The following is a 70,520-nucleotide window of genomic DNA, read 5'->3' on the forward strand; positions in this document are numbered from 1 at the left end:
GAAGGAATGTAAAAATGTGGAGTAATATCCATTGATGGACATCACATGTGCAGGCTGCTGGTTTTTCAACCTCATGCAGAGAATCATTGTGAATATTGACTGTGAGTGTTTGTCAGGCTGGCTGTTACAGAGAGAGGACATGATTCTGCAAGGCAAAAATCATGTGAAACTAAAATAGGATTTAGTGCCGCTGCATCATAAACTTTTCCACTGATTGTGTCCCTCTTTTTCTGGCCACGTACAATGTGCTAATTAATTCATCCTCATAATATACTTCTTTATTCAAGTCACTGATTCAGGTATTCATATCTTCTGTACCTATATTGAAATACGTTAGTAACTTGCCAAGTTTTGGGATGTTTCTTTTTTAAAACACCAGTGAAAAAGTATAATGTGGGGAGGGAGGATTTTCTGGTCTGTGCAAAAATGTCAGGGTTTTTTCTTTTTGTGCCGCTTCGGAGTCCATCCATCGGGCTTATTTTTGCTCTGACTTGGAAGCCTTTCACAACCATGGAAACCATCCCTGTCCTGTGGAACAGGATTAATTGTGGAAACCGGAGAGAGTTGGGCTGAGGGTGGGTGCAATGTTACTGGGTGGGCAGGAAAAAGGGAAATACAAGACATTGCTTGCCCAGGGGGAAAAATATGAGTGTGGAATGGGGTACCCTAAATAGTAAAATCTGGGAAGTGGATGGTGAAAGAACTTTTCTTTCTAGAGAGAGCTGTTGGGGACTGATTTCATTTTGTCCAAGAAACCCAAATTTGAGATCCAAGGTATTAACTGGCTTCATTTTAAGACTGAGTTTCGTTTTCTCTCCCCTGCAGGTGCTGGACATTGATCTCCTGTGTCTTCTCTTCGCATTCCTTTTCTTCAGGAAAGACAGAGCTGGCAAAATATTTGATGTGGAGTTTTCTGCAGCGACCCTCTTCAACTCCAATGGAAAGTGTGACTCTTGATATGAGCCGGGTGAGAGAAGAGGTGAAGGGCAGCCTCGTGGCTCTCCATGTCTGTGCTGGTTTAGTGCTTCAGCCTTCAGCTTTGTGGACACACTCAGACTTCTCCAGTACGCAGAACGGATCCTGCAAGCAACTTCCATCTCAGGTTTTGCCAGGGTTTTGCTGTGCAAATGGAAGGTGAGTTTTATTAAATTGAGAAGGACAAAAGCTGTGACAGTGGGGTGGGGGTTGGGTGGGGAGGGAATTAGGCCTGTTTTGCACAGGGAGTCTTAGGAAATGGCTGGAAGGTCATGTCTTTTGGCTCTTCCTTTTTTGGCAATCCGCGTCTGATTATGGTCTTGAAGTGCAAAATGGGGAGCAATGCAAGTATGGCTTCAATAAGAGGCTTGCATTGGTTTCACTCTAGTGAGAACTGTGGCTGTCCAGTAAATTGGGACCAAAACATGTTTTCCCCTAAAATGTTTGCTTTTTCAGTGAATCAGTTTGTCTCGTCACCATAAAGACGCTTGAAGCCTCCTTCCTAGATGGAACCAGTGACGGGATTTGCCCTGGGGAATTCAGGCTTGTCTCTGTTTCCCACCAGAAATGTCTATGGGCTGGAGTAGAGGGTGATAAAAGTTCAGCTTGTTGAACTGCCTTGAAATTGGACACGGTGCTTTTCTCCAAAGGGCAGTTTGAGGGTCCAAAGAGTGAACCAAGGAAGCTTTGTAGGGCTGTGGTGTTCAGGTGAGCAGACTAGCCTGCTTGGCATCCCCTCTGACCTCAGGAATTGTCCTGCATGATTCCTTTCCGCTGAGTGCTATTCAATAGGCAGATTTCAAAAACTGCTCAAATTGCTTAAAACACTCAATATTTGCCAAAAAATAAAAATCTGAACTTTTATAAAGTAGGAGCACCATTCCGAAGTCCCCAGCTTCCATCTGCAATGTACATATATCTAATGAGGTTGCAGTCCCCATAACTTACTGCCTGTTCTGGGATCGGGTTACGCTGGCGTTTGGAAGTGCACAGGAAAATTCAGCCGAGTGATTTTCCCTCATTAGCTGCATAAGATGTTTCTCGTTATGGCTTTTTAATTTTATCAAAGGCTGCCTCTTGTGCAGAATAATGGAGGCTGTATTCTTGCAATGATGCAAAAACCCTAAAAAAGAATCGCGAAGAAACAAACTCCAAGCTGCCTTCTGGGACATGCAAAAGACGTTGTTTGGGGTTGGGGTGCAGGAGAGATGCCTGCCTTGTGAGGGACGGACCCTCCTGTTTTCAGGCATCCCAAATAGTTTGGCGAAATAGGGAAGGGACGGTTCCTCCTGAATGAGTCGGTCATTAACTTTTTTCACTTTCACAGACATCTAAATTTTAAAGTCTTCCAGAGTTACAAAAGTGTCAGGGGACTTATCTAAAAGTCAGGCATGATGAGAATAGATATACTTTTAATAATAATAATTCATAGAAAACCTGCTCCCCAAAATTTCAGAAATGCAGTTGGAAAGGATGTTTTTATTCTGAAACAGCATTCAAGTATTTCCTATCAAAATTATTTATTGTTTGAATTTTTAATGCATAAAGAACAATTTTATACTAATTACTTAAAAGGCAAATGAAAGGGAAATAATAATCAAGTTACCAAAACAACTAACTCCAGAGACAGAATGAAACAGAAAGCGAGCTCTGCTTGACTGAGAGGTCCACATTTCCTAGCCCCAATGAATGCACGGAAGTGATGATTATGGGATGATTTTCCTATTATTCTATGTTAAATTGGTGATTGTTCTTAAAGGTATAAAAGGGTGAATTGAGAGAGAAGAAATAAATCTGAAGACATGAACTCCAGCGAAAAGCTGAAATTTCTGGGTGAAACCCTCAGAGCTATTCTGAGCCACTTGCCAGTTTCTTTCCATTTTCGGTGAGGAACAAAAATCCCCCCATTCACTTGTTCTTCCAGTGCTAACTTTTGAGAGTACCAGGCTGTTCTTTAAGCGTTTGTCAGCAGCTTCCCCACAGAATGGACTCTATTAACCAAGAAGGAACTGACATTCCTACAATGTCAGGTGACTCTGCAAAGAAATCCTGAATAAAATCTTACACCGACACCTGATCAACTTATTTTGGGAAGTGCCTGAAGACATGAAAACTGCACTGGGTGGTTGTGTCACATCAGTATAGGTCAGCCGTGTTCCCTTCCCCAGCATGGCAGCAAATGGTTTGACTGCCAGACGGGGGCACAGGTGGGGAAGGCTGAACTTCAGGAAGTTCACAGCTGCTTTGCAAAGGGCAGATGTGTGTGCAGTCCATGTTAATGGATTCGTCCTTAGCTGTGCTTCATCAGCCAGTAGATACAGGACATCCTGGGTGTATTCATGAAAGAGTGTCTTATCGAGGCAACGGCAAGGAATGGGGAACGGTGTGGCTCTAAATGTGCCCTTGCACTGCTGCTCCAGTCCAAAATTTCAGGTGTTGTTAAACAGATACAGTCCCTTGTTCTGTTTGCTCCTTGTCTCTCGAGAAATTCTTGGTGATCTTCTCCTTTGCTGGTCTCCCACTCTCAGCTGGCCTGTGTTCTGATGGTTCTGGCCCTCTTGCCTTCCTTCTGTTTCAAGCAGGCCTTGCTTATTTATCCCTTTCCTCACCTCCATCTCTCTGAAACCCCCCTCCCCATCCCACTCTGTTCTCTCTATACGTCCCTCTGCAGGCCTCCTCGGCCGCCCTGTGCAATAGACACAGAGATGGGAATAATTCACTCAGGGCCCAATCCTATCCAGTCTTCTGGTGCCGGTGCAGCTGTGCCGATGGGGGGAGCACTGCATCCTGTGGTGTGGAGGCAGGCAGTCACAGAGGCCTCCTCAAGGTATGGGACATTTCTTTGCACACTGGGCCTGTCTTTGGCTGTGTGGTGTGTGACCTGTATGAGGTTGAACTATGTGTTAAGGGGGTGGCAAGAGGAAGGCTTTAGAGCAGGAGATCCTTAATAACCAGCCTCCCAGCGCCTGCTGCACTAAGAGTGGCAACAGCAGCAGTCCCAGTTCTGTTGGGGTGTTCTGGGGCTGGCATTTCAGAAGCTGGCTCCAGAGCAGAAGTTTGAGGAATGACCGCCTGAGGTCTGCACCCAACCACATCCTAAACTAGGCACGATCCAGCAAGCCCCAGTGATAGGAAGTGAATGGGAACTCTTTCCACTCGGCTTCTTGGATTTCAGTCCTTTATCTGCACCCACGAAATATGGGGCTTGAGCTGGTTCTCTTGGACGGACTTTAACTCGAGTCACCCACCAAAATAAAGCAATTTAAAAATGGCACAGCCTGTGTGCATTGCCCACGTAGTTCACCCTTCGAATCTGTGAGCCAGACATGTAGCACAGGGATGGCTAACACTAGGATGTGGTGATTGTGGAAACCACAAAGTTTGAATTCCCCAGTTGCTGGAGATGCGGCTGCCTGTGAACAACCCTCTTGGACACCCACCCAGACTCAAGACTAGGTCCAGTCCCCCCACACACTTGTCCTGACCAGCCGTGGTTGATGCTGGGGGACTTGACTGACTCTTGAGCTGACCTAGTTGGGCCAGGCCCAGCTGCAACTTAGGCAGCAGAATCTGAAGCAGCAGCAGGTGCTCAGTAGCTCCAACCAGCCTGGTGACCAGGACTGGGATAGCCAGGGAACTGGTCCTGGACAGGGCGACAGGCCACACCACATCTCAGGAGCACCTTGAAATGTCAAACGAGCCTTTACAAAGAAGTCAGAATGGAGGGGCAGGAGGCCAGAGCCCGTTTCTAACCAGGGACGGAAGGCAAATCCGGGAGGGCCTTTTGTGTGTGCTGGCCACTGACTCTAATAAAGTCTGGCTGCAGACCAAGAAGCAATTTTCTCAAGCAAAATTACAATGCAGGCACAAAGGAGGAATATCAGAATGATCTGGCTCCTTTCTCTCCTCAGTGTCCACATGAAACAAAAGAGAGACAAGGAACAGGGAAGAGAATTGCCTGTTCCCAGACAATCTTGGAAAGATCAGAGTCATTATCATCCAAGCTTCACGTTTCTAAAGAGCTTCTTTAGACACTGACATCTTGTTCAAAGAGAGATTGTCAGGTAGGCTGCGCTCTCTCTCTCTCTCTCTCTCTCAATTAAAAAAAGAACAGACACACCCTCTCCAATGTCCCATCATCATTCCAGCCTCATCTGCTATTCAGACTTCAAAAGCCAGAGACTAGTAAATAAAAACAGGCCTCCCTCCACCAAGGCAAGGAATCAATGGAGCTCAGGGCCTCCGGAGCTTGGGGGGGGGGCTCCCTCTGCTATGGACAAAAGCCCCTGGGTTTCTGTCATCCTTTTCATTTCCTTGATAGCTCCCCAATTGTCCAGCCTTCTAGAAAATGCACTCAAGCTCTTTGTCACCAAATGTAATTTGATAAACTTTGCAAAAACACACCGGTTTCCGATTCTTTTCAAAAACCGTTAGGGACAGAGGTTGGAGAAAGGGGCCAAAGAGGGTGAGATATTTGAGATGCTCAATTGAACATTTTAAAAAAAGTGATGGGAGGGGGAAATTGGGGGGGGGAGGAAGTCATGTCTATAATCTCCAATGTGTAAATTCATTGGAAGCTGTAGCAAAGTGTGTGAGCACACTGTCCATTATCGTAAAATGTTTACGAGTCTTTGTTGGCCCATGTTGTGGATGGCCGCTAGCTCTCCACTGGTTATATAGAGGACCCTCCTTAAGTTCTCCTTGCTGGAGGCTCCTGTGGACAGAGGAGAGTGAACAGTCCCAGAAACAAGTCAGCTTGCACAGTCCTGAGGGGCTTTCTGTTTGGGTGAGTTGCACATTTTCATCTATTAAAATTGTAGGTCTAGGATGCAAAACTTGTAGAGGACATTTCTGCTGGAATCAGCAGTTCTGGTTCAAAAAAATTGAGGAAATAGTTTCATTTCAATTTTTCTTTTTTTCTCCCCAAATGCCTTTGAATCATATCGCTTTAAAGATTGCAGAACAATGAAACGTTTCTAACATTCCGATGATGCAAAGTCTTCAGTCTGTAGTGAGTGCAGTTTTGAAACAGCAATGAAGTCAGTGGAAAACAGTCACCCCCAAACTTTAGTGAAAAACAAAACTCTTGATAAGCCCCATGGGCTCTTCAGCTGCAGTGTTGCAGCAAAAAACCTTTAACTTAGCATTGCATAGAAATCTTTTAAATACGAAATATAAATAATTCTTTAGGTGTAGGAAGTATGGCTAGCATTTAATTGTTTTAGATTCCAGTCTGTACCTGCTAGTGAGGATGCATTGATAGGTTTGTGGCATTTAACCCAGGGCTTGACAAAGTCTGGGTTGTGCCGTTGAGAAGTTCCATGGCGGTGCCCGGTATTTTTTTTTTACATTATTCACTTCTTTTCAAGTCACTGTGACAGTAAAACATGAATAGCAGGGATGGCACCACGCACCTGCTCAGCCCTGTGACTCCAAATGCTGAATTATTTGTTTAGCGATATTTGTGACTGTGTGTCTTGCAGTGTAGACTTTTTGTTCATGTGTGGCATGAAGCAGGGAGCACAGTGGTGGCTTGTGGTGGATCTGAAAATCTGTGCAGACTGTAGACACCCAACAAACAATGCTTCATGTTCTCTTGGGTGTGTTTGTCTGAGGCATTAATACTTTTTTATTAGTGAATACTGTAAAATTGAGGCCTAGAGCAACAGCTGGGAGCCAACAATTAGGCTGAAAATATTCTTATGCTCTCTGAACAGCAACCCCGTCCCCTGCCAAAGTCAACTCAACCATGCTAGAGGGACCCCTTCAGTTTCAAAAACAGCCTGTATATTTCATAATGGGGAGTGCGATACTTCTCGGACCGAAGCGCTATTGGATGATCAAAATTAGCAGTGCAATTCTCTGGACCGTTTCAGGCAACACACTAATAGTCTTACGGCAGTGAGTCTGTGTATTGAGGAATCGATTTTAGTTTTTATTGGCAAATACTGTAAAAATGAAGCTGCAGCAACAACAGATGGGAGACCAAAAACATGCAAAGCAGTAAATGGGAGTAAAGTGTAAAGCACTTTTGTCTTTTCACATCAGAATCCATGATTTTGCCCAACATAAACGTCTGTGAAGTTCTTCTCTGTGCTTGTTTATATGTGAGATGTAATTCATACCATTCCCTGGTTGCATGTGAGATTTTTTGTTTGTTTGTTTTTTGGCCGTGGTTAAAACAGCAAGCCCTCGAGAACTTCACAAACTCCTCAGTGTCTGGGCTTGCTCCAAGATCCAAAGCAAATTTGTTGAGCCGGTACTCAGTTGAAAGATATGCTTTCAAGGAGTGTGTGTGTGTCACTGGATGTTGGCTGTCCATACTACTTCATTGCTTTCAGTGGGACCCGTGGATCCAAAGGAGGAGATTCATGCAAAAAGACTTGTGGCAAAATTGATTTAAGAGAAAAATTTGAGGCAGTGAGACACTGCAACCCCATCAGAAAGGAGAAGCCTTCCCTGTTGTGTCCATGGGGGTTCTTTGACAATTTGAACAAATTTCTCCATATAATGTTTCTGCTCAAACACTTCACATCATGACAGGGTGACACCAAAATTAAATGCAAGTTTAAATTTGCCATTCAAAGCTGGCTGCATATCCTACAAATATCCTCTTAAGCTGGAACATGGGGCATTTCTGTGCAGTGATGAGTCATTTCACTGGCTTTTGGTGCAAGCCACAAATAGGGTCTTTTGCAGAAGCCACCCTTGTGAAATGAATGGAACTGCCTCGAGCACATGCGTGAGTTCTTGTGCAAGATGTGCTCTTGTGAGACAACTGATTCACTTCAATTGGTGCTTGCAGGAGTCCCATTCATTAAAAAAAAATTGAACAGAGACGTTGGTGCACACTTTGTTGGTGTGGGGTCAAAGCAGCTGAAGTCAAGCTAAACTGAGAGGGAAGATGATGTTGCCCATCAAAGCAAAGAAGGTGCTGGTTTGGGGTATTTTGTTCCAAGACCTCAGAAGTTAAAGTTTCTGCCCCAGGACCAAGTCACTTCCTTCTCTAAAGGGTGATTCAAAAGGTGCCTCCTCTTCTCTTTAGGAGTCATGGCTATTAGTTTACACAAGTTGTAATTACCAAACACAAATTACAAGGCTGTCTCCGCCCCTCCATACACACAGCCACAATGTTAACAGTGCTGCTGCTGGCGGAGACGTGACCTGAACCCACCACAGAGTGCCGTTGCAGGGCTCCTAACACAGGCCTGCAGTGGGATTTCCTTGGGTCCAAGTGTAGAATGGGAGAAGTGAGGTGGAGGACAGGACTCTGCTTTGGTTCTCTGCTTATGGCAAAACATTGCACAACCTAAACTGTCCACCAGGTGGGGTTGCAGGGCAGATAGTGAATCAGGCTAGCTGTGAAGGGCCCTGGCCACATCAAGCCTGACCTGGATCTACTCATTTGGGCACTGCAGTTTCCACCTGTCCTGTGGGCAGCCTTGACCCCTGGCTCTTTCCATCCCTGGCAATTGGACAGGCAGACAGGCACTTCTGCTCCTCTCATATTTTGCAGGGGGGAGTAACTCTCCCCTTCTCTCAGTGCAGAGTCTTTTTCACGGCTGTTACTGGTGCTTCTTCTGCATCTTTTTCAATTGTGAGCTCTTTCAGGACCCGGGACCACTGATTTATTAAATCGAGTATCTCTGTAAACCACTTTACGAACTCTGTTGGTTCGAAAGATGTGTAAATATTAAATATTTAAATAAAGATGTATTTAAAATAACATTATAAAAATAAATATGAAAATATTTTAATATTAAAATAGTTATTTAAATGTATTTAAATAATAAATAATTAAATACTGTATTCTTAATAAGCAGTGGGGAAGAGGCTCTCTTTGTCACTGGAGTGTATTTTTTTTTTTAGTCCCCAAAGCAATTGTTTTCTCCTTTCTGTGGCCAAAATAACAACAGCAAAAAAGTAGCATAGTACTTTCATGCCTGACACATTTATTTCAGCAGAAGCTTTCATTATCTACTCCTGTACTTGAAAATTTTAGATAAATTCTAGGTAGGCAGTAAGAAAGGCACGGGTGGAAACTCCAAGCCTCCCCCCCCAACCCTTTAATTAATTCGAACAATCTTAGTGGGGTGTTCTCTTGAAACCCCCCCCCCCCCGAAATTAACAGTCATGCCTCCTGGCTGCAGTACTTCAGTGTCTTATGGAGTGGAAGGCTCCTGTGCCTTCTCATGTTCCTCTGATCTCAACCCGCAAACACATTTAGAGATGTGGACCAGACCACAGACAGAACAGAAATCTGCCCCTTTCACTTCTTGGGCTTTTCAGTCCTTCTCCTCATGGGGGTGTGTGCGTGCAGGTCAGCAGGGCAGAATACAGAATAAAGGGGCAATGACTCTTTCATTGATTGTGAATGTAATCCTATAAGCATCTTTCCTGGGAATAAACCCCATTAAACACACTGGGACTTACTCCTGAGAAGACATACCATGTTTCCCCCCAAATAAGACACTGTCTTATATTTTTTTTGGCTCAAAAAAACACACTAGGTCTTTTTTTCAGGGTAGGTCTTATTTTTTCAGAAGTTAGTCCCTTTATAGTTAATGGAACTTACTCCCTGGAAGGTGTGGAGAGGGTGTCCCCTCAGCGCCCAGGAGGATGCCTGCCTGCCTACTCAGAAGTCAGTCCCTTTATAGTTAATGGGACTTACTCCCTGAAAAGTGTGGAGAGCCTCAGAGCCTGGTAGCCTCGCTTGCTGCTTCCCACCTCAGCTCCTCCTCAGTGCCGACTGCCCAAGGTAGCATAGCAGGTGCTTTCTAGATGGTGTGCACGGGAATGCAATGTCACATTGTCCACCCACCCCCGCCTGAGGACCCCGTCACCCCCCTGTCCCAGCCCTGATCACAACTAGGTCTTATTCTCGGGTTAGGTCTTATATTTCAGCAATTCTCAAAAAACACACTAGGTCCTATTTTCGGGGAAACGGTATGTGTAAAATATGGGAGGTTTTGGGCCATTTGGTGGTGGGCTCCTTTTTTCTTCCCAACCTTTGGAACTTCCTTCCTGCCACCTGAATGCCATCACTGCAAGTCCAAAAGAACAACCAGCTCATGGAAAGAGATTTTGATTGCTGCTGGATTTAGAACTACATATGGGATTTGTGTGGTGCATGAGATTGCAGCCACGTGGATTGGAGCCACACATATGTTGTCCACCCTGATTTCTTGCCTTGAGGGGAAAATTGGAGGAACTGAAAAGTGGACTACTCTGTGTGCTGGTTGGCCTGAAACACACATGGGGGTATCTATGGGCCTCTCTCAGCACAAAATGCTGACTTTAGTTTTTCTTCCATGCACAAATGTTAAACATGATGCATTGAGATCTTGGACAGTTCTTTGCTATGAGTGGCAAACTGACACTGGGTGTGTGTGTGTGTGTGTGTGTGTGTGTGTGTGTGTGTGTGTGTGTGTGTGTGTGTCCATCAGCCTTTGACCAGAATCAGAAAGTGGGTGCAAACTGCTTCTCCATCTCCAGAGTCCAATTTGGGGTTCCTAATTTTGATCCCAAAAAGGGTATGTATAGTTTTTCTCTAAGTTATTACAAAAAGCTTTTGCCATTTCGTTTGCAAGGAAAGGTGACGGTGAAGATCTTCTCTGGCTCTGATGGGATCAGTGCTGACTGTCAAGTGACACTGAACTCTTTTCCATACAGGTGCCTCTGAAACAGGTCAGATAATTGTTTGCCTGGGTAAGGACAGGGGGATTGTTGAGTGGCACTTGCCTGGAAAAGGGCTCAGTGCCACTGGAAATCAGGGAAGAAAGACCACCCCAGTAGGGGTCACATCCCCCACCCTCACTTTTCCTTTGCATCGGGTGAAACCCCAACAGCATGTCATTGGGAACCGTTTCAACCGGACACTTCAATCCCCAGGAGCCAAGCTGCTCAGTGCTCTGGCTCAGCAGTTGCTAGGGATCCTCAGGGTACCATCCTATCCACACTTCCCTGGGAGTAAGCCCCATTGACTGTAATGGGACTTACTACTGAGTAGACATGCATAGGATTGGGCTGTGAATCCCATTTTCCATTGGGCTGTCTTTAGCACAAGGCCATTCCCTAACCTGGTCCATGTTGCTCTCAGTGGCCAAGGCACCTCCCTTAAGAGGAAAGACTGCAGTGCTTGGGGCTTTTCAGTCTAGAAAAGAGGCACTTGAGGGGGGACATGATTGAGACCTACAAATTATGCAGGGGGATGTATAGAGTGGATACAGAGACACTCTTTTCCCTCCCATATAACACCAGAACCAGAAGATCCACTTAAGTTGAGTTTTGGGAGAGTTAGGACAGAAGAAAATATTTCTTTACCCAGCATGTAATTAGTCTGTGGAACTCCTTGCCACAGGATATAGTGATGGCATCTTGCCTGGATGCCTATAAGAGGGAATTGGACAAGTTTCTGGAGGAAAAGCTAAACATGGGTTACAAATCATGGTAGGTATGTACCAGCTTCTGGTTTTAGAGGCAGGCTGCCTCTGATTGCCAGATTCAGGGGAGGGGCATCTGGTCGCAGGTTGTGCCTGTTGTCTTGTGTGCGTCCTGAAGCGTTTGGTGGGCCACTGTGAGATACTGGAAGCTGGACTAGATGGGCCTTTTCTTATGTTCTTATGGGGAGGCACAGCTCCCAGCCAGGAATGTGCAAAGTCCCCCAAGACCATTTTGCTCCTCTTGCAATCAGACTGAACAGTCATGTTGTGCTTTCTGAGTGTGCAAAGTGCTTCCCATGGCTCATCTTGACATCATCCTTACCACAAACCTGTGCCAGGTATTCTCCCCCCCCCCCCATTGCAGAATGGGAAGAGAGGGAGTGGCTTGCCTGAGGCTGCCTAGTGCGTTCATGGCAGAGGTGGGATCCAGACAGGGAAGTCCTGACTGGCAGCTCAGCCTCAGCCACGGGGTTCTCCAGCTTTTTGCTTCCCTCAAAGATGCTGAGATCCTGTTTCTCCTTCTGACATCCACGGCAAAGGTCTCTCTTTCACTGTGCCCTGACCAAGACTCTCATGGCCACTTCTCAGGGAGTTCTTCTCAGTGAGCTGCAAGATGCCTGTCGGGGTTGAAGGCAACCAGGCCTTTCAGCTGGGAAAGTGCTTGTGGCCTGCAGAGTCTCTCCTTGCTTGGGGCCTGCAATGCGAACAGCCCCCATTGCCAAGTGAAGAGTCCCAGCGCTGGAGGTCACAGTGGAGGGCAGCAGCAGGAAAGCTCAGACTCTGCTGTTTGAGACTCGGCTGTGGCTTTACTCCACACGTGTCCTCTGGAGAGGGAATCGAGTTGTCATCAGATTGTGAGCCCTGCTGGCTCAGGGCCCACCTGGTCAACTGCCTGTATCCCACAGTGGCCAAGCAGTTGCCTCAGGGAGCACTCAAGAGGCCTGCACCCTGGCACCCCTCCCTTGCACCTGGCATCACTGGGTGACGAGCAGGGATGTGTGGAGCCAGCCTTTGCTTTGTTCCCATTCTATCCAATTCCAGAGCCTGGAGCCTTCCATGGGGGTTGGTCATTCCGCACTTCCCTCTGCTACCTACTTGGCAGTCATGGAAGGACCATTAGCCAGGATGGCTTAGAGGTTCAGGAGGTGGACTTAGACCTGGAAGATCCAGGCTGAGCCACAAAGCTTCCTGGATGCCCTTGGACCAGTCAGTCTCTCTCAGCCTCACCAACCTCTCAGACTGTTGTGAGGACACTAGGAGGGGAAGTCCCACATCCGGCACCCTGAGCTCCTTGGAGGGTGGGGGCATCAAAATGTGAACAACAAGAAGTCTTCTTGGGCACGAACAGCATCATCTCCCACGTCTTGCTCTGGTGCCCAACATAGCGCAAGAGGCTGTACAATGCCAAAGGAGGCTCTTTGGAGGGGGCTTCTGTTCAATCCAGCCCTCCCTCTGGATCCCTGAGAGGCTGTCTGAGGGCCCAGTCCTAGCCAACGTTCCAGTGCTGCTGCAGCCAGGCCAATGGGGCGTGTGCTGCATCCTGTGGGGCGGGGGCAGTCATGGAGGCCTCTTCAAGGTAAGGCAATGCCTGCTGCCTTCCCTCAGACATGCACTCCGCTGTAACAGCACTGGAAATGTGGATCGGACCAGGGATGTGTGTGTGCTGCTTCCTGGATACTCTGCTGCTGTTCCCTGGCACGCTTCTTGCCCCAGGGCTGCCCCACAGCACACTTCCCAGTTTGCAGCATGGCAGGAAGCAAGCCATGCCCAGCGAAAAGGCCCCCCCCCACAAAATCTGTAAACTTGGGGCCCTGGTAGTCTGATCTGTTTGTGGTCTTATGACATGCCTGACTTCCAGGGCTGGTACCGAAAAGGTCTCCCATCAGTGACCAGGCCTCCCCCACCCGCCTTCCAAGAACAACGCTTGACATTTCCAGAGTGTGCAAAGCACTTCATGTGTATTTACAGGTAGTGTTCAACTGATGCCCTGAAAGGGGTTTGCTGTCCCCACAGTGTGGGTTGAAGGGCCGAGAAAGGGAGTCAGGGGCTGGTTGAATCCCTCCCGGTGCAATTTCAGCCACTGAGCTACAAACCCTGTCAAAGTCCTCTTTTGGGGTTCACTGACAAGAGAGACCAGAGGTCCAAAGAGTCGCTGCTGGGCACTGGTCAGGAGAAGCCCCCCCCATTCTTGCCCAGCTGGAGTTCCACTCCAGAGAGCTCCCCTGGCTCGTGCCCTCCTCCTCACCTTCGGCAAGGTTATCAACTGGTGTCTCTCTGTTGGCCGGATGGGGGTCTTCTCCTGGTCTAGCCTATGATAAGATTTGCAAAGCTCTGGCGATCAATCAGCCCCCCCCCCATGGCCCACTAGGGCAGCACACAGAAGGGGCGGACAGCAGCGCGTTGCGTCCAGCGGGAAGTTGCTCGGCTGCCTGCGGGGAAGGGTCGCCTCCGCGGCTCCCCAGACTGAAACCAGCCGGGCCTGCCAGAGCCCCGCTCCGCTTCCAGTTCGGCGAGAGCAGGTCGCAGGAGATGCCCCTCCCTCCGCCCCCGACGAGGCGGCCTCCTCGGTGTGCTGCTGCCCGGTGGGGAAAGGTCCGGCGCTGGTCGCGGGGAGACCGGCTGGCCGAGCAGGAAGGCGCCGGCTCCGGCCTCCCTGGCGGCGAGCGATGCAGCCCGGGAGGCCTGGCGGCAGCAGCGCACGCCTGCAGCGCTGGGGCGGCCGCGGGCGGAACTCCCGGCTCTCTCTGCCGCCCGCCTTGCTCGGGGCGGGCGGGGCGCGGCCAGGTGGGGGCGCCCCGTCGGGCCGGCGCTGACGGAGCTCCTCGCGGCTTCTTCTCCTCCCCGCAGATCGCAGCCGGACGGACGGACGGAGGGCTCCTCGCGGCGGCCCGCGGCCAGGGCTGGCACGCTCCGGCTCCGGCTCCTGCTCCTCTCGGCTCCGGCTCCAGCGCCCAGCCGGCCTCGCCCCCCGCCTCCGCCCCCGCCGGGAAGGGGAGGGGACGAGGGGCTGCTCGTCGAGCCGGGCAGCGCCGCCTCTATATAAACACCCGCCGGGACGGGCTCTCCCCGCAAACTGGCGCGGCGGCGCGCAGCGGCTCCTCCTCCCGCCCGCGGCCCCCGAGTGCCCGCCCCCCGCCCGGGCACAACTGCTCCGCAGAGCCGCTGAGTGGGACGGAGCGAGGCACCCCGCCGGCCCGCCAGAACGTCCCGCGGCGGAGTTGGCAGCACAGCCCCCCCCCGCAGCGCAGCCAGCATCCCGCGCCGCGTCCCCACCGACGCCCCCTCCTCCCGGGCAGGCAGAGCCCCTTGCTCGAGCTCGGGACCCCTCGCGGGGCTGGTTCGTTTCCCAAGGAGGCCCGGACTGCCCTTCGCGAGACTCCGCCAGACCCCGCGCTTGGCCCGGCCGCCCCGTCGGGGCTCTGGCCAGGACCCGCTCGCCCGCCTCCCGCGAAGCCCGTTCCCGGCAGCAGCCTCGGCGCAAGATGCTCTTCGCCGGCTTCGACCTGGTCTCGGCGCTGGCCACCTTCGTCGCCTGCCTGGTCTCCGTGACGCTGCTCCTGGCCGTGTCCCAGCAGCTGTGGCAGCTGCGCTGGGCCGCCACGCGCGACAAGAGCTGCAAGCTGCCCATCCCCAAGGGCTCCATGGGCTTCCCCCTCGTCGGAGAGACCTTCCACTGGCTGCTCCAGGTGAGGTCTCTGCCTGCGCGCCTGCAGCAGCGCCCCGGACCGGGGACTGCCGGGGACTCCCGGGCGCCGTCCGGCAGCCCCGCCGCGGGGCGGGGCGGAGACAGCGCCTGGGTGGGTCCGCGGAGCTGGGGGGCAGGGCCGGCCGGCCGGCCGGCCGGCCGGCCCGCGGAAGGGAGGGAGGGAGGGACGGCAGTGCGTGCCGGAGGCGGCCTGCACGGCGAGGCGCACGCTGCGGGTCGGGGCCCGAGTCTGCGCTCGGAAGGCTCTGCTCAGAGGCTTCCCCCAGGGAAGCGCGGGCGGGCGGGCGGCTGACCGGCAACCCCGGTGTCCGCCCCCTCGGCTGTCCCGGCCACTCTCCTGCCTCCCGCCGTGGTGGCCACGTCCATCCGGAGGGGGCGCCCCGGGAAGAGAAGAGAAGCGCCCCCGCCCACCAGCCCGCTCTCCGGGTAGGTCCCGCCGCCCCGAGGGGGCTTCGGAGCCAGGGCTGTCGCTCGCCCGCCCCGTGGAAAGTCCTGCGGGCCCGGAGAGTGGGGCGGCCGGAGCGCGGGGCATCGCCCCTTTAAGAGTCGGCGCCCGCCTCGCTGTTGGCGCAGCCAGGTGAGGACGCCGCGGCTGGGCATGGAAAATGCCCCCCCGCCGTCCCGTGGGAGGCTGCCCGGCCCTCCGCCTGCAGTCCCAGCTGCGGAGGGGGGTCGCCACCACGTCCGACGGGGCTGGAAGCCCACTCCGGCCTTCGAGGGAGGCGGGGAAGCGGGGCTCACCCGGGACGGCCTCTTCGGCGCTGATCGGAGCCGGGGCCGGCCGTGGCGCGACCCTCTCGCTCCCGTAGGAGCCCCAGGTCCAGACACGGGCGTCGGGGGCTGGCGAGGAGCCCCCCGAGGGACAGGAACGCCGCTCCCTGGCCCGCGGAGAAGCCCGAAGCTTCCCGCCACGGGTCGTGTCTCCTGCCCAGGCGCGAGCGCGGGGGTCCGAGGTGCGCCAAGGTAGCCCCGCGCCCCTGCAGGCTGCAGCCCCCCCGCGCCCGAGATTCCGGGGTGGCGTGGCTCTTCCCAGCGGGGGGGGGGTCTGTGTCCGGCGTCCCCGGCTCGGGAGAACCCCCGCCCCCCCCCGCCCACAGGGGCGCTTGCAGGCCAGCAAGGGGTTAACAGCCCCGGCTCAATGGGGCTTTATTTGCCCAAGAAAGCTGCGGGGGGCGCGGGGGGGCTTCTCCCTCGCCAAGAGGCTCCGTCCAGCGTCCCGGGCTAAAAATACCGAGAGGCGTCTGGGTCGGGCTGGGCTGGCGAAGGCGCCGCGCATAAAGTGCCCTTTGTGGCGCTGCAGGCGCAGCACAAGCGAGCCTTTCTGGAGGGCCCCAAAGCTCTGCCTGAGATTGGCGCGGATCAGGAACCTGCTCACCTGAACAGCCCCGCTTTGTCCTCGCCAAAATACCCCCCCCCCCGCGCGCTCAGCCGCCCCCCTTGCAGAGAGACCCTGCAAGAGGAAGGCAAAAACTGCGGGCACTTTCGAGAGTGCCTTCAAGAGTTTACTTGGGGGGTACCCAAAATCCTGATGTCCTCACCCCTCTCGTTGCTTGCCCCCCCCCCACCCTATGGCTGTGAACAGCATGTGGGAGAGTTCTTAAAAGTCCTCAGCTCTGTCCGTTTTCTGAGCTGGAGACCTTTGGGGTCCTTTCCCAGAGGATCTCTACCCACCCAGCTCTTGAAAAATGCAGCAAGGAGAGCCTGGAGAGGGCGGTGGGCAAGGAAGAAAAGGAAGCCCCCCTGCCCCTGCTGTGCCAAGATTCCACCAGCTGTCCCTAAGCTGAATCAGGCCCACCCAAGGCAGGGAAAGCCCAGCAAGACTCCATGTGAGAGGCTGCCAACATTGCAGGGTCAACACAGGTCAGCCCTTAGCGGTGGGGAACGGCATGCCCACCTCCAATACTTCACACCTCCCAGACGTTCCTCCCCCTCTGCCCAACCTCTCAGTCAAGAGAGGTGGTCCCCACCCAGAGGGAAGTTCTGTTCTCCCCACTGATGGGAACGTGGGGGGGGGAGCCTGAAGAGGGCTCCTTCCTCTGCCTCCTCACTCTCTTGCCACTGACTTTCTGAAAGCAAAGCTGAGATGTGTTCCTGGGAGGTCCATGGGCATTTAGGGGTGAGAGGCTCAGCAGGGCTGGCCCAAGCCCCTCGCATGCTTCAGGTGGCCAAGCGTGTGCACTCCCACCTTTCCTGCCGCTTGTCCTCATTTCCTCCCCCCAATCTGAAAAACAAAACCAGGGTGCAAAAGAGGCAGCCAGAGTAGCAGACTGACAGCCCAATCCTACGCGCACCTACTCAGAAGTAAGTCCCATTAGAATCAATGGGGCTTACTCCCTGGAAAGTGTGGATAGGATTGGGCTGTTAGCCCCCTGGGAAGCATCCTCAAGGTCAGCAGAAGTCACTGTTGGGAGCCCAAAGGTGGGCCTGGTGGATGTTGGGAAGTAGTGGGAAGGGTGCATGTGGGACTCCTGCCCCACAGCTGCTTCAGAAGGTCTTGTTGGTCAGTGTGCAGCATCTCTGTTGGGCAGCTGTCACTCCTGCCACGCCCAGCATCTGTAGAACCTTTAGCACAGATGCATGCCAACCAGGTTGCACCCTCAGAAGGAACTTGGTGCTTGTGGTGAACCAACTGTTTTCTCCCTGAGCATGTGCAGAGTGCCCCTTCCACACCAGGGAGTGACCAAAGGCACCACCTGTCCAGGCACACGTGTCAGGGAGCAGCCAAGTGGCTTTTCTGCATTCATTCACCCAGTTGTTGCCCAGTGTCCATCTGTGTGATGCTGATACTCGGGCTGCCACCTTCTTTCCTGCAGAAAGCCCTCCTCTCTGGAGAACAGCAGCAGGAGGACTGAATCCGCTCCTGCCACTGGTTCTCTTGGAGAGGCCTGTGCCCAGATGCCACAGAGTCAGGTTGGGCAGCCTGACACCCCACACGGATTGCAGTGGGGAAGGGTGCTGCAGTTTCACATGGGACTGTAAGTGGACAGCAATGGCTGTCTGGGCTGGCGCTGAGGAGCACACCTGGAAGTGCCCCAATTTCTTCTGACAACCACCCTGAGGAGGTCGGGTCACTCTTGCTGCTCAGCGCCAGCCCAGGCAGCCATGGTGTCCACTTACAGCCCCACGTGTAGCTGCAGTCATCTCTCTGCTGTGGCCCTTTGGAGTCAGGAAGGGTCATCCTCAAGCAGCACCTCGCTTTTCTCTTGCCTTGGCCTTCACATGCAGTGAGAAGGACAGTGGCATAGCTGGGGGGTGGGGCACTCAGGCTGGCAGCTAGGCGGGCAAGCAGCCCCTCCCTTTGGGGCCATTCCTGGCAGGGGGAGCAAAAGGGAGTACGTTTTGAGATGTGCTCCGTTTTAGTACATCCATCCTTTTAGAGAGGCAATATTTCCCACTCTTCTCCAAAGCCCATCTGCATTTACTTCTGAAAGACTGTATTCAGATGTGGGTGCATAGGATGGAAGGTGGCCCCCCCAGAACTCCTGCTCATTTGCCTTTAGTTTTGAGCAGCATTTCAATGAGAACCCAGTCTGAAAAGACTCACCCCACTCCAGGTACACATGTACATCTAGGTCCAGGACTGACTAACTGTGCACACTGTGCACCTGGGATGTTCCTGCTAAGTGTTCAACAAGGGGCAGGAATAGCTGCCCATGCAGTAAGTGGCAGTGGGCTGAGAGGACCACGCAGCACCAACCAGGCCTGTTATCCCTTCAGATGTTCTACCCTGTTCTTAGGGAGGGAATGAAGCAATCTGGCTTTTTTGGCAGAGTGGGTGTATCTCCTTACGAGCCCCCCAATTATTATCCACTTATATCAAGTGCATGAAAAATATGGCACCATCATGATAGTGGCCAAGCCCCAGGGGGCCTCCCAGTGCTTCAGCTGCTGGAACTAGGGAGGGATCGTGATTCGAGCCAGCCAGAGGGCCAGGTTGTCTAGCTGGGGGCCCTTCCTCTCAATTCCAGGTGTTGGTCAGGCCATGCTGCAGGAACTCCCTGGTGAACAAAAGGCACTCTGTAGCTGCTTAGACACTCACACATAATCCGGGGCTGATACTAACTCTGGGCTTGATGCTGTTGAACGGAATCCTGGTCCAGGTGGGATCCAGCATTTAAGGACAGGTTATTCTGCTGTGCAGCTGCAGGTCAGGACCTGTCTTGTTCTGGGGGAAGAATGGGGTGCGAGGGGAGACATGTTTCTCACAAGCAGAGCTTATGCACGCCCCATCCATGTGCCTGTTCCAGGGCTCCTGTTTCCAGTCGTCCAGGAGGGAGAAGTATGGGAATGTCTTCAAGACACACTTGCTGGGACGCCCCTTGATCCGAGTGACGGGTGCTGAGAACGTGCGCAAGATCTTGATGGGGGAGCACAGCCTGGTGAGCACCGAGTGGCCCCGCAGCACCCGGATGTTGCTGGGTCCCAACACGGTGGCCAACTCTATCGGGGACATCCACAGGCACAAGAGGAAGGTAAGAGACACTCAGTGGGAGTTGCTGTTGGGTGGCCTTGAAGGGGGGGCAGGCAAGAGGTTTCTTCCCTGAGACGTGGGGGGCACTTGTTCTATGCAGGGACACAGGTGGAGAGGCAGGTGAGCTGCTCCCAGACTGAGGTGCCTGTTAAAGGGCAGATCCACCCACCTGTCCCACCCCCTGCCTCCAGGTGGCAGCCCAATTTGGAGCACTCACTACTGAGGTCCTGTGATGCTCCCGTCAGTCTCTGGGCCACTTTTGTGCCAGAACAGCCCTGCTGCTGGATTGGATCGGACAGCAGCAGTTCACCCAGGCCCACCTCCTGTTCTAAAAGAAGTCACCCAGCTGCCCCGCACAGAGCAGGAGGGCAGCAGCCTCCCAGCAGCCCAGCACCTGCGTCCAGAGGCTGTGGATCCCTCTGCCCATCACGACCAACAGCAAGAGAAGTGTGGGGCTGCCCCAGGTGGGCTGCTTTGTCTGGGATTGTCAGGTTTCCCCCACTCTATTGGGGGTGGCAGTGTGCCTGGAACATCACGTCAAAAGCAACTTTCCCTGCCTTTAAATTGTTAGCCTAGAACAGGGGTGCCCAAACCCCGGCCCTGGAACCACTTGTGGCCCTCGAGGCCTCTCAATGCGGCCCTCGGGGAGCCCCCAGTCTCCAATGAGCCTCTGGCCCTCTGGAGGTTTGTTGGAGCCCACTCTGGCCGATGCGTGTGAGCTGTGGGATGAGGGCTTCCTCCACTGCAGCGGCAGCAAAGGAAAGGCCAGCCTTGCTTTGCGAAAGGCGCTATCGTCACAAGACCTTCATTCATTCATATAAGTTCATCTTTAATATATTCATTTATGTAAATTTATGTACATTTATTCAAATTTTAAATGTAAATTAATTCCCCCCCCCGGCCCCTGACACAGTGTCAAAGAGCTGATGTGGCCCTCCTGCCAAAAACTTTGGACACCCCTGGCCTAGAACATGGGTTTCCAAACTGTGGGTCTGGGACGCACCAGTGGGTCATGGCCCAATTTTTGTAGCGTTGTAAAACTGACAGGGCAGATGAGGCCGCACGCATCAAGGGTTAAACAAGCTGCGGTTGGGGGAGAGCACTGCTGCCCCATCAGCATCAAAGCCCCAACCCTTGACATTTATACATCAGGCTGGAGCTTCTCCAGGCCTCTTGGGAACCAGTGGCCTAGAAGGGACCCCCACTGCAGTGGAGCAAGGATCACAACTGTGGCTGCTGGTGCATCCTTCCTGAGAAGCTCCTTGTGCGCAGCTCACCACGGAAGCAGGTGGTGGGTGAAAGGAGAGGGCCCCCAAAGTGCCAGGACTCCTGCCCTGTGGCGGGAATGTGGCGGCAATGCCCTGTGTGGCAAATGCTCCTGACTGCCCAGAAGCGGCGGCGGGGGGGGGGGGGGGGAGATCTCTAGAGCCAGCCCTGAGCCAGGCTTGGCGGCTGGAATCCCTGCCCCCTTTCGCGGGGGGGGGGGCAGGTGTGGTCGCGAGGCCCAGGCAGCAGGCTGTCAGCGAAGGGGGCCTGTGTTGTCGGGGGGTGCCTCCGTCAGTGCCCACTGAGCAGAGCCGGGCCCAGCTTCCCAGCAGCGTGTTGCAGCGCGGGGAGGGGGGCTCTGCACGGCCAGAGGAACTGCCTGCGATGGGGGGGCGAGCAGAATCGGGGCCGCGGCGCAGCAGGAAGTGCCCCTGGGCACGTGCAGAGCGCCTTTCCCGTCCCCTCGCAGGAGCGCAGAGCCTGCCAGGAGGGGAAGCCTCCTCCGGACGCCGCCCTGCCTCCCTCCAGCCCCACGTGGGTGCTGCTGCTGCCGCCGCGCGTCCCTCCCCTCCAGCCTGCCTGGCCGACCGCGGCGGCCTTTGAGGAATTTAAAGGGGCGATGTGGGCCCACCGACGGCGCGCCCGCCTCTTCTCCTTCCGAGCAGGGCGGCAGCAGCTCCGGTCTCTTCAGGGCGGACTGACCCTCGCGGGGCGGCAGGAAGACCCCCCCCCCGCCATGATCTGGGGCGAGCAGCAGTAGCTGCAGCAGCCGCGCCTCCCTCGCCCCCAGACGGCCTCCCCGTGCGAAGCGTGCCAGGGCTCCAGGCGCGATTGGTGGGGGGAAGGACAGCCTCAGCCGGGCCGAGGGAAGCGCTCGGGCCGGGGAAGCCCCTTGCAGGGCGCCGGGCGTCCTCTGTGCTCCCCGTCGAGGGGCTGCAGGAATCGCCGCAGCCACCCGCGCAGGAAGCGGGGAGGGGGCTGCAGAGGGTCCGCCCCGCCGCCCCCCGCGGAGAGTCTGTCTCCGCTCCCGGCGGGGGACCGTCCGAGCCCTAATGGTTTTACGATGCCTGCTCCGTGAGCCGCATTCCGCGGCAGCCGCCCGCCAGGTCTGCAGCCCGGGAGCTCCTCGCTCCGGCAGGCGGCACGTGGAGAAGTTGAACTGTAGTAACCTGGCAGGCACTCGAGCGTGCCGCCGGCTCCGGCCTTAAAAGGGCGATGCGCGGTGGGGCCCGGCCTGCTTTCGCACGCGCGCTTGCGGACGTGACGCCGGTGGAAAGGCGCGTTTCCTGGCAAGGCTCTTCCTCCGGGTCGAGGAAAGCGGCCCGGGGGGTGATGCGGAACCCCCTTCCCCTGGTCCAGGGGGCCTGGAAGAGAAGAGCTCTCAGGACCCGGTGGACTGTGGGGAAGCTTCCCGGCTCTCCCACCAGGGACTGCCTGAGGTGGCCTGCCAAGTGCTGCCCCCCACCCAGTGAGCTGCCAGGGAAGAGGCCTTCTGGCCACCAGTCCGTGGCCCCTCTTGGTTGGATCCCTCTCCTCCTCGCTCCATCTCTTCTTCCTCAAATCAGGGCTGGGAGCTGCTGCCTAAGTGCAAGTGGGGGGGGGATGATGGCATCCCACCATCGGCTGTGAAGAAGACCCTGGATAAAGTGCCTGAAAGGGGGGGGGGGCGACTGCTCAGAGCCTGAAGGGAGTGGAAGTCTTGTGTGCACTCAGGTGGAGGCAGCAAAGACATTGTGTGCCTGAAGAACCCTTTGGGAATGCCATGTGCAGCGCACACTGCCGGGGCCTTTCAGGGCTATCCACATATATTGCTCTTTTGCCCCTGGAAGAATAAAAGGGCTTCTCTACATAAGAACATAAGAACAGCCCCACTGGATCAGGCCATAGGCCCATCTAGTCCAGCTTCCTGGATCTCACAGCGGCCCACCAAATGCCCCAGGGAGCACACCAGATAACAAGAGACCTGCAAGGCCTCCTGGGAATTGTAGTTTAAGAACATAAGAAGAGCCCCGCTGGATCAGACCATAGGCCCATCTAGTCCAGCTTCCTGTATCTCACAGCGGCCCACCAAATGCCCCAGGGAGCACACCAGATAACAAGAGACCTCATCCTGGTGCTCTCCCCTACATCTGGCATTCTGACATAGCCCATTTCTAAAATCAGGAGGTTGCACATACGCATCATGGCTTGTACCCCGTAATGGATTTTTCCTCCAGAAACTCATCCAATCCCCTTTTAAAGGCGTCTAGGCTAGACGCCAGCACCACATCTTGTGGCAAGGAGTTCCACAGACCGACCACACGCTGAGTAAAGAAATATTTTCTTTTGTTTGTTCTAAGTCTCCCAACACTCAATTTTAGTGGATGTCCCCTGGTTCTGGTATTATGTGAGAGTGTAAAGAGCATCTCCCTATCCACTCTGTCCATCCCCCGCATAATTTTGTATGTCTCAATCATGTCCCCCCTCAAGCGTCTCTTTTCTAGGCTGAAGAGGCCCAAACGCCATAGCCTTTCCTCATAAGGAAGGTGCCCCAGCCCCGTAATCATCTTAGTTGCTCTCTTTTGCACCTTTTCCATTTCCACTATGTCTTTTTTGAGACAGAACTGGACACAATACTCCAGGTGTGGCCTTACCATAGATTTGTACAACGGCATTATAATACTAGCCGTTTTGTTCTCAATACCCTTCCTAATGATCCCAAGCATAGAATTGGCCTTCTTCACTGCCACCGCACATTGGGTCGACACTTTCATCAACCTGTCCACCACCACCCCAAGATCTGTTCTGTCACAGACAGCTCAGAACCCATCAGCCTAGATGGAAAGATCTCTTTCCTCCCTCCCAGCAGTCTCAGCAGGGAGAGGCAGTAGCAAGGCCAAGAAAGCCAGGCTGTGCTGGCTGCATCACCCATGCCTGGGGCTGGTTGTCCGTGGCGCGAGATTGCCTAGCAGCTGTGCCAGCCCCAGTGCTTGTAACGCAGGCCTTTGAGCATGTGCCGAGGGCCTCCAGCCCAGGATGAGGCCCCAGTGTGAGAGAGTGTGAGTCTGGTGGCCTCTTGAGCCCTGCCACCCCACATCCTCAGAATGAAGAGCATGAGAAGAGCTCTCCTGTGCCTGGCTAGTGCATCTACCTGAGCCTGCTTCCCATAGTGGCCACCCAGGTGCCCTTAGAAGCCGGGCAGGATGGCAGCAACCTTCTCGGCCGCTTTTGTTTTGCAACTGGCATTCTGTGGTTTACTGCCTTTGAACATGGAAGCTCTACCTCACTGTTCTAATGCAGCGGGTTTCCCACAGCTGATGTCTGCTGCCCTTGCGGTCACCCCGCTGGCCTGCCCCCTTTTCAGGACTGCTGACAGCCAGGTCTTGTCACCCCTCTCTTTCACTGGCCCCAGTGAGGTTCTCTCCCCCCCCCCCCCATTCTGGGAAAGCCTGAGACTGGGTTCTTTTTGAAGCCTAAAAGCAGCAAGGCCTGCCGAAGCAGCTGGAAGCCTTGAGTGGAGCGAGCAGCAAGCAGGTTGACTGAATAGGGCAGGCAAGCAGGCCGATTCTAGGAGCCAGCTGCTGGGGATGAGGAGGGAGCGGGAGGTGGCTGTGCAGGGACTGGCACAAAGGGCCTTTTTGCCGCACCTCCTTAGGCCTTCAGGACAGCGCTGCCTTTCAGCCAGCCACTGCCTGGCACAATGGGGCCTTGGCATGCTGTGGGATCAGTTTCCGTCAGACAAGATGTTTGTCTGATTCATCTGCTTAGTTTCCCCTTAATTACGGTGTTCCCAGATTGCCGGGGTCAGGTGTGCTTCTTCGCACTTCTAGGCCCGCAGTGCCTCCATGCAGTGGGGCCATTGATACTCTGGCTTGGCTGAGCTCAGAGCCCACTCAGTCAGTTCCTTGCCCTGGAGGCTGCTCCTCCTTTGGAGCTGCTTGGAGATAAAAGCATTGCGAGCGCATTCCAGCTGAAGCACAAACAAGCACCACAACCCTCCTGACAGAAATGGGAGCATGTGCCTTTCATGCCAGAGCCCTTACAGAGGCAGGACAAGTGAGGCAAAGTCAGCTATCAGAGGCAGCTTGCAGAATTGGGCTCGTTGGTCCTCGGAATCTGGCTGCTCTCCACCTCCCGGCTTCTCTCTTCCTTTGCTGCAGACTCTCCTGTTCCATTGAGAGTTGAGGTCGCCTTTTTTGCTTTGCTTCCTCCCCACTCCAGGCCGCCTTTTTCAGGGCCCCTGATTTAGGGGCACATCCTGAAAGAGCAGGACTTTTGGCCTGTCTTCTCTGGGATCCGAGGCCGCCTTGCACTTGAGTTTCCTTGGCTGCGGCAGCCCCTCTCTCCTTAAAGTCCCTCTCACCATCTTTCCCCTCCTGAGAGGAGACTCTCGTGTCCTGACCTCCTTCAGTTCTGGGATTCAGCTCTGCTCCAAGAATATTTCTGTGAACTTGCCCAAGGGCACTTCCAGATGTGCCATCCAGTCGCGGCCATTGACCCTGAAAGAAACCCTCCAACAGTACAAGCCCCTGAAAGAGGACGGGGCAGAGAAGGGGCTCAGCCCCTCATGTGACTGAACACAGCAAAACCAGCTCTGTCCTACAAAGATGGCAAAGCAGCCATCAAGGACCAGTTGCTGGGCTTACTAATGGGTATGTTCCCCCCTCCCCCATGAATGTAACCATGGGGAGAATGAGGGTGAAGGACTGCAGCGCGTCAACCACCTATTAGGAGTTTGTAAACAAAGTGTGAGAATTCTGAACAAACCCCCCCTCCCAACCTGGAAGTGCCCAAGGCCGTCACCCCCATTTTCCAACCTTGCAGCATGCAAAGCAGCAGCTGGGAAGGCAGTGCTGGGGTGGTGGTTTCCTTCCTGGACATCTGGCTTTCAGGCCCAAAGGCAGGACCAACTGGTGGTGGTGGGGGGGTGTCTCTCTGTTTTCTGTGCCGCTGGACCTGGCAGTCCTGGGGTACGTTCCTGTGCCAAGTCTGCTGGCAGACGAGACTTGCAGGGCCACTGAACCATCAAGCCGGGCATCCTGTCTCCAGCAAGAGCCAAGACTTGGCTGGGCTGAAAGGAGGCCTCCAGGGCTGTGAGGCCTGCTACTTGGACTTGCTTGGATTGAGGGAGGCCAACCTGGCCTCTTGACAACCTGGATTTCCCTGGCTGCTGGTGACCCTCAACTCCTCTCCGTTAGAGTTGACTTTGGGGCTTATGGGGAACACTTGTCTTCCTAGTTCTTTCAGATATGTATTTCTGAGAACAAGCATGTCCCTCCTTTCATGGTTTATTTAAGGTGGTTCTGTCAGGGGAGGGTCCACTCACTTGTGCCATGAGGGCTGACTAGCTACCCGGTGTTGGCACTGCTTGCTTACTCTGAGAGAATCTGTCTGGGAGACTGCAAACTGCACCCACTGGTTATTCACACAGTCACTTTTCCTGGGACGAAGGAGAGGTGTGGCAAGAGCTTTTGGTGCTGCCGTGGGCTGTCAGTCTCCCTACATCGCCCTTGGGCGCATAAACACCTCAGGGGGTGACGTGAGTTCAGGACTTCTTTGAGGGCAGCTGATTGTGGAAACGGGACTTGCGCTGTCTTGCTGCGATGTTTCCACTTTACCAGTTTTCTCTGCTACAGTTGCATAGATAGGAGCTGAATATCTGCAAGAAACTGGTATCTGGCGACTGTGCTGGGGATTTGCCTGGTGCCAGTCCGAATTGGAGATCCACTCTCCACCCAAGGGTCACCGTCAGGTCTCCCTTTCTCCCCCCCCCAGCCCCAGAATGAACTCGGCAAGCAGGCGGCGCCGAGGCTCCCAGAGCAGCAGGCTTGGTGTCGCACATACCTGGACATCCTGCTGCCGAGACACCAGGGCAAGAATGTTCTGCCTAAGGAAAACCGTAATGCTCGAAATATCCTGTTTTCATTCCATGCCGTGGTTCAGTTGGCTGCTTATAGCTGGGATCATTCAGTCCCTCTTTGGAGGGAGCTCCCCATTCCGTCCCCCCTCCCCACCCTGAAGGCCTCTTACTGGCACACTTGCTTCAGAGGCCCAGGACGGTGTGCTGGACGATCTTTGTTTGTGGAAAAAAAATTGCCCTACCTCGCACTGGGATGCTGCAGCTGCCCGGTCTCTGTCCAACACAGCCTGCTGTGATGCCCGCACTGTAGCTTTCTAGCATGTGAAGAGATCAAGCTGATGGTATTCATGGCAACTTTGCAAACCAGATTGAAATCCTGTGGGAAAGATCTGCTTGGTCCCATCCAATCTGGCTTGCTGCAAAGCTTTGCACTGGTGCTGCTTTGCTGTAGTCTTCTGAAGCACCTGTCTTGACACAGCTGAAGAGATTCGCCTCTTGGCCGTGCTCGCTGTTCTTGCAGCTGAACTGTCAGTGCTCAGCCCCTTTCATAGGGGACTAGTGTGGTGTTTTTCTCACACACACTAGTTTTTCAGCCATACTAGACGCTGTTCCAGAACCGCCTTTCAGAGCGCAATACCATAGTCTTTTGAGATTGAAGGTTGCCAACACAGTGTGTTGATGCCTGGGCATTTCCAGGGAGGGTTGGGGAGGCCCTTCTCAGCATGGTGTTTTGGAGTGCTGCTGCCAGTCAGCGCAGGCACAGAAGCCCTGGGGTTTGACTCCGAAGGAGGCCACTTCATCAGCTCCATTCCAGCAATCCTGGAAGGAAGCAGGGAGTGAGTGGGAAGGGAGGTGCAGTTCTGCAAATGTTCACTAGAGGGAGCAGAGGATTTAGGCTACAGGTAAGCAAAGCCTCCGAGGGAGAGTGTTGGGAAGAAGGGCTTCAAAGGCCCAGCAAGTAGTACTGCCTGGAGTGTCACACAGGCTGCGCAGGGGCCACAGAGCACGGGCATGCGCTCTAGTCAACCCATCTGTTGCCAGAGGAGGAGGTGATGGCTGCATGTATGGCAAGAGATAAGGCCATCAGCCGGTGGAAGGACAGCACGTGGTTCCTGGAGAGAGCAGCTGAGATCTGCAGCTGGGACTTCCTGGCTAGCTCCTCCCTGGTTCCTGCATCCGCTGGAAGGTGGCTGCTTCCACTCCGCGTGAGAAGGGCAGGCCAAGGACCTGGAGGGCGAGGCAAGAGTCTTCGCGGCAAGTGCTGCCTGCACAAGTGTGCCCGCCTGCCGTCGCTGGCCATAGCGTTCAGTCTGCAGAAAAGGATTTCCTTTTTCTGAGCAGAGGAGAGGAGAGGAGAGGAGGCAGGAACAAGAGCCATCCGTTCCGCAGCGCAGTCGCCACTCGCTTGAACTGCAGCTTCCAGAAAAAAACACGCAGCAGGGGGGTCGTTGTCAGGGTGCTGCTCAGTGCTGTTCCTGAGCATCACTTGGACTTTGGGTGCCGACGGGCATCGGTGACAGTCCCAGCTTCTGCCTGCCTCTGGCTGCCAAGGAGACATTTCCTTCCTGGCACATGTGAACATCTTGGGCACCTCTCCAGGTTTGGGGAGGGTGGAGAGAGGCCTTGTCCCTGGTTTCCTTGGGGAGGGGAAGGGAGGCACGCTGGGTAAAGGCATCTCTCTTGTAGGACTTCACAGCAGCTCCCCTGGCCACCCCCGTCTCCTGGACCGGGGCGAAGGTCTGGCTTAAAAATAGAACCGAGGAAGTAACCTTGGCTGTCAGCTGCTCGCTCTTCCTTTTATCTCTTCTTCTGGGTGCATCTGGATGGCTCTTGTTTTGGATATGAGGTGCCTTCCAAAGCTGCAGTGTGCGTCAGCCCATGGCCAGTCCCTTGATAATCCCCTAATGATCCTTGAAGCGTGCCAAAGAAGGTGGACAGCCCGGTTAGCAGGCCTGGTTAGCCGCATTAATCATCGGGGGACTGGCCACGGGCTGAAGCTCACTGCAGCCCTGGAAGGCAGAGAGCAGGCCCCAGGTATTGCATGCCTTCCTGTCTGTATGTGTGCAAGTATGAGTGAGGCAAGTGTGCTGGGATGGGGAGGAGCTTGTGAAGATCCCTGCTGGATCAGGCCCAGGGCTTATCTGGTCCTGCTTCCTGTATCTCACAGGGCCCACCGGATGCCTGAGGGAGCACACAAGATCACAAAAGACTTGCATCCTGTGGGCACCCCTTACCATTCAGTGATAGCCTACCTCTAAAACCAGGAGGCTGCATATGCCCATCTGTGATGGACTTTTCCTCCACCAATCTGCCCGATCCCCTTTTAAAGGATCTAGACCTTCAGGTGCCATCACCACTTCCTCTGGCAAGGAGTTCCTTAGATTAATTACCTACTGGAGAAAGAAATATTTCCTTTTGTCTGTTCTAACTCTCCCGACATTCAGTTTTAGTGCCTGTCCCCTGGTTGTGGTGTTGTATGACAGGGAAAAAGAGGAGTGACAAACCAGGTTTGCTGCTTCAGAAAAAACCAAACAGTCCACAGATGTCCTTGCGCTGTTTTGGGGTGGCTGACGCCCCATGTGGTTCGGTTGCAATGTCTGTCTGTGTCCAAATGCTGCTTTCTGCCCCCAGAATTCCAGGGGCAGCTGCACTTTCTGGGGGAGGGAGAGGTGCCCTGCTCTATGCTTGCCAATGTCTGCACTGAGCAGGGTTCGTGGGGTGGGGTGGATCAAGCTGTGCAGGGGATCAGGCCACAATCTGCCAGGGTTGGTCTTCGTCCCTCACCATTTTGGGCCGCAGTGACGCCTTCCTGCCTGCTTTTCCAGACAGTATCCAAAGTGAGCTGCACATTCCGTAAAGCCTACGCAGGCGGTAATTTGCACTTAGATCCCTTGGGATCTGCTTTACAGTGAGTCAGGTGAGGGTGGGGGGTGGATGGTCCAAGGAGCCCCACACTGGCCGGTCTCACAGCTGAATGGCTGCAGTTAGGGTCTTCCTCGGCCTTGCATCCAGGCCTGTCCAGGGTACTCCGCCATACAGCTCCAGCCTCTTGCTGCCTGTGGATCTCCCACTGAGGGACTCCTCCCCCCCCCAGCCTGGTGCCCGAAGCGCAGCTCTCTTTATGAAGCAGGCATTGTAGCCTCTGAGGCCATCGCCGAGCGTGCCTGTTATCTGACACAGCAAAAGGCGCCGTGCGTGAGCAGTGCAGGGCCGCGTCCAGGAAACGGTTCCTCTTCCTCAGGCAGGCCTTGGTGGCAGAAGGGGTGGGGGAAATTTCTCACATTGACAGCTTGAAAGGTGATGCTCTCTGAGAGAGGCTGCTGCCAGCTTTTGCTGGAGAGGAGTGGAGCCTGTGGCTCCCCCTCGCCTTCCCCAGCCCAGCTCTTCCCACCAGGTCCTTCTCGACAGGAGCCGGATGTCGGCAGACCTCCTAGAGTCTCGACTGACCTTCACCTTGGCCCGTGCCCCCTGCTGCTGGTGCTGGGAGGCCTGGCACGCCAGGCACGTGTGAGCTAATCAAAAATAAGCAAACATTCCCTTTCCGCCCAGGTCCTGGGGGGTGGGTGGAGGCCGTGTGGGGCAGAACAGAAACGTGAACTGTGGAGCGCTCTGGATAGAGAAGAGGCTGCCAAAGTTTTTGATGCTGCTCAGGTATCCTCTTTGGGCCATAAATCCCAGCCCTGTCAATGGAGCTCTCTGGCAGGCCCTGACAAGGTCAGTCCAAGACTCTGCTGTGGCAGATGTCTGCACCGCACCGCACCGTCACAGCAGCCTGCGTTGGGGTTCCCTGTAGTATTTCTGGCCATGCTTCCCCTCAGTTCCAGGATCTGCTTGCGCTGCACCCTGCTTTGTGAGCCCCTCTCTATCCTGAGCAGCAGTTTGGGTGGCGCATGCATTGGCAGCACCTGGGTCCCTAGGAAGAGAGGAAAGGGACACACACTGGACACGACCGTTGAAGGAGTGCGAGTCTCCCCTCTTTGCAATGTGCAGTTCCAGGTGGTTTAATTTGCAGCAGCACAACAGGCTCTTTATCCTGCCAGCACAGTGATCTTGTCACCCCATTTCACAGATGGGGGAACTGAGACAGAAAGAGAAAGATTTGCCTGAGCCTGGTGTGCAGAATGCCGGTGGTTTTACTGGTGCAATAACAAATGATGTAGACTTGGGGAAGTGGGCACTTTTCCGTCCCTGCAATAGATGCAAAGTGCACACATGCAGTCCCTGATCCTCTCCTAACCTTTGCTCACTCACCTCTTTCTCTCACAGAGGTTATTTGCGTGAGGTTCATCATGGATGCAGTATGTGCATGTTCTATATCTACGCATTTTTTATATGTGTGCTAAACCCATTGTAAGAGGTAACCCAGAATCTCTTGCAGAGGTGGAATGCGGGTGAACTGTGGCCAAGAGCATTTTTATTTTAGTTTAGTTTACGTTTATTTTTTGATTCTGTCCTTCCTGTGAGGTGCTCAGTGCAGCACACACGGCATGCTTGTTTGCACCCCTCTCCCTTTTATCTTTGCAACAACACTGTGAGGTGCATCGGAGAGAGTAAGCAGTGGGCCTGAGCCACCTGAAGATCCTGTGCAGCGTTGCCTGACGCCTGCTGGCTCACAGAGGTTGCACATCACTGCGGTGGGACCCAGTTACCAGTCTTTTTTGTGGGGCTTCAGGTTCACAACCAGGCTCTGTATAATCTTAGAGATATACGTAAAATGTGCACCTGAGTTAATGGTCCAAATGGATCTAAGCATGTTTTAATCTAAAATTGCGTACCTGTAAGCCTACGAGTTAACAAGCAAGATGCGTAGATGACCTTTGAAAAGTAAATAGTCACAACACCACTTGTTTTAGTGGCTGTGAAATGATTTAGTAAAAATATTTATTTTTACCCTCCTGTGGGTCCCAGTTGGGAACAATGGGTCCAGTTGGCTTAAAGCTGGTCCTGTCTGTAGTGATGGTGGAGTAACTGCCCCTCGTGACCTCTCTCGTCACCTGTGTTCTGCCTGCCTTCTCCCCTGCAGGTGTTCTCAAAGATCTTCAGCCATGAGGCCCTGGAGAGCTACCTTCCCAAGATCCAGCTGGTGATCCGGGACACTCTGCGTGCCTGGAGCAGCAACCCTGAGCCCATCAGTGTCTACTACGAAGCACAGAAGCTCACCTTCCGCATGGCCATCCGGGTCCTGCTGGGGTTCCGGATCCCGGACGAAGACCTGAGCCACCTCTTTGAGGTCTATCAGCAGTTCGTAGAGAATGTCTTCTCCTTGCCGGTGGACCTGCCTTTCAGTGGCTACCGGAAGGTAAGAGGTGACTTGATCCGGGCGTGGGGTGGAGGACTAGGGAAGGGCCTATCCCAAGGGAGGATCGTGAACTAGTGGGCTGACTTGGAGGAAGGCAGCTTCCTGTGTGCTAAGAGTGGCTTGAAGTGTGGTCAGGTGGTGGTCTGTTCGGCTGTTCCTCTCCCTGCAGTCCAGGTGTGTGCGGTGCTTTGGTCAGTGATGATTTCTCTCCTGTAGAAACAGCTGATGGTGAGGGAGAGCTGCCTGGGGAACTCTGGGGTGCAGGCATCGCTGCCCAGCAGCCCTTTTTATCCAGGGCTTCAGCCTTCTGGTCTTCCTCCTGCAGGGGATCCGTGCTCGAGAGGTGTTACAGAAGGGCCTAGAGAAAGCCATCCGGGAAAAGCTGCAGAACACGCAGGGCAAGGACTACTCGGATGCCTTGGACATCCTGATCGAAAGCGGCAGGGAGCACGGCAAGGAGCTGACCATGCAAGAACTGAAGGTATGGAGGCGCTGCGCTGGTCAGGTGGGAAGAGGCCACAGAGCCTGGGTTGCTTCTCGGGTGCAGAAGCTTGCGAAAAATGCTTCCTGGCACGTTCGTGGGATACGCTTCTGGGAGACCGACCTTGATGGCAGAACCTGCAGCGCCACCAGCATCAGGCCTTCCAGGACTGAGCAGTGACGCCTTTGCTGGGGCTGCAATTCCACCCCTGTGCTCGTCGCTGTGCCCTTCTGGGCCACTGCTTAGCAGTCAAAGTGCTTCCTAGGAATCCTCCTCCGCCCTCCGGTTTGGGTACTGAACTTCAGCTGAAAGGAGAGTCAGAAAGAACGTGGACGTGCCTAGTCAGGTGTAGGAACCAAAGTTGGCCACAGTGCCCAGGTCAGGCCGCAGAGGCTCCCAATGCGAATGGTGCCCTGAGAAACAACACTGGCTGTGCCTGGCAGTGGGGATTTGGACCCAGGCTTCCATGGCTTGAGCCTGGCTATGCTGCCCTGCCTTTCACGCATATCGCTCCCTGTTCTTTTTGCCCTTCAGGATGGCACCCTGGAGTTGATCTTTGCTGCCTACGCAACCACAGCCAGTGCCAGCACCTCCCTGGTCATGCAGCTCCTGAAACACCCCCAGGTTCTGGAGAAGCTCCGGGAAGAGCTGAGGAGCAAAGGGATCCTCCACAACGGCTGCCTCTGCGAGGGCTCCCTGCAGCTGGACACCATCAGCAGCCTCCACTACCTGGACTGCGTCATCAAGGAGGTGCTGCGGCTCTTCACTCCCATCTCCGGAGGGTACAGGACGGTGCTGCAGACCTTCGAGCTGGACGTGAGTGCAGGAGCTGGAGGGCAGTGGGGCAGAACCTTTCACCTCCCCAGGTGTCAAAACGAAGGACCCCTTTGTGATACAAATCCTTTTTAGGAGGGTTGTCTGGATGAGGCAGTGCTCTGTGCCTTGCTTTCCCAAGAATCTGTGCCCACAGGTATGCAAACAGCTGCCTTTTGGGCAAGAACAGTGGCTCAGGGTGATGTACATTTTTAAAATGTTATGAAAATGATTGCATCTAAAAAAATGATGCGGGATGTCATGTGATGTGAGGAAGGGGCAGCTTAGTGCCTCTTCAGGAGATGCATTTTTATCCTGCATGGAGGAGGTCCTGAAAAAGACTGTGTCTTCTTGGGATCTTAGAGGCCTTAGGAACAGCAAAATGTTGGGGCAGCGAAACTCAATCCCTGGAGCCAACATTCAAAATGGGGGGTAAGAAAAGTGTGGGTTAGAACCAGATGTTTGGATGACATGCGGGTGACTCACTGAGAGCAGATGGAATTTCTTACTAACCAAACAGCATCTCTTGGCCTGGCTGTTGCAGTTTGTAGATCTTCCTGAGCGTCAAGCGCTTGGGTTCATACCCTTTTGAACGGAACTGGCAAAGGATGAGTGCATGTTTGTGTTCCTGTCTCCAGTACCCCACATGTTGCTCATTTATTGTCGCATTAGACACCATGTGGGTTGCTCTCCGTGAGTATTTGGTTGATAATTGTTCAAGAGAGATGAATCTCATCTGGGAGAACATGGCTTGAGGCTTGCTTACATGGCCGTTTTTATGTCATACAATCACCAGCTGTTGCCTGCTTTCATGGGATTTTGGCTGGTGTCAAAGTTCTGACATGTGTTGAGGTTATGACATCCCAACGCAACCTGTTTCTCCAACTTTTCTAAGGATGTGGTGAATCACTGGAAAGCCATCAGACGGTCTTGTAGTTGATCCCTCCAAATCTACCAGCCTACAAAAGTTCTTGGTTGCCCCCTGGGCCATGTGTGCTTCCCCTGGTTTCCGGCACAGGCAGCAGCAGCTTGAGAGACTTTTCTCTCCCTTTAACTTTTTAAATTTCCACGTTCAAAAAGCAGCAGCACTTAAAAGCAACTTCTCAAGGGCCTTCCCTGCCTGATGATTCAGGGGGCAGACAAATCTGGCTCTTCTATGGTTTCTTGTCCCATCCCCAAGTCCAGTCCCTGCCTCCTTTGGTCAGTCGGCCAGCCAGCTTGTCTTTCCATCCTGCTTGTCCCCTGTGCAGTCGTTCCACTGCTGACACTCCCCTTTGCTTTCACCTCCACAGGGCTTCCAAATTCCCAAGGGCTGGAGCGTGATGTACAGCATCCGGGACACTCACGACACAGCTCCTGTGTTCAAAGATGTGGATGTGTTCGACCCCGACCGCTTCGGACAGGGCCGCTCTGAAGACAAAGACGGCAGGTTCCATTACCTCCCTTTTGGTGGGGGTGTACGAACCTGTCTTGGCAAGCATCTTGCCAAGCTGTTCCTCAAGGCACTTGCCATTGAGCTGGCCAGCACCAGCCGCTTTGAGTTGGCCACCAGGACTTTCCCGCGGATCACACTGGTGCCTGTTGTCCACCCAGCTGATGGACTGAAGGTCAAGTTCTCTGGACTGGATTCAAATCAGAATGAAATCTTGACAGACACAGAAGCCATGTTGGGTGCCACTGTGTAAGCCAAATCCTTGGCCTGCTTCTCTTGGCGGGGGAGGTCAAGGGGGCCGGAAGAGGAGAAAAGAAAGGAAGGAAAGGAAAGCCCCCACTGGGAGAGATGCTGCCTGACCAGCCTTGTGGAACAACTTTGGGCAAAACCTTCCCTGAAGAACAGGCCAAAACTATGGTGTTGTGCTAGTGGGAGGGGAGGGAAAAACAGACGCAAATTGAGGAGGTCTCCTTGATGGATTCTGTCTTATTTCCGAACACAGAACAGAAGGGGATGGCCTTGAACGTACCCAGGATGTTGCCATAAACTGTGTGCGTGCACTTGCTCTCTCTCTCTCCCTCCTGCAAGAAGAGGTTTGCTGCTGCTGGCGGAAGGCCTCTTTCTTTGTCAGCTGGCCTTCTGAGGTCCGGCTGCCAAGTCCTTTGTGAAGAGGTGCTCTTGGCCAGAGGTTGAGCAGTGAGTGGTTTCTGATGGATGCCCCCCTTCAGAGTCTCAGTCAGTCCGCAAAATCAGTCTGCAATGCAACAGTGTGTGTGGGGAATGTGCTTGCTTTTGTTAGAGAGAATGGCCAAGAGAATCCCTTGCCAGACCCCGAATCAGTATTGTGTGGTTTGTGGGCAGAACAGCTCCCCTGTTCTGTCATCCCAGTGTAGCTGTTTCTCCAGTGTGTGCAGCACCAGGGAGAAGCTGCGGTACTTCTCCCTGGTGCCAAGCAGACACTGGAGAAACAGCCAAATCTGACTTGGGAACTGCCAAACCTTTAGTAAATGCTCACCAGCTGTTTCGAAACTCCAGGTTCCCCTGGCATATTTACAAGAGCTTGAGGTGAGCTGTCAGAAACTGGAGGAGAAAGGTGTGCATTTCTGTAAAGTCAGAAGACCCTCACATGACTGAATCCATGTTTTGCAAAGCCCCTGTGTATTTCTCTGGAGTTCATGCCACAGATACTTGTGTCTCAGACTTATATCATCGTGAGGTGTCTCTGCAGGTATTTTGCCACTACTTCCTTACACCAACAGGGTCAGGGAAGCGTAACATTGAAGAAGGGATCGTTGGTTTCTCGGCTTTCAGGGAGAGTCCTTCTGGGCCTTGTGAGTGGGAGAGCTCATTGGTCTTCTCTGAGGACCAAGTCCCCAGCCAAATTTCAGCCTTAGTCTGCCACCAACTCCTCTAGTCAGCCACAATGAGTGTTAGAGAATTGGGGTCATGACCAATATATTTTCAGACACTTCCAACTGCTGCTATGCTGCCTACCTTGAAATCCCCTGTGGGAAATCCTTGGTTTCCCATAAGGTCATGGGCTTCTCTCAGTTTGGAAGTCCAGGGCCCCACCTGTGTCTGCAATAAGTAATGCTGTGGTTTCAGGTGCCTGAAGTTGCTCCTTTGCTCGGATGGTTCAGGAATGGCTTGACTTATCACAGCATTAAGGGTAACAGCACTGACATCTGGGGGGTGTGATATTCTCCTAGAGCTGATGAGCTAAATGGGAAGAATCTAGCAGAAGGACTGAATGGACTGACCCACTGAAATGGATGTTGTGCAGGAACAACGCTCTTGCACACCTCCCATGGAATGGGACTGGCACAGGAGACCTTCTTGCTGAACTGTGCCCAGTATGTCTTTCACTCTCTCTGCTTCAACCAACACTTCAGGTGCAATCTTGTGCACGTATATCTGGGAGTAGGTCCCATGGAAAACGACAGGACCTAATTCTGATTAAACTTGCATTGGACTGTGCTGTTAGTTCAGCATTTGTTTCCTTGGTCTGTACAGTGCCGTTGCGGGAACCTGCTTCATGCATGTTCAGACACTTCCCATTATTGCACTCTGAGAAATGCCACAACCACCATGAATTAGCAAGGGAGGTGCCAAGCCCCCAGGAAGAGCGTGTGCATCCAAGCGTGGTTTCCTAGCTAACAATGGGAATTGAGAGCTGGCTGGTAAGGAGTCTCTTGAGGATTGGGATCTGTTTGCAGGAAGAGCAAAACTATAGATGTTTTCATTAAACAGTTACATTTCTAGGGTCATAACTGAGATTCAAAATGGGGGCTACCCAGGCTCACCACCAGTTGCAGTAGGAAATGGAACTGCTTGGACCAGCATGTTGTTCAGAGGTGTGGTGAACATTCAACCCCCACAGCTTCTTCACCTGTCTAGGGAGTTTGGAACACATCTTGTCTTATTAATGGAGCTGTGAACCAAGGAAAAAACATGGTGAATGGATGCTCAGGAGTAGTTATCTCAGTGGCACTTTTCATGTAATCAGATTGCTTGAGAACCACTCTCTTGTTCTCTGAAGTCAGTCAAAAGAGATCAGACCCTTGGATCTACTAGAGCAGGTCTTTGATCAAAGCCATCTGAAATGCCAAAATCATTTGTTGCCAACTTGCGCACAGTTTTAATTATGAAAACATTGGATTGGGAATCTGCAGACTTGCAAATGTGGCTGAAGCGTAGCTGTGATCTGATAGAATCGGCAAAGGGATAGAATCTGTCGGCAAAGGATAGAATCAGCAAAGGGACAGAGGCAGGAATGAGAGAAAAAGAGGGAACCAGGAGAGTGAATCCAAAGCCAGCAGTCTTTCTGGTGCGAGGTCATCCATTTGGGCAGAAGGGGTCTTCAGCATTCGGGCTGAGTCATGGACCCTTTTTATGCATACTGCAAAGTGACTCCCATGTGCACCTGTTCTTTTAATCTTCCTATAAATGCCTTCTTCGTTTTGATGCCCTTCCTTGCACGAGGTTCCTCGTCTCCCTCCTTTGCCCTCACTGCGCATTGCCTCATTTCCCCACATTCCCATTTAATCTAATAGGCTGTGGTGATGCATGTGATTTGTCTTGCTGACATTACAGCACATGTCTAACTCGTGATGAAAATGAGTGCAAATACAGGTTGTGTTTGTCGCCACAGCCCATAAGATTCAGTGGCAATGGCTGCAAACTTAGGCAAGGACAGTGAGGGCAGAGGAGACGAATGACCTTCATCAGAAGCTGGGATGTTCCTTTGCTGGCCTCTCTCTTTGACTGCTACTTTCAGAGCAGATTTGGAGCAGCTTAGTAGTCTCAAATGCAGCATGCCACATCTATCAGTAAAGTCTCTTCTGAAACCCCCTTTGAAATAAATGGGAGCTGCGTGCGGGTGAGGCAGCTCTCCCATTCATTTCAAGGGGGCTTGTGGACAAGAACTTACCAATAGATTGTGTCCCATGCGAATAAAGAAATGATGACTAAAGAAATGTCACCTGGAAAGGGTGACACTGTTTCACCTGTTTCACTGCCAGGATCCCAATGGATGTTTTGGTGAATGTTGGTTTTTTTGGTGTTTTCTGAACGTTCACCCTTGCAGTCAGGCAAGATCGCCCAAGTGCTTCTTTCCCAGCAAAGAGACACACCCAACAAGAACAGAGTCCCTCAGCAGTCAGGACTTTCCGGTCCAGAGGCACAGCTTCCGTGATGGGTTGAAGCCTCTCCTTGGAAATTCACCCCTGCTTTCATGCGGCCCTTCTCGCTTCTTGTTTGCACACATCGTGAGCTTTATGTCTTAAGCAGCATATCTTAAAATCACAAGATTGCAAGCAGTTCATCTTAGAGAGCAGATGGCGTCTGAATTCAGTGTACAATTTTAACTCCAGCTTCACTTTGTATCTTCACATTAATTCCACATGTCTTACCATCACAATGAATCAAACCTCTCAAGCAGGCACTGGGTGCTGAGGCAAGGGGCAAAGCACAAGAAACCCAAATGGCCTCTGCCAGGGTGGTGGCAACATTTTTAGAGGCACCCATGAAGTAGCCTGGAATGTGAGAGGTACATGGAATGCTGCTGAGTTAGCCTGACCTTGGATCCATTCAGCCAAGGACTCTGGTGTCTGCTCTGTGAGTCTCAAGCAGAGCACGTTCTTTTCCCATCACCTGTTACTAGACCCCTTAACTAACTGGCAATGCAAGGGACAGACTTGGGAACTTGCCCCTGAACCATCAGAGCAGCTGGAGGTGTTCCGAGGGTCAGGTGAGGGTGGGGGTGGGGGAAGCAGGGCATTGAAGGTCAGGACATCCAAATCATTGCTTTGTAGAGAAACTGAGGCAAGATGTTCCGCCAGTTCATTAAAAGCCAGTCAATATTTCTGGATGTGCAGTGATGGGGGGAGGGGGCCATACAAATGTAAGAGGCATTTACCTATCCATTTTCTCTCTCTCTCTCTCTCTCTCTCTCTGTGTGCGTGTGTGCGTGTGTGTGTGAATGAGTGTGTATAGACCTGTGTGTGTGTGCTCGTGTTGTGTCTAGATAAGGCTGGCTCATGTTTGCTTGATCATTCCTAACTAATATAACTTGACTAAAATATTTTAAAACGTTACTGCAGTGGGTTTGCAGGATGAAGCACTTTCAAGTCTCAGAATATGTGTCTGTCTTGTGTTCTTTTTATTTCTTAGCACAGTCCAAGTTACTATATTATTTTATACACAAAGGTGGGTTTTTGAGTTTATAAACTATTATTATTATTATTATTATAAGTACTATTTTTGTTATAATGCAAAATAGATATTTAGTCTAAAAAGTTTTTGCTGTTAAATATTTGTTATTTAGTAAAAGAGGAATTCCCCCCTTATTGTAAGCCTTGTCTGGAACGGAAGAGCAGTTGTGTGCTGCCTGGGCAGGGGGCACCGTCGAGTGGGAGGGGCTCCTGCACAAGTGACCAGGAGCTGCAGGCTGAGCTCTTGCAGAACTGCAGGACTTGCCCAAGAAACCCTCCACTCAGCTGAGCCCCTTCATTCTTACTCTTAAATAAGCACCTGTCGGGTGGGGTCTGTGTTGGTGCTGTGTGAAGATGTGCTTCGTGTCATGTGGTTTTTGATGTGTATATAATGTTGGGGTCGGTCCACAAGGAAGTTCTCTTAGGCCAGCTCAGTTGGAAGGAATAGAAGTTGTGCATCAGCACCCGGTGCTCTTGCCCACCTCCCATTCGGGTTCAGTGGGGCTACGGCCTGAAGATGACTCGGTGGACCCGCAGCCATTATGTGTTGAATAAGTGAATGTTGTGCATTTTGTGATCTTATAAAGAAAATAATCAATGTGGCTATTTTATAGACTTCCATAATAAAAAGAAGTTGAATCTCTACACCTTTGCCCTTGATTTAATTGCATCAGGTGCTGACCAAGAAGCTGCTCTCCAGGAAAACCCAGGCCGTTGAGGTCGCTCATGTTTATGCACGTATGAGGTTTACCCAGTTACTGTGCCACCTTTCAGCCCAACTTCTCAAAGTTGCTAAAAATGATACAAGCAGGACCATGAAAGTGGCCACCCATTTCCCCACCCCACCTGGTGATGCTGAGGGTGCGTGAAAGGGAGACCTCACTGCGCTGCTCCTTCTCTAGATTGCTGCTGGTGCCCACTTTCTCCCTCATCAACTGGCCTGATGATGTAGCATAATTCCCAGGAAACTTATGGGGGAAGGATGGCAGCCCCCAGCTGCCCAGAGAACAGCATTGCTGGCATTGTCAAGAGGATCACTGTGGCTGCCGCCGCAAAGCTAGTGGCAGCAGGGAGCAGAGGTGTGCTTGTGGGTTGTTTGGTGCACCTTTTATGCCCTCCTTCCATTTTGGGCCAGAATTTGTAGTTGTAACTACAGTCCTAAAAAAAAAAAAAAAAAACCCAAACAAAATCAGCACTGACACTTCATTGCAATTCACACAGGCAGTGAAACAGCTGCTCAAGCAGGAGAGATGCAACTGCCTGTTGGATGCTCAAGTGATGTAATCAAAACCACGACTTCTGAAGGCAGAGAATGGGAATTGGAGCTTCTCAGCCCAGGCTTGCTGAGTTGCTTTGCACATACATGGGGGGGGGGTCCCCAGAGGTCACGTGTCCCAGATTGGAGCAAGCACTTGCCTTGGACAGAGTTGGTGTGAAGTTGCTGGAAAAGGCGGATCTTTTCTGTATCAGCCCCCCCGGCCCCCCTTTTGGCTACAGCCTCCTTGCCACCCTGGCTGGGTCTGTGAGATGAGGGCACACCTGTTAGGCATCCTGGGTCCCCTCCCCCCCGCCCGGTAGAGCTGGTGGACCAGGGACGTGCGGTGGGTGAGGCAGAGCCTCCCCACTGGAGCCCTGCGAGAAGTGCCACCACGTGCTCCGCGCGTGGGCTGGGTGTGCTCGAGCATGTGTGCCACACGTGGCAGCACAGCCAGGTCAGAGTGCGGCTTTACCACCAGATCTGGACCCAGCAGAGGCAGCCTTCCCACGGAGCTGGCACACACTCTCCACCAGGCTGCTTGCAGGCTGCCGCGAAACCCAGAAGTGCTCGTCTTCCACTTTCCACACTTCCAGTCAGTGCACAAGGAGCATGGTAAGGGGATGACGGCAATCTGCTTCTTGCTTAGGTAAATGGGAAGCAGGGCATTGTGGGTGGTTTTGCTGGCAGGTAGAAGCAGGATCTGCTGCTCCCTTGGACCTTTCATAATCTGCCGCTGATGCAACCTGCATTGGGTGGCCTCATGGATGGGCCTGCAGTGATCTGGGGAGATGGTCACCTGTGCCTGTTTCCCGGGCATGCTCGGAGTGGATGCAGTGAGGTCCCCTCAAGGTGGGTCCCCTGTAACACCACTGAGGCCAGATCCAACAAATTGCTTTGCAGTGCAGCTCAGCCCCCTTTACTAACCATTGCCTGGCAAAGGAGCTGAGCATGTTGAAAAATGCTTTCCACTGATCTACTGAGCTCTGCTTTGGCACAGATGGTTTGCCAGGAAGATCTTCTCCTAGGAAACCTCAGCGAAGGTGAAACGGATCCAAAGGCAGTTGAGAGACCAGAGTTCCAGTGGGGAGGAGGGAGCTCAGAGCAGGACCAGAAGAATTACAGAGGAGCACTTGGAAGGTTGTGTGACTCCAGGTTTCAAGCTGGCGACTTCTGACTTCCACGCTGGGATATTTACATTCCCTCCTGGTCAGGCTGCAAGAGTCGACCGCAGAACTGTGGGAGTCCACTCCATGTTCTAGCAGAGTGTTTTTGTCTGTTGGAGAGGAAGACCATCTGGGTGGCAGACGCGAGGAGTTGTGTGGTGCAGACAGCTAAACCAAGTGGACAGAGCGCCAGCTTCATCCAGCTCCGGGACGTCTGCAGAAATTCTGGGGCAGACAGGAAAGGGAGGAAGAGTGACACCAGCCCAGGCCTCAAGAATGATCCTGGGACTCTTTGCACTTTGTGGATAGTTTATTTACAATCTGGGTCCTTCCATGCGAGAAGGAAACATTCTGTGGCTGGCTGGGCAGCCCTTGAAGAGCCAAGCAGGAGCCCTGCTCAGAGTTTTGTTGTCTGCATGTTCATGGAATGGAGGAAGGAGAGGACAGGTTGGGTTAGATCAGTGGTTCCCAACTTTTGGGGGGCCCTGCCCTGTTGGGTCCATAATTCTCATTCCCCTCATATTCAGTTGCATAGCTAGAAGGGGTGCAAAGCAGGGAGCCTTCCCACAGCATGCAAGCGGCCCCTCCCTCCCTTTGGAGCCATTCCAGGCAGTGGGAGCAAAATGGAAGCATCCGTCTGGCTCCGAGGGGGAGGGCCTGCTTGCATGCTGCAGTGAGGCTCCCTACAAAACCTATGCTTTGCATTCCCTCCAGCTACACCACTGCCTCTGCCTCACTCTTCCAAGAAACAGCATTATTCAGAACTTCTTCTTGACTTTCCCTGATGTGCTGCTCCATTTCCTTCCAGTGTTATTCCATCCCACTCTCACTTCTTGTTCAACCGATTGTTGTACTTGTTGCATTCCACGTCCACCTTCCCTTCGGGGTAAGTGCAGTCGATCGATATCACTTTGCAGGTTGAGCGCATGATTGATGGTCACTATGCGCCTTGTTTTGCGACCTGGCACATTTAGTTTGGCTTGCATCCAATCAATTAGGTTTATCGGAGAGAAGGCACTGCCCAAGTGTTTATGGCTTAGATGGTGTTTCCACCACAGAGCTTTGCCTTCTGATGTGGTCCTTTCTGATCCTCATTGTAACTTCATCGTGCTTGATGTTTTCAGTGACTACTATTGTAGGATTCTTGCTCTTCCCATTATTATAGTGGTATCACAGCCCACCAGATGTTTGGACTGGGATTTTTGGGTGCTCACCAGTTCACACTCTACCCCAGAGTTTAAGAACTGGTGAGATATTGCCATATATTGTTCACAAACACACACATTGTTTCTCAACAAATCAATCAATCAATGGTCCCCTGGTCTGAAATGCTTCACAATCCAGAAAGATACAGAAAAAAACATCTGCAAACAGCCACTAAAGACACTGTGCTGGGGGAGAGGACCAGGCGTTCTCCTCCTGTGAAATATAAGAGGAGCACCACTTGCAAAAGTGCCTCTTTGCTCCATCAGCCGGAGGCTGCGGCATCTCTTCATCTGGTATTTCCGTAAGTTCTGGCGCACAGTGCTGACTACTTAATGCGATCCTCAGTTTTAATTCAGCTTCTGCATCACACCAAGCATTTCTATTAACAGCTTTGCCCACCTGTCACCTTTTCAGCAGGGGCAGCCCACTACCTTGGCATGTGTGAATCTGGATGCCAAGTGCTGCTCCCTTATCCAGTGGAACCCACAGGTGGGTGGTCTTACTCTGCCTCCTCCTTTCTCACTGGATTGGGGCACGGATTGAAACAGGACGTGGTGGACAGAAGCATCTTTTCTCCACCACCCCTGTCCTCCATTTCTGTTTCTGCCCCCCAAGGAAGCCGTCCCCCAAGGACTTCTTCACTTCTCAGTGGTTTGGTAAAAGAATGGCTACCCCCCCCCATGACCTCATAGCTCCTTTTGACTACCAGAAAAACAGTGAATGTGCCAACAGACAGCCCTGTGAATGCTCCAGTGTGAGCCAGGACTGTGACCAGCTCTGTCCCAGCTTATATTAGCGTGTGAACCGATAAGCTGGTCTCCCAAAGTCCTTTGGCTCTTGGACTGGATTCTGGGGTTCTGTGTCCTTCTCACCATCTTCACTTGGGATCCACTGTAGCAGGAAGTTCTCAGACTCCAGTCTCACTGACATGACTGGGTGCTGGGCAAGAGTACAGTGGAACTTCCCATGGGATTCTGCCCTTGGATTTTGAACCAGTCTTGGCCACCAAGGCAGAGACCAAAGAACAGCTAGAAATGTGGAATTGGAAACACTTGTTTTCTTAAAGAATGGAGATGCAAGGACCCGAGCCACTGAAAACACAACTCCCCCCTCATCCCTCGGCACATAATGTTTGGCCAACTGCTTGAGGTTTTGCACTGCTCCTGAAAAGCACTTGGGCTTTCCTCAGGCGTGGGGTTTCTCAGATGCCTGCTTGCAGGAGGGGAAGCAAACGGCTGCTTTTGGTGCCCTGCCTGCCTGGGCTTGATGTGTGGTGGCAGGCATCACCACAGTATTGTCAGGGAACAGAGGGCAAAGAAGGGTGTTTCCATAGTAGGAAGGGTCCTCCACTTCCCCTGGGTTCCATCCAGGGATCCCACCGAGCAATTATTGCAGAAGTCACTGAGCGAGAGAGAGGGGGAAAAAGCAGGTCATCGGCATCCACCCTCAGCAGTCATGAGTCAAAGCCATCAAAGGGCCAGGACGATGGAGAGAACTTTGGCCTTTGCCTCAGAAGCCCCTTCCAAGCTTCAGCGGGCAAGAAAGCCCAAGAGGGCTGGCCGGCCACGTCTGTAATTATTCACTTAGAGGGTCGGAATGACTTACTGAATGCTTCTATTTTAACACCAAAACCATGACGCCCTCCCGGAGGACTTGGGAAGGATGAGCTGCGACAGAGTCAAGAGCCTTGAGAAAACAAACCACCCCAACTTCCCATCCATGCAGACGATGCAAGCCCCACGGCGTGTCCCCTCCTCGGGAAACCGCAAGGACGAGGGAGGAGCCGTCCTGTCCATTCCAGCTGCTGCTGCTGCAGTGGAGACGTGAGCGGACAGGATGATGTGATAGCGCTGAAATTAGCTCCAAGGGGATCCCGCCTGACCAGCCTGGCAGGCAGCCCTGCTTCTGTTGACTTGCTCTATCGGCACAACTGATGGGCTACTTCAAATCTTCGGGAACATGGGGGGATTTTCCAGTTAGAAAATCCTTAAACCTCTTTTACGTAAAAGAGGAAAAGGATTACGGTCTTCCATGGCAGCCCCACACAGAGGGCACTGTGGGAACAGTGCAATCAACGCTAGTTCTGGCAGCGCAAGGCCCCAAAAGGATCCTCCCATCCCTGTCCTTGAACCCTCTTCTAAGCCAGCCAGCTCCCTGCCCCGAACCACCTCTCTGAACTGCCCCCACCACTGACCTACCTGCTCCAGGAGTGGTTTGGCGGCCCGCTGCTAGCCGTGCAGGATTTCTCAGCTCCCGCACTGCTGGTGTACAGCTGCCTGCTGCTGGAGCGGTTTGCATGAGGGCAGGCCCAGCCTTGCACTGACAGAACATGAGATCCGTCAGCGTAAGGCCCTGATAGCCTTGAACCGTTAGCAACATATCTGGCAAAAACAATCACGAACATACAAAAACAACTTTAGAAACAAAGAGTACACCCCCACAAGCCTATTGTGAAAAGGCATTTCACCTTAGCAGGGATCAGGGTGCACCAAACCCCCAAAGAGCCTGCAGTGATTCTCTTCAGAGGCCAGGAGCACTGGTCAAGAGGGCTTGTTCAGTGGGATACCAGCTCCCTCCCCATAAGTGAGTGAAGTGCTTTCATGGCCCATTTCCAAGTCCCCCCCCCCTTGCCTGTAGCCTCAGCTCAGGCCACAGGAACCGCTCTCAGCCTTTTCCCCAGTCTGGACCCCCTAACCCCCCTAGCCTTCCTGTTATTCCCCCTTTCACCCCCCAAACCTTCCCTTTGTTCCCCAGGTTCCTCTGGGAAGCTCGGCAATCTCCCTATAGCCCTTCTCTCCCCATGTTTTCCTCCTCTTTACCCCTTTCCCCTCCTACTCTCTCCTCCTCCAGAGAGAGCTTTCTGTGGGGCTCTCTGGTTGTGTGAATGTGAGCTGTGCATTCCGCAGGTCCAGCAGAGGAGTAAGTGAATGAAGCCAGTTAGACCTGCCTGAACCTCCTTTTTTGGTTTCTGAGCGCTTTTACGGCCTGATCCTTTTGGGGCCTTGCGCTGCCAGAACTAGCGTTGATTGCACTGTTCCCACAGTGCCCTCTGTGTGGGGCTGCCATGGAAGACCTCTGGGAAACTTCAAGAAGTGCAGGGTGCTGCTGCACCATTGCTGGCCAGCACAAGGGGTATTGCACCCCTGCTTTGTCAGGTTGGTTTCTGGTCTCTTTCCAGGTGCAGTGGAAGAGGTTGGTTTTGTTAAAGCCCTACATGGCTTGGGATCAGAGTAGTTGAAGGACCACAACACCCCCCCCCCCCCACTTGAAATTGCCTACCTCATGCGGTCAACTGAGAGAACGTCTTTGCGTTGTCCCATACCTGCAGATGTGCTCTTGGCAGTGACATGTGAGAGCACACTCAGCTTATGGAACTCCTTGCCCCTGGATGTTAAGACTGGTGCAGTCACTGCCACCATTCCAATGGCAACTGACACCATTCCTGTTCCGCTTCACCTCTGAGGCCTCAGGCGATGCTTATCTGTTCCATCGCCTCTTCATTGCACAGTTTTGATTTATTTTCTTCTGATTCAACTGCTCAATGTTTATATAATTATTGCTTTTTAAATTGCATTTTGTTGTAGTTTTAATATGTGATGAGCCACCTTGAGCTCCTCCGTTGTGGGAGAGGAAAGGCGGGATGCAAATTTTTAAAACAAAGAAATAGCTGCACACAGTTTCGGCTTTGGGCTTGGAAGAGGTCTATTCTTGACTGCACCCTTCAGAGCATCCAGAGTGATGTCCCTGTCCTCTTGGGCTGCCAAACTATGCCTCATTTGTTTTCCCTCTCATAACTCAATCCTTCCAGCCACTTAATCATCTCCTTGGTTCTTTGAACCCTTTCCAGTCTGACAGCATTTGAATGGTATTGAGGTGTCCGGAAGCGACTGCAACCTTCAGTGTCCCCAGATGTAGAGGAGGAACACGGCGTATGATGTAGCCCTTGGCTCCCTATTGATGGGAAAATCCTTGTAGAACCCTTCATGTCTGCCTGGGTTGAGATCAAGGCTACCCATGAGACTGAGACTGAGAGAGAGAGAGAGAGAGAGAGAGAGAGAGAGAGAGAAGTTGCCAGATCACATTTTTCCATTGCAAATGTCCCACTGGCTCCTGGGTCAGGGAACGGCTTTGCGCATGGGCCTTCCGTGACGCATGCTGGCTAGAGGTTCTGGGCGTGGTGCAAGACTGAATGAGCGAGAGCAAGTATTGTCCTGCTGTGTAGTTTGTCCAGGCCACAGGAAATCAGTGGCTCTTTCCAGCCTCAGGGTGGTTGGTGCTGACCACTCTGGGAAATATAGATTTTTTTTGGGAAATATAGATTTTTATTTAAAAAGTTTCATACTACAGTAAATAATACAAAGGAAAGAAATCCCATTTTACATTTTCAACTACAATCACATTACATCAACAGTTTAACTAGAACACAGATATATCACATCATAGGTGGATTCACCCCATCTAACCACTCCTACCATTTTTTCCTCCTGTCTCTACCAGTTCTCACCCTTTAGTAAGCCACAACGCCATATACTCTGGAGACCACAAAGTGGACCCATCCCTGCGTGTTGGTTGACTTTTTCTCCTTTACTTCTTTGTCCCTTTGGATGCCCAGTGCAAAAAGGACATACAGATTTATCAGTCGTACCATAGACCACGGCAACTCCCACCTATCGTCTCCTCCCCTCCGTTGTCCTGCATTACTTGTCCTCTTGGGTCCCCTCATACCTCCCGCCGGCTCCTTCCCAGAGACAACTGTCTCCCAGGCCTGTTGGGCCAGTTCGGGCCACTTAAAGGCCCTCGCTACTCCCCTCCACAACTCCTTCGCTGGCATACACGCTTGGACGAAATGGGCTACCGCTTCTATAAGCGGCGGGGTGCCTTCCGATCTAGAGGGTCCCGACCCCGAACAGGTCGGCCTCTTGCACCTCTTCTGATCTTCTTGCAACCATGGGTTTGCTGCTCCCACCCTGAGGACCTGATGGAAAGCCCTCCACCTTAATTCCCATAAACTAAAGGGGATTTTCTTCTCACTAAAGGCACTGTTTGCCACCTTCTCCTGCAAGAGGTACGCGGAAAGGTGCGCCTTACTTTGCTGTTTCTCTTGGTGAGGCCTCATGATAAACTCCTGTACCGTCGTTTCATACACATAACGCCTATGGGCCTATGAGCCATTCTCTCCAGACAGTGAGAACAGAGCTGGGATGCAGGCTTCCTTGTTCCATTCATGTAGATGTCTATGGCTAAGAGCCACATCATTCTCCAGTACAGGAAGAATCAGGGTCCTTCCTGGGTTCAGGCACAGGAGGAACTGGACCAGTGAAAGAATAGTTCCACTGTTGTAAAATGGCCTTCAGTGTCATGTACTTACAGTATGCAACTGGTGTAAGTGGCTTCAGACTCCTTTGCCATGCACCCAGTTCTCCAGTTTTCAACTTTCTTCAAGATCTGGTAGTGCTGTGAGGTTGACACGTGGCAGCCGTTTCAGCGAAAGTTCCATCAATGCTTGTCATGCCCCTGATAATGCACATAGAACCACACGGACTGGATTGTGTGAATTATCCCAGGTTCTCTGTGAACCAAGCCTATGAAAGAAATCCAGCGCCCCTTGCTTCCCACTGATGCTTTGTTCTGGTTGTGAGACAGCAGATGATGCCTGGCAAACAGCGCACCATCAGGGCCCTTTCCTCTTTGTCTTTCTCCTGTTTTGCTTTGGATTGACAGTTGGAAGCTCATTCGGAAGGGGGGTAACCCCTGCACGTTGCAGGCGGAGGCCCTTGGAAGGGAATATTAGGCTTCACTAATTGCTTTCATATGCCCAAAGAGGCACTTCTGAATTCCCCAGTAAGGTCAAGGGCACTTGAGGCTGTTGTGGTTATGACACGTTTCCGCACAGCCTTTATTTTGGCAGTTCATTTGCAAGATCCCCCCCGTCCTGATACAATGAGCCTTCAGGAGCACAGGGTGGGCGACTCAGTCTCAAGACTCTCCCGTCTCACTTTCTTCTTTGCAGCCCTGCTCCTGAACACAGAGTCCCACTTGGCAAATTGGCCAACAGGCAATCTCTTCTCTGTGGTCCTCAGGTTGCAGCTGAACTATTTACAGTGTAAGGGCTCTCCATCTGGAACACGCAAGTGGATCATCTTTTTTTTGTTTGTTAAACAACTGTGTATTCATTATATTTTTTATATTTTACAACCATCGATCCCCTAAGACTTGAGTCATTACATGAGGGGGACCACAGAAGGTATATATGAGACTATGCCCCATTTTTAAACCATGCATTGATGGCCCAATCATATGGACCTGTTGCATCACCAGAACTCACATTCCACCAGTGCAACATGCTTTGCAGTGGTCACAAAAGGTGATGCACCATTCGGAACAGCTGGCCCACTGCCACAAGCATCCTGCAAAGGAGCCCTGGTGCCCGAAAGTCAGTGGGTGGGTGGGTGGGTGGGTGTTGAGGCCAAGAGTGGGAGGGGATATTGGTGGCACTGCAGCTGCTGATATTGCCTTGGAAATTGGAACCTTCAAGCTGATGCCAAGAAGCAGGGAAGATGCATGCAAGAGCTCTGGGGGATGAGTGTAGCTCTCTCCACTGTTTATGACCTTCTTCCATCACATCGGGTCGGTCCATGGCTAGGCAGGTCCTCAGGTGACAGCAGCAGCCATCGCAGGCCAGAAGCAGCCACACCTTTCCAGGTGCTTTCCTAGCTCTTCCATGGCATAATAGTGTACAGTGCAGACAGACATAGCTGAGCTGGAAGTGGTGCAGGGGTGGCAGGATCTGTGCAGAAACACTGACTCACATTCCTGCCCATCAGATATAGGGAAGGGAGGAATCAAACTCTTTGCCCTACAAGAATCTTTAAGCACTCTTGTGCTCTGTCTGTGTTTGGAATGACATTGGATTTGTGTGCGTGTGGGCAATCCTGCCTACTGAGGGGTGAGTTCTTGACTCTGTTCTGAACTGGTTGACAGGCTTTCTTGGCATTTGGAAAATGCTTGCCTGTTTTCTGAGACCCCCCTCCTCTGCTCGTTACACATGTGCACCAATCATGCCCTGCATACACAAGCTCCCCACCAGAACACTGGCACACCCTTCTCCTTCTCTTCCCATTTCATCTTGTCCCTGCTGGTGTCAGAGGGCTCAGGCAAGGGTCTCTCTCCCAAGGCAACTCTGCTACTTGAAGCAGAGATGTTTGAGATCGAACTGGGACCGTTTTGGTGCAAAGCATGTGCTCTCCACTGAGAGAGAGCCATGTGCTCTCCATGGCTCTTCTCATGGCTAGGAAGTTCTTTCTCCAGCCCTCCTGTGCTTGGACCAGTTTTTCCCTCCTCGGCGTTCCTTTAGTGACTCTCGGTCACAAGGACTGGTCTGATCCCAGACGGGTTCCTCCGGGTGCCACAAGCCTGTTTCCAAAACCTGTTCTGTTGTTTCCCCAAAAAGTGGTGAAACCTGCAAACATTTGTGGACACACCTTGTGATCTTGAGATTGAGAAACATTGTTGTCTTGGCCCAGTGTCCATACAGCTGTCAACGGAACATCTGTGCCTTTCTGATTTAATTGCCTTTTAGCACCAGTCTCTTGCAGATCCTATCTCTGTTGACTCAAGCGGGAAGCTCTCCAATTGGGAAAGTTGCAGAAGACTGGGCAGCCCTTTCCAAGAGTGGTGGGAATGCCCCAAGTGAAACTGCTTTGGAACAGAGTTGGCAGCAGGACAGCAAGGAACAGTCGCTGCAGTCTTTGTGGAGGCCCCTGCTCTGTTGGGACTTGAGAGAAACCGACCTGAGTTCAACCCAGTTACCCAAACCCCAATGTCTTCATTGTTAGCAGTTTGCTTTTACAAGACAACACATGATAAAAATTTCAGCCTGTTACAATGCCATTGTGCAGCCTGGAGAATATACTTGCACAGGTGTCTAAATTACCCTACAGATGAAATTTCACATATCCAGACTAGAGATGCACACAAAGTTTGGAACTGAGGAGTTCAAATTATGAACTTAGCCAGTTTGTAATGTCTGGGCTAATTCTGAGCTGGACCCCTCTGAAGTTTGGGTTTGGCTCACCCTCCATTCTGGCTGCAGGGCCTAGGAGAGGGGGGTAAAGGGGGTAATTTGTACCCAGTCCTAGGATCAAGAAGGGGGCGCAGGAACCAAAGGAGGAGGCCCAGAAAGTTCCTGGGATCTGACATTTTCCTATCTATTCAGACTTGCTGCCTGCATGGGATGCTGGGGACATGATCATGGCTGGGGATGCAGCTGCAGCTACTGGCAAGCCATATATGCTTAGGAGTGTGTTTGGTTTTCCATATTACTGTACCCAGCTGCTGATGCCACATGGGTGGGTAGACCTGAGCTCCAAAGACTTTTCCAGCTGTCTCTACTCTCCCCCTCCACCCTGTTTTGCCCCTCCCTGCCCTCATTCTGCTCGCCTGTCACCAACTCTCCCCCGCTCTGTTTCACCCCTCCCCCTTTGCAAAGAGGTCCCAAAGAAACTTTGCACCCCCTGATAAAATTCCTCTCAGAGGCCCTGTCTCACTGTCACTAACCTAGGGGTGGTGGTGACTGAAGTAAGAAGGACTGTTGCTGCGACCTTCAGCAGACTCTGAAGCAGCAGTGTGACCTCTAGAACCTAAGAACATAAGAACAGCCCCACTGGATCAGGCCATAGGCCCATCTAGTCCAGCTTCCTGTATCTCACAGCGACCCACCAAATGCCCCAGGGAGCACACCAGATAACAAGAGACCTCATCCTGGTGCCCTCCCTTGCATCTGACATAGCCCATTCCTAAAATCAGGAGGTGGCACATACACATCATGGCTTGTAACCCGTGATGGATTTTTCCTCCAGAAACTTGTCCAATCCCCTTTTAAAGGCGTCCAGGCCAGATGCCATCACCACATCCTGTGGCAAGGAGTTCCACAGACCGACCACATGCCGAGTAAAGAAATATTATCTTTTGCCTGTTCTAATTCTCCCAACACTCAATTTTAGTGGATGTCCCCTGGTTCTGGTGTTATGTGAGAGTGTAAAGAGCATCTAATATAAAATGGAATTGTAGTTTTCTAGCGGCTCTGGGTCCAGATGGGTCCCAGGAACCCCCCAGAAATCCATTGTCTGGGCCTAGTTGGTCTTGTTACTGATGCTGCCGTAAGCTTTGCAGGAGAAGGAAAGGGGCTGTGGGGACTCTTACAGGGGATAGGTTCAGACTAGCAAGGCTGCGAGGCTTCATCATGTCTTCTAACGGGGAGGTGGCTCATGAAGAGGTGAGGTGGGTGGGTTATAGGCCTCATTGCATTCCTGATGACATCACTAGACATGATGAAATCCATTTATTTTCAAGTATTTTGACCCTGCTTTTTGCCTTCCGTAAAGCAAGGTGCTGACAATCCAAAAATCAAACAATAAAAAAGAGGCACGAAAAAAGCAAAATAATAATAAAATAGCAGCTGTAGTGGTAGCAATACTAAAAATTAGGACCTAGAACAGGATGCTGCACCAAATCCTCTCGACAAAGCGACATTTCAAAAGCTTGATGGAAATGTTTTTAACAGGTGGCAGAACAAGAACTGAGAGGGGGCCAGCTACATCTCTGGGGCCACTCAGTGTGGCCAGGCCAACCCTGCAAGTGGCCGCAGTCATGCACCAGTGGCCTGGAAAGGAACCCCAGTGCCAGTATGTTAGTGTGAGGGGCTGGAGGGAGGCAGGGGGTGGGCAGAATGGGGCAGAGAGGAGGTTAACAGGGCAGAGACTGGGGCAGGTAGGAGCGTGGATCAAGGCCAGGAAGGGGGCGGTATTGGTGGCTGTAGCGCTGCTGACATCTATCCCCCTCACTGGCCTTGATCCGCCTTCCTGGGTCTACTTGGACTTGCGCCAGCTACTTGGCACAGTGGGGCAGCAAGGGCTTATACCTAGGACTGCCCCCCTCTGCAGGTGGTGTGGCTGCTTCGGCAGGGTTGGGGTAGATAGGATTGGACTGCTCGTCTGAGCCACTTCTTATGTTCTTATTTGCATTTTTGGGACTAAAACAAATGCATAGCAAGAATATGGTTGTGTGTGTTCTTTATAATGTTGGACCAGGTAAGCCTGAAGCCAGAGCCCTTTGGGCACAATCCTTGAGCCTCTGTGTGACGTGCAAGTCTAGAGCACATCTGCTCCTTCCTGTGTTCCTTAGGGTACATCACTGTTATCTTCTGCGCTCTCCCTGTGCATGTTTTAAAAAGGAAAGGTGCTGAGTTTAGGACTGGTCAACAACTTGGCCATGAATCCCCAGGCACCTGGGAGGTGACTTTGTATTTGTGCCCTCAGCAGGGCTCCTATCAACGTACTGACCATATCCAGATGTGCTTGTCTTCGGTAAGGGGGCTGCATCACATGCCCCCAGTCCAGGCCCTGGGGTGGGGAGGAATTTCTGAAATGTGACTTGGAGAATTCAGTGAATGATGGTCTCAATTCAGTTATGGAGCCAATCTGAGGGTAACCTCACCTTTCCTGAAGCAGAATGCAGGGGTCCAAACCATCACCCCTCCTTCCATAGGCCAGGAGCAGGGGCCCTGAACTGGATGAGTGACGGTCAACAATGCATCACACATCAGTCTCAACCTCCTTCCTGTGTCTGTGCTGATGTCATCTGCCTGTTCTTTAGTGAGAGATGCACAGCTGTGCCTGAGTGAGCCATTCCAGTGGCCCAGTATTGCTTGGTTTGGCCCACCCTATGGGGTACCTACCAAAAAACTTCAGGCAGAAAAGAGGTCAACTTATTCCAGTCACAAATCCCAGGAATCTGGTATCAATGTGCTTGGGCATGTAAAGGGTTAAAGGTATTTATGCACTTGTTTGTCAGTGCAGTTTTTCATCCCCCCCCTCTCTCTCTCTGATCAAAATATAGCAGGCATTCTAGGAACATGGATCCTACCATATTAATTCAAAATCTCCCCTTCTCTCCCCTCCCCCTCTTCTCCCTCTCCCTTTACACACACGCACACACAGAGTGTCTGAGCTCCCAAAGCCCTGGAACAGCTCTCAGTCCATGGACTTCCTGCATTTGCTGCAGGATTCATGGCACGTTCTTCTTGGCAAATGGTGGTTCCAGCAGTGGTGTCACTAGGATTCGCGTCACCCAGTGTGGGAGGCCTGTGCGTCACCCCATGAAGTGGGCGGGGCAACGCCCCAGGTGGGCGTGGTTATGTACCATCACCCCACCCCCACTGGTTTTTTGGCTGTACCTTTTGTTATAACACAGTTATTTCAATGTGGTTTGTATCATTGCATTCTGCATGAAAGTACGCATTGATTGATATATAACATGAAGGTCTTATTCCTCCAAACTCTGATTTTAGTGATTTTGAAAACTTGTAGAACCTCACACACACACACACACCCATGTCAACTTACTAACACCTTATTGCAGCAGTTCTCACACTTTTAGCACTGGGACCCACTTTTTAGAATGACAATCTGTCCAGGACCCATTGGAAGTGATGTCATGACCAGAAGTGACATCATCAAGCAAATTAAAATAAATAATTATAAATAATTAAATTAAAATAAAATAATTAAATAAGGGGGAGCCAGTCCTGTTCCACCAAGTGAATCTACTCTGAAGTAAGTCCCATAGTGGTCAATGGGGCTTACTCTCAGGAAAGTGTGGGTAGGATTGCAGCCTGTGAGCCCAAGCCTATGCATGTCTACTCTGAAGTAAGTCCCATAGTGGTTAATGAAGCTTACTCTGTAGTCTGCTAGCAATAACAACCCCCCCCCAAATAAAAAAAATCAGTGAGCTCTTCAGCCCTCCCAGTGCCCAGTTTAAAGTTCTTCTATTTCAGACACATCAGAATAAAGATCCTCCTGGCTTCACAAGTGCAAAATAGAAAACTTTCCCCTTACCATTCAAGCCTCTTTTTTGCTCTTTTGGGGGGAGGAGGCTGCCTTCTGGAGCAGCTCCATAGGATCAGGACCCTTCTGGTGTCCTCACATTCCCCTTTGCCTGGCCTGAGCACCAGCCAAGGCATGTCTGCCTACTTATGAGTAAACGCGACTGTGAGGCTGCTTTGCTTTCCATAGGGCTCCATAGACTGGGAGAGAGGAACCTCCTTCTCCGGTGTTTTTGGGGGCTGCATTCATTGGATGAGGACCATTCTGACGTCCTTGGAGCCTCTCAGCCTGCCTCAACTAAGGCAAGTCTGCCTACTCGCAAGTAAACACGGCCACATGGCTTCGTTTCGGGTTCAGACTTGCAGCTAGGAGGGGGGGTGCTTCTTGGGTGTTTTTGGGGGGCTGCATTCATTGGATCGGGACAATTCTGGTGTCGTTGGATTCCGCTCAGCCTGCCCTTTCCAACGGACTATGGCAAGTATGCCTACTCACAAGTAAACGTGCGGTATGGCTCACTTTCACTTTCCATAGGGCTCTGAGCATTTTTTCCTTCCGGGTTTTTGCCCATAACTTTTGAAGGAAAGGAGCGATTTCAAATCCGTTTTTTTTGCACTGCACTCTGCAGGCCATTCCACATCCAACGTTGTATGGCATGATGCAGTAGCTCCTAATGCCGCGAAGTTAGTGCATCCTCCCCCCAGGACGCATCACCCCCCCAGCGCGTCACCTGGTGTGTCCAGCACCCCCCTAGCGATGTCAGTGGGTGCCAGACATACCAGATCCTGATTTATAGCTTCCCTCTCCCCAAGTCCTAGTTCTGCTGGAGCTAGATGGCCAAAGGAGTGAGCAAGAGTGTGTGTATGTGTGTGTACATGAGTGGAAGACGGTTGTGTGGGGCCACACGTGTGCAAAATAAATAGCTCAGTGAGGAAACCTGACATTCTTGAACTTCCAGGTTGGGAGCAGATGGACTCCAGCAACCTCCCATGAAGAAGACTTGGCCTCCTGAGAACAAGAAGTCCCAGCTGGGCTTTAAAGGGGTAAGTGGAGTGCAAGCCAGCCAGTGACCCAAGCAGGTTTGTGAGCACCCTTGTGACCTTGCAGCAGCAGCCAAGGTCAGGAGGAAGCAATGCCACAGCACAGGGGACGGGGCTGGCCTCTGGCCTCTGGCCAGGAGAGAGGGACCAAGGCAGGCAGAAGACAAGGAGGAAGCACGGGCAGCATGGGACAGAACTGCAGAACAAGAGGACACAGCCCAACAGAGCCCCGCCGTTTCCAGTGGCAGGCTGCAGCTGGAGGGAAATCGCACGGAGAAAAATATCCTGCAATGTGCTTGCGAAGATGGCATTTATGGTTACTAACACAGGTGCTGCTGGGTTTGGGGGTTTCAGAACAGGGGCTACAAAGCGTCGGTTCTGGAGAAATCAGCCATTAGCACAGCCTGGAAAGTTGTCAGCAAGACGGACTCCTTAAACCCATCCATTCAAATTTGGATTCAGGTTTCGGTGTTTGCCATGTTGTGAGTCTTTCAATAAGGCTTGTGAATGAGAACTTCCCCCTCGAATGGATTATGCTCTTAGTTGCTCTGGGCCTAATCCATCTTTGTAGCTCTCCAAATTGGTGGGATGTTGGCTGCTGCAATCCTGTACACACTTACCTGAGAGTAAGTTCCACTGAACTCTGTGCTTCTGAATAAACATGCACAGGAGAGTGCCGTTTATTGTCCTGGAAGCTTCAATTTAGTTTGAAAAGCCTCCTAGTTTCCTTCTCTTTTTCCCCTTTCCTTTTAAAACTGACAGTTTTTTACATTGTCATGTCTACATTCCTTCTCTTATGAAAGGCTGTAGAGTGGCAGTAGCTGCTTCAGTTTTTTGTCTGGAGTTTGCAAAGTTATTATATGATCATTAGTTTTTTTTTTTAAAAAGGTCAAAACGATTCTCCAGGCAAATTATATGGAAGCAAAATTTAAGGAGTGAGCCAACAGAAATGAGAGCTCTCTAGTTCAAGAACTCATTCGAGGGAAGAGCTACTTGAGGTACTTGATTTGTCGGTCTGGACTGTCCTGTTTGTTCCAGTTCTAAACGAAGAGTGCTAGAAAGGAGGCAAGCAGAGGAAGGTAATGAACAAGAGGCCAATTCCGCTACCAAGAAGTCTGCTCTGGAGAAGATGACGAGATGATGCCTAAGAGTACTGTCACAAACTCACGGGCGAGGAAGACTGCCACTGTTCTCCTTGCTGGCTCCAGGACTTGGAGATTCCACAGGCCCCAGAAGATGCCCAACCACTTCTGCTAGCACATCACTGCACTCTGCTGCCTTTGCAGGTTTGGCAGGCAGTGCGTGGCTGGGGAGAGGTTTCTCTGCAGTAGCACCAAGTCAGGCCCTACAATGGTCTCCTGCCTGCCAGGAACAGCTCCTCTTTTCTGGTCCCTGACAAGAGTGTCCTTGTTTGGGCTCAACTTTTTTGCCTTTCCAGGTGAGATCTTTTTAAACATTTCTTTGCGTGCACGTAAGAGACCGGTGTGAGCCTCTCTTCAAGAATCTTGGGATGATGTCTTTTGGGCAGGGGCAGCTGGGCTTGATTTTAGTGGGCATTTGTGTCAGTCTGTTCAGACAGCCTCCAATGTTCTGCCTTTTCTTTTCATCCCTCTGCCCACAAGTACCAATCCAGATTGACAAATTCCTTGCTCAGCACTTGCAGAGTCCATTGTCTTCAGCAGTATGTGACAAGTGCATAATCTGTGGAGCTCGACATCATGAGGGTGTTACAGGTCACAAGGGGCGGGCCTTTTGGTCAGCGACACACATCCTCCACAAATGTTCATCTGCCACCCACACAGTTATTGTTAAGGTAGAAACTACTTGGTTGTCTCCTGCCTTTGGTTTGACTTCTGCCAGAAGTCTGGTTTTGCCTCACTCCTACTGCTTTAGTGTTCAATCCTTTCCTTTATTTATTAGGTCTACTTTTGTTGCATGCTTCCTCCCAGGGTGGGCCTATATCACCTTTCACACACTCACCCTTGCAAAGACCCTTTGGCGCAGGCTGGGTTGAGAGTCAGTGATTTGCCCAGGGAGTCACCCAATGAGCTGGGAAGTCGGGTAGAGATGTGGACAGGGGTCTCCCTCATCCTAGGCTAATGCTCGAAACACTTCACTATGCTGAACCCTCCCCTCCTTGTTGCAGATACCTTATTGCTATTGTCATGACCTTTTGATGACATGTTTATGTTGGTTTTGACTTGCAAGCTGCTCTCTTTGTTGACCAGGATAAGTGTGGAATGGACAGTGACTGACCAAAGAAGAGATCTTGGTGGTGCGGAGCGCAGTCCTGACAATTTCATTTGTTTATTTGTATCCTGGAAGGGAAAACATCCTCAAACCTGCATCCTGTTTTTTTCTTGTCCCAAGTGGATAATCAGTTTAAAAACCACCAATCAGAAGTCCTGCAAGAAGACAGCTAAAGATGCTATGAACAAAATGCCCCAGCAGAAACTCACCCAGGAGTCTGGAAGCCCACTTCTAGGCATGCAGCAAAAACCATCAGACAGAGCAGAATGTCAGAATGCCAGATGCAAGGAAGGGCACCAGGATGAGGTCTCTTGTTATCTGGTGTGCTCCCTGGGGCATTTGGTGGCCGCTGTGAGATACAGGAAGCTGGACTAGATGGGCCTATGGCCTGATCCAGTGGGGCTGTTCTTATGTTCTTAAGCAAGGTGAACATCGTCTAATGACTTTCTGAAAGAGCCTTTCTGAAGATGACTTTCTGCCTTTCTGGGGAGGCAGTGTGCAGAGCTGAGCCCAGTCCTGAACAGGCCCTGCTGAGAGGGGGACATTGGCCAAAGGTCATTAAGCCCAAGACATCCAACTCTCTTGAGTAGAGTGACTGAGGTGGCCCTTTGGGCAGTCCTCAAAATGCCCAGGCAACAAGCTGGAAAGGTCCAAACCAGCACCTTGAACTGAGTCCAGAGACAAGCAGGCAGCTGGGGGTGATCCAAAAGGCCTTGGAGCAATGGGCTCCCAAGGAGCAGTTTCAGCCAGCAGTCAGCCCTGGCTCCCTGCATCTGGACACAGTCTGTGCTGTGAGAAAAGGGACTGGAAGCAGCACGGCCAGCATGAGAAAGCCTTTAGAGAAGCCTGTGATGCAGCCACTGTTGGGATGTTGGGTGCTGCTTCTCATAAAAGATCTCAGAGAGCAGGAAACCAGGGAGCCTAAGGAGTCCAGAGGGCCAGAGCGCTTGTCCTCCAAGGAAAGTCAACTTGAGTCTTTTGCACTTAGAAAAAAGAATATTGTAGTAGTAGTAGTAGTAGTAGTAGTAGTAGTAGTAGTAGTAGTAGTAGTAGTAACTTTATTGTCATTGCGCTACAGCACAACGAAATTTATGCACCTTTAAGATACAAGCATAAATATATACTACAATTCCAACAGTCACATGCTACACATTCACCCACACATTCTATACAACATGCATCATAATATAAAAACAGTATAACAGACCATAATGCCCAGGAGAATGGTAACAACTTTATCGCCTTATTCAACGTAATTATGGCCGTGGGATAGAAACTGTTCAGGAGTCGTGTGGTGCTGCTCTCATAGTTCTGTATCGTCTACCCGAAGGCAACAGTTCAAAGGACTTCTGAGCCGGATGGAAGGGGTCTCTCAGAATACTATGTGACATCTGCAGACAGCGAGATGTATAGATGTCCTCCAAAGCTGGTAGATGAAGGCTGATGATGTGCTGCGCGATCCTAATAATTCTCTGCAGAGCTTTTTTGTCCCCTGCAGAGCAATTTCCGTACCACACCAAGATATCATGGGTTAGGACACTCTCAATGGTGCAACGATAGGAAGACACAAGCAGCTGCTGTGACAAACTTAACCTCCCAAGTTTCCTCAGAAAATATACCCGCTTTTGTACCTTTTGAATCAACATGCTGGTGTTACTAGTCCATGAGAGGTCCTCTGTGATGTAAATACCTAGGAATTTGAAACTAGCAACCCTCTCCACCTCCTCACCATTAATGTATAATGGTGTGTGTACATCCCTCTTTTTCTGGAAGTCAATTATAAGTTTTTTAGTTTTTTTGATGTTTAGTGAGAGATTATTTTCTTTGCACCACAATAACAACTCCTGTACCTCCTTCCTATAAGCAGACTCATCATTCCTGCTAACAAGCCCCACCACTGTAGTATCATCTGCAAATTTTATAATTTCATTGGTGTTATGTGATGGGGTACAATCATGTGTATACAGGGAATAGAGGAAGGGGTTCAGCACACTGCCTTGGGGAGCTCCTGTATTTAATATCAGAGTGGAAGAATGGTAAGAGCCCATCTTAACTGACTGTGGCCTAGTTGTCAAAAAGTCCTTTATCCACAGACAAATGTCTTGCTGTATGCCCAAACAAGTCATTTTAAAAAACAGCCTGCTAGGTAGAATGGTGTGAAAAGGAGAACTATAATCCACAAATAACAGCCATACATATGTACCCCATTGTTCCAAATGACGAAGGACTGTATGTAAAACAATAGAAATGGCACCATCAGTCGACCTTTTACTCCTGTATGCAAATTGACAAGGATCCAAGGTGGGTGGAAGACCAGACTTAATATGTTTGAACACTAGCCTCTCAAAACACTTCATAATTTCCAAAGTTAGAGCCACAGGTCAATAATCATTGAGAGAAGCAACTACTGTCTGCTTAGGAACTGGCACTATAATAGATGTCTTCAAGCAAGTAGGGACAGAGCACTGTGACAGAGATAAATTGAAAATATTTGTAAAAACTTCAGTCAACTCTGCAGCGCAGTCTTTAAGGACCTGTCCCGGAATTCCATCTGGGCCAACTACTTTCCGGACGTTAATATTCTGTAAAACCCTTCTCACATCATCAGGCTGCAGGACAAGTGCCTGAGCATCAGCGGCTGCTATCTCCTCCTCAAACTGGCCAAAAAACTGATTAAGTTGCTCTGCCATGGAATTACTACTGCTGGGCAGACTATTTTTATAATTCTGCCCAGTAAGTTGTCGCAGGCCCTGCCATACCCGGCGGGTATCTGAACTTTCAAAATGCTGCTCAATCCTCTGCCTGCACATGGCCTTTGCATCCCTGATGCCTTTTTTAAAGTTGGCTCTGGCCTCACTGTACTGTAGTGTGTTTCCAGAACGGAAAGCAGCATTCTGGGCTCTTAGCAAAAGGCGCACGTCTCTGGTGACCCAGGGCTTATTATTAGGAAACACCCGTATTTGTCTGGTGGTAGTGACAGTGTCCGTGCAGCTTTTGATATAGAACAGTACAGTCGAGGTATAGATGTCGATATTGTCCTCTGCAAATAATGTCCAGTCAGTACGCCTGAAGCAATCCCAAAGTTGCTCCAATGCATCTTCTGACCACTGTTGTATTGGAGCTGTGGAGGGGAAGGACGCACGGACAGACTTCTAATATGGTGTGATGAAAGTGGCTAGAGCCCCTCCCATAGCATTATAATTTGGGGTCACCCAATGAAAATGACTGGAAGGAAATTCAGGACAAGACAGAGTGAATTTATGGAAGTGCCACAAGAAATGGAGATGGTCATGGCTTTGATGATGTTTTGAAAGGGTTAGATCAATTCATGGAGGCGGACAGACCCATCAACAGCCACTAACCCTGCTAGAAGGAGGCATCGCCACAGTCTGAGGGAGGGTGCCTCTCAATGCCAGGCTTTTGCTTGCAGGGTGGACGAAGGAGGCTGTGTTAGCTATCCTGCCCTGCTTGTGGGCTTCCCTGTAGGGCATCCTGTCGGCCACTGTTGGAAACTGGAAGCTCAGCTAAATGGAGTCATATCTGCCTGATCCAGCAGGGCTCTTCTTGAGTTTTAGCCCAGCGTTGTTGAAGTGATGAATCACAGCCAACTGTTTCCATCTGGCAGAGGCAGCCTATATATTAGCTCTCACCCACTTTTTCTCAGCTAGCTGAGGGAGTCCCCTGGCTATATTCCAGGGTTGTTTTTTTTTTGGGGGGGGGGGATTACATTCTACATAGAGAAGGTCTTTGAAGAAACTACATCTCCCCAAGGATGTCATGCAACAGGTACTGAGGGATGGTGCATCCAGCCCAGCCTGATTCTGATTTTTTCACTGATACAGAACTATCATGCAGGGAAAGATGAAGATGTTGCAGTTTGCTGAGTGGCCCCTCCACAGAGGAGGAGGACGTGTCTTCCAAGCACTTGCAGGCTAATTCATCCATTACGGAATGGCACACCTGAGCGACCCATGGCTCTGCAGCCAGCCTGCAGGAGGCAGGTGTGTTTGTCACCACCAGACTAGCAGCCCAATCCTAACCAACTTTCCATCGCTGACGCGGCTGTGTGAATGGGGCATGTGCTGCATTCTAAGGTGGGAGGGCAGTCAAGGAGGCCTCCTCAAGCTATGGGAACATTTGTTCCCTTACCTTGAGGCTGTATTGCAGCTGCATCAGAGCGAGAATGTGGGTTAGGATTGGGCAATCGTCCTTTAAGCAATATACTGGGGAACATCACTACTAACCACTCAGTCAGTCTCTCTTCATCTGTAGGCTGAACTAAAAATGGCCTGCTTCTCTTGGTGGTCCCAGCACCCCTCCCCACTCCACCCAGAAGGTAGGGGACTACTGCAGACATTTAAAAATAGATTTGGATGCTTTGCGGGGTAGATCTGATGCAACAACTAAGCTAATATGCTTTGGCTTCAGTTATGTGATAGGGCAGGGAGCCACTGGACTCATAAAGGCCCCAAATAATGACTCTACCAGGAGCCATCTATCCTATCCAACAAATATGTACCATGTTTGCTGGATAAAGTAGATGGCTTGGGATGGCTTGTTTTGCCAAGAAAACCCCGAAGTCTGTTGCAACTGGATGCAGCTGTAAATAAACACGGCTCACAAAGCTAATAGCTCCTGCTGCACAGCTTCAAAATGTTTAATTCACAGTAGAAATTTGCCATCGTGGAGAAACCATCAAATTACACAATGTGAAAGTCTATAAACGAAGTGCACTTGGAAGCTGGATGGCATGTCAGGAATGAGCCTCTGGTTTTCTGGTGTGGTTACCATTCCCGTAAGAGATATTCATCTCAGTTACCTTGGCATTATTCTGGGAAAACCTCAGGGAAGCTGAGCTTAATTTGAGACAGGAACTCATTTTCAGTGCCAGAGTTCTGGCCCAGAACATGTGAGGTGGCTATTCATTCTTCCAAGCAACGAGCAATGTGAGCCAGCATGAGCTACTGGAGAGCGCATCGACCTCGGCTCCAGAAGGTTCACAGGTCCACGTTCTGCTTTGGCATCCGGCATCTGTCACAGACCTGGATGCTCCCTCAAAAGTAATGGCTCTACTTTTGTCCCAGCACTAGAATGGGAAGTGAATACACCAGCATTTTCTCTGGCATTCAAAATGCCTTTAAAACTCCTGAGATGCCACAGTGAATAGGAGGTGAGGCAGCAGCCTGGGAAAGGGACCTTCACTACTGGAGAGTTTCTGGTGATCGGAGGAGACCACACAAGGTGCAAGGATTCTGACCCACCGTAGAGTCTCTTCATACATTCAATTTGGCTGCTACCATTTGTTGAATTACTTACTCATGTCAGAGCAACAGGGCTGGATCCCAACCCTCGTTCCTGAGGAGCTTGGAGGCACATGAAGCCACTCCTCTCTCCTTGTACCACCTCAGGATGTGGTGCAAGTTCAAGAAGACCCATAGGGGCAAGGGCATCTTACCCAGAGATAAGGGGAAAGTTTCCCCTTGCCTCTGGCTAAACCACCTTGGGCCCCTATCCTGCGCTGGATACAGCACAAGCCTCTTGCCTTGCCTGTTCCAGCACAGGGTAGGATTGCGCCCTAAACGGATTTGTTTAGAAGACAATAGCGGATTAGCCCATGAAACCACCGCTGCAATCCTAGACGCATTTACTCAGAAAGAAGTCCCATGGCATTCAGTGGGGCTTGCTCCCATGTCAGTGTGAGCAGAATTTCAGCCCAGCTGCATAAAAGAAGAATGTTGAGGCATTTCTGCTTGTCTTGAGCTGGTTTCAATACAAAACACAGTAGAAGACAAAGCCACTGAAACAGCCAGTGAACTAGAAGCCTGACATCCTTGCCTCTGACAGTGGAGTCACTTTGACCAATAAAACGTGACCTCAGGTGCCCAATCATATTCTTGGCTGGCCAGCAGGGCACAGTAGCACCGATGCGCCCTTTGCTGCATTCTGCAGGCCGGTCGGAGACCATGGCATGATAGAGAGGTAAACAAAGGAAATTCCTACCAACTCCACCATGCCATGGGTGTGGCGGCTCCACCAGCCACTTTGGGGGAGAAAGGCAGGATAAAAATATGGTGAGCAAATAGATCAATGTCCTGAATTGGTCTACTCGAATCTGTGCCAGCTTGAGGTGTGGCACTTGCTGCCATATCCACCCCCAGCCCTCTCATAACACAGCTCTCAGTCACCCGACCCCCATCCCGACCCTCCCCACTCACAGCCCACCCTCATGCCAACTTACTTGCTCCACTGGTGGCTGGGTGCTCTGGTGGCTTGTGCACACTGCTGCCACTTTTTCAAGCTTGTAGTCCCCTGTGCATGTTGTCACTGCAGCCACTGCACCAACAGAGTGGGCTCTCCATGGGCGTACTAGTCAACCCATCAGTGGAGGGTGCCCATAAGAACACACTTAGCCTATCTACGCAATTGGTTATCACTGTGCTGCACCCATCCTTGTGTGGTTTTCGACTGTTCTCTCTCCGCTGTAGTTCCTCAATGGTCAACAATTGCTCTTCTACAGCATTTGTGGATCACTAGGAATCTTTTCTACATTCGTGGAGGGTCTGCAGATCAGCAGTAGAGCCCCTAATTTGCATGGAGAATGTTCCAGTGTCACTTGTTGGCAGCACCTCCTGGGACAGCTGGGAAAGAACCTTCTCTGTCTCTTAACTGCCCAATCCTATCAGGACCTTATGTTGGCACCTGGAATGATGGTGCGAAAGTTTCATCAACACGCACAAGTGGAGGCCATGCGCAGGTGCCACCAGCCTGCAGAACCTCCCTTATCCTCCACTGGAGAAGGTAGGTTGGAGGTAGGTGTAGTTTGGGGGCAGGAATGAGAGGCTATCAGTGGCTGCCGTGCATGCTGAGATTGCATCCCCCCTCCCCAGCCCTGAGCTACTCCCTGAGTCTCCCTGGACTTACACCAGCTGACACCGATCCAAGGAGACCCATTGGAGGCCAGGTGGTCTATGGGCGGTAAAATCTTTACTTCCATCTCCCAGGCCATCTGGTTGCCCTCCCCCATAGCATGGATTGGTGGGGGACAGGATTGGGCCTTTGGACTGAGTCCCAGGATATGATCCTTTCCTGGCTCTACACCCAGTCCCACTCTCCTAACGGACTGATTAGGATGCATTTAAAAATGCTTCCATACTTCTTTCCTCTGAAAGTCTCCTGTTTTCCAGGTTACAGCCTTCAGGGATCTTCTCAGTCCATGGTACAGTGGGGAGGATATTGGAGCTGGAAGTTTAGAAACCAGGATGTGCCTCTTCATCCAAGCAACAGGTGCATGTGGACTTCGCATTAGCACTCTTGTGAGCTGCAGGTGATTTGAACGTATGTCAGGCAGCAGTCCAGCAACCTCTGACTTGAACTAACTGAAGAATCCCTCACTAAGTGGACTAACTGATTTGACCAGAAATGCTTCTAGGGTGTCTGTCCAGCACCTGCGATGAAGGTGGATGGAGGGATTGTTCCCTGCCTCTCTTTCTTGATCAAGATGCAGCTCTTCTGCTGGTGGCAAATTGACTTTTGAGCCACTAAGGTTGCTGAGTGGTTCTACTCGTCAGCAAGAGGTTTCCCAGTCTTGTAACTGTTACTGCTGACTCAGAGGCATTTTTGCTTCTGTTTCCCTTTCCTGCAGGATCCACCTCCAGCTTCCTGGCACCTGCCTTCTCTTATTTGCATGCCAAGAGTGCCTTCCTGGTCCAGGGGCCCTGCCTTTGGCCCCACTTCAATCCCACTCCTGCTTCCTCTGGAGTGCGGCTTCCAGCCCACTCCTTGTGAGTTCCCCACCACTCACACATGGTGAGCTGTTTGCGTCCTCCGACTTGTTTATATTCCTCCAGTGGAGCTTCATCGTCTTCTGGAGCTGCCACATCGCAAAGGATCTGCTCTTGCGCAATGTGCCTTCCAGAGTTTTCTGGAAAAGGTGACTGTGTTTGCCATCCGAAGAACAAACAAACAAAGAGTTGGTTCTCACTCAAACTGGACCACTGACCTGGTTAAGTAAAAGGCAGCTTCACAGTATGGGGAAGGGCTACAGTTCAAGGATGCCTCGCATTTCCAAGGAGGAGCAGGTAGCAATTGATGGGAAAGTCCTCTGAATCTGAGACCCTGGAGAGCTCCTGTTGGTCACAGTAGAAATGGACTATTGAAATAGCTCAATTGACCATTGCTTTGATGACAGGACAGGTTCATATCTTCATATGTTGATAGCTACACTGACTCTTTGTCCTACATGCTACCTTTAATATAATGACCAGATCCTATTTGGTTACTGGGCAGGAGGTCTGGTCTAGAGGGTAGAGCCTCCATTTGCCTGAAGATAACATCCGCAGGTTGCCAGTTCGAGGCCACCCGCACCGTGGAACCTTGAAGCAGCTGACAAGCTGAGCCGAGCTATTCCATCTGCTCTGAGCATGGGAGGATGGAGGCCAGAATGTGAAACCAGATCAGAGAGAAACATCTGGACTATTGTGGTTCTTGAAAGATAGAGCCTTCTTTCAATTGTAAAAATCCCTACGGGGATCTAAATAGCCTGCCTATGTAAACCGCCTTGGATAAAGTCTGAGGAGAAATCTGACAACCAAGAAAGGCGGTATATAAATACCTGTATTATTATTATTATTATTACTACTACTACTACTACTACTACTACTACTAAATGGATGTCTCGCAGATGCCAGCACAATACCTGTTCTAACCTAATCCCATCCTAGCAATGCCACAGGTGCACCAATGCCAGGGTAATAAGGGCCAAATGCCACACCTGTCTGGGCAAAGCAACACTGGGGCTTTTCTTCCCAGTGTCACCCCCAGCTCCTGTGGAAACACCAGTTCAACCTGTTATCCATTGAGCTGAGTCCTGACAACAGAACATTCAATCTCACCATAATATACATGTATCATAGCCAAAAAGTTCGCATGTCATCCATGTGGGATCCATGTGTCAAGGGTGTAATGCCCAAGAAGCCAATCACTATGTCCCTTCAGCCCCAACACCAGGGCCCAGATAAGCACTACCAGAGTGGGGAAGGAACAACTGGGGAGGGGATGAGGGGTCCTTATCTCCCAACAAAGAGGCAGCAAGTGTGATCTGGTCAAATGTTTTTTTGAACTTGTGTCAACAACATTTTCTAGGAGGGGTTAGGATATGGTGTGCATCGGGTCCACTTCATCCCTCTCATGTTATGCCCCCATCTCTCCCTGTTTTGGCCTCTCTGCCTGTGGAGTTGTGTTGGTGTCCAAACTTCTTTAGAGTGGAGTTTTTCTTACCATTTAGGAGGTCTTCCCATTGCTCAGTCCAAGGCTGGAGACAGACATTTGAAAAATAATTGGCGTTGCATCAATTGGAGTTGCCTCAAGAATCTGTCCTGGGACCTGTGCTTCGCAACCATAAATGACCTGGGGACAGGGATAAGAACATAAGAACAGCCGCACTGGATCAGGACACAGGCCCATCTAGTCCAGCTTCCTGTATCTCACAGTGGCCCACCAAATGCCCCAGGGAGCACACCAGATAACAAGAGACCTGCAAGGCCTCCTGGGAATTGTAGTTAAGAACATAAGAACAGCCCCACTGGATCAGGCCATAGGCCCATCTAGTCCAGCTTCCTGGATCTCACAGCGGCCCACCAAATGCCCCAGGGAGCACACCAGATAACAAGAGACCTGCAAGGCCTCCTGGGAATTGTAGTTAAGAACATAAGAACAGCCCCACTGGATCAGGCCATAGGCCCATCTAGTCCAGCTTCCTGTATCTCACAGCGGCCCACCAAATGCCCCAGGGAGCACACCAGATAACAAGAGACCTGCAAGGCCTCCTGGGAATTGTAGTTAAGAACATAAGAACAGCCCCACTGGATCAGGCCATAGGCCCATCTAGTCCAGCTTCCTGTATCTCACAGCGGCCCACCAAATGCCCCAGGGAGCACACCAGATAACAAGAGACCTGCAAGGCCTCCTGGGAATTGTAGTTAAGAACATAAGAACAGCCCCACTGGATCAGGCCAAGGGCCCATCTAGTCTAGCTTCCTGTATCTCACAGCGGCCCACCAAATGCCCAGGGAGCACACCAGATAACAAGAGACCTGCAAGGCCTCCTGGGAATTGTAGTTAAGAACATAAGAACAGCCCCACTGGATCAGGCCAAGGGCCCATCTAGTCTAGCTTCCTGTATCTCACAGCGGCCCACCAAATGCCCAGGGAGCACACCAGATAACAAGAGACCTGCAAGGCCTCCTGGGAATTGTAGTTAAGAACATAAGAACAGCCCCACTGGATCAGGCCAAGGGCCCATCTAGTCCAGCTTCCTGTATCTCACAGCGGCCCACCAAATGCCCCAGGGAGCACACCAGATAACAAGAGACCTGCAAGGCCTCCTGGGAATTGTAGTTAAGAACATTAGAACAGCCCCACTGGATCAGGCCATAGGCCCATCTACTCCAAGAGACCTCATCCTGGTGCCTCCCTGGTGGTATTCATTTTTGGTGGCAACCAAAATGATGGCTGGGCTGGGGCACCTCCCCTTGGAGGAAAGGCTGCAGTGTTTGGGGTTCTTCAGTATAGACAAAAGATGTCTGAGGAGGAACCTGACTGGGACATACAAAATTATGCAGGGGATGGATGGAGTGGATAGAGGGATGTTCTTTTCTCTCTAACACAACACCAGAACCAGTGGATATCCAATAAAATTGTTGGGAGAGTTAGGACAGACAAAAGAAAATATTTCTTTACCCAGCATGTAATTAGTCTGTGGAACTCCTTGCCACAGGGTATGGTGATGACATCTGGCCTAGATGCCTTTCAAAGGGAATGGGACAGATTGTTGGAGGAAAAACCCATCCCAGGTTACAAGCCATGATGGGTATGGGCAACCTCCTGGGTTTAGAAGAAGGCTGCCTTAGAAGGTCAGGTGCAAGGAGTGGCACCAGGATGCAGGTGTCTTGTTGTCTTGTGTGCTCACTGAGGCATCTGGTGTGGCACTGTGAGATACAGGATGCTGGACTAGATGGGCCTTTGGCCTGACCCAGCAAGGCTCTTCTGATGCTCTTTTGCTGCAGCAGTACTTCTAGCCTACCTGTCTGAAATTTGGCCACCTCAGTGCCTTGGAGGGGTCCTCAAATGCCTGCACCATTTGTGCAGTTTTGCTGGAAAACAGCAAAGCTGTAGATCAAAAAAGTGGCACTGGTTTCCCCATTGAATTCATTGGGAACAAATGGATAAATTAGCTGATGGAAACAGGCACATTTCTTGACGACACACATTTATTTATCTAAAAAGATTTATAAACTGCTTTTCCAAAAGCAAAAAGCAATATATGCTGGAGTATAAGGTAATAGTACAAAATTAAAACATATCAAAATCAATACAAGATTAAAACAATTATCAACTACATAAGGAGCAAATAAAAACATCAAAAATAGAACCATAAAAGTAGCTCGGAGTAACAATATAAACTGTAGTTGAGAGGAGTGACAGGGGACATCACTAAGCTAAGGGACATCATCAAAAGCTAAGCCAAACAAGTTTGTTTTTAAATCCTGCCAGAGGGGCTGTTCTCAGATCTTTTGGAAGTTCCACAGATATGGTGCCATAGCAGAAAAGGCCCTACATCCTGCTGTCATTCCCCTGACTTCAGATGGTGGAGGCACCCTAAGCAGGGCCCTATCTGACCATTGATGCAATTTATATGACCAGTCAAAGCCATAAACAAGGTATTTAGGCACAAAAATGAGCAGAGAACAGGTATTTAGGAACAAAAACGAGACACAAAACCACTTTTTTTCCCTTGCACACTCCTCCCTCAGATGGGCCTGGGGTTGATTTTCTGCTGTCTGCATGAGGCACGGTCTGAGTGGCTTCTGCAAAATAAAGGGGGAAGTTTGGAACTGGGGCAAAAGTCCTATAAAGGTGACCAGAGAACTCAGAGGAGGAGGGCGGCCGACATGGTTCACCTCGGATTGAATGAACATCTTAGCAATAACGAGGAATTATGAATAGTGGATTTCTTTTTTTGTTAACTTGTCTGGATCTTATTTTCTTTTCTTTTTTGGAAATGCATCAGAGAAAGAACAAACACGAGTCTGATAAATGGACCATCAAGAGAAATAATTCATCCAGATAGGAAGATTAACAAAGGGGCGGCTGGCCGGCGGGGGATGGAAACAAGACACGTCTTCTGTTTCCAAAGACGACTCTGGAAAAGCCATCTAAACAAATAAAATAACCTATTGGGTTGGGAGGGAGAGAGAGGCCAAAAACCTCGAAGGACGGATGGAGGGAATG

The 70,520-nt window shown here is 51.5% G+C and overlaps 1 protein-coding gene across 2 annotated transcripts; it reads left to right on the forward strand.

Moving 5' to 3' along the window:
• Positions 1–14,899: 14,899 nt before the first annotated feature.
• On the forward strand, positions 14,900–34,977 carry CYP26B1 (cytochrome P450 family 26 subfamily B member 1). Of its 2 annotated transcripts, XM_066632432.1 has the most exons (6): positions 14,900–15,103; positions 19,371–19,595; positions 31,723–31,998; positions 32,324–32,479; positions 33,014–33,295; positions 34,585–34,977. In XM_066632432.1, exons 1-6 carry the CDS (start codon positions 14,900–14,902, stop codon positions 34,975–34,977), a joined length of 1,536 nt encoding a protein of 511 aa, XP_066488529.1. The 2 variants fall into 2 exon arrangements, with proteins under 2 accessions (XP_066488529.1, XP_066488530.1); XM_066632433.1 differs by lacking the exon at positions 19,371–19,595.
• The last annotated feature ends 35,543 nt before the right edge of the window (positions 34,978–70,520 follow it).

This window comes from Tiliqua scincoides, chromosome 6, assembly GCF_035046505.1.
Source record: "Tiliqua scincoides isolate rTilSci1 chromosome 6, rTilSci1.hap2, whole genome shotgun sequence".
Lineage (NCBI taxonomy): Eukaryota > Metazoa > Chordata > Lepidosauria > Squamata > Scincidae > Tiliqua > Tiliqua scincoides.

Bases quoted from the DNA above. Each gene is read 5' to 3' on its own strand.
- CYP26B1 (XM_066632432.1), top strand. From the start codon at position 14,900: ATGCTCTTCGCCGGCTTCGACCTGGTCTCGGCGCTGGCCACCTTCGTC. The intron at 15,104-19,370 runs GTGAGGTCTCTG...TGCCTGTTCCAG, and splicing joins CCTTCCACTGGCTGCTCCAG to GGCTCCTGTTTCCAGTCGTC. The intron at 31,999-32,323 runs GTAAGAGGTGAC...TTCCTCCTGCAG, and splicing joins CTTTCAGTGGCTACCGGAAG to GGGATCCGTGCTCGAGAGGT.